The following is a 71549-nucleotide window of genomic DNA, read 5'->3' as shown; positions in this document are numbered from 1 at the left end:
CTTCAAACAACAAAACAGGAATAAGGATGTACCAGGTATGTTTTACAATGCTGATTGTTTTTGACCTGTTAAATTGGTGTTGAGTCCATGATGATGTGAGCTCTTTCGGTGGTTGATATTACTAGCAAGCCCTTGCTGGCATCAGTCACATCTCGTTTGCTGAAGAAGAAAGCATTTCTCCCAAAAAGCCTACCACTCTTCCTGAGGTTGCAAAGCAGCGAGAACTGAGCGGAACATTGGAAAGTGAGGCTGACATGAAGTTGAATAAGCAAATATCTGATGCCAAGTGCAAAGAATTGAGTGGACATGATATTTTTGCTCCTCCTCCAGAAATTTTGCCAAGGCCATTGGCTGCACGGGCATTGGACACGAATCAAGACATGGGAGAACCTGCACCGCGTCATGTCCGGACTTCTGTTAAAGTCTCTAATGTGAGCAAAATCTATGTTTACATTAGCATGCTGTTCTGTTATAGTTTCTTCACTTTTATTTTTTTCAGCAATGGAGTTCAATAGCCTCACTAGTTTCTCTGACTTTATCAGCCTGCTGGAGGTCAGAGCAGTATTATCTCCAATGAGGAACCTGGGATGAAAACTGCCAAGAAAATCTATGACAAGAAATTCTCCGAGCTCTCTGGAAACAACGTCTTCAAAGGTGATGCACCTCCAACATCTGCAGAGAGATCACTGAGTTCGGCTAAAATGAGAGAGATTAGCGGCAACGACATATTTGCTGATGGAAAGGCAGAGTCTAGAGACTACTTTGGTGGCGTCCGCAAGCCTCCAGGCGGCGAGAGTAGCATTGCGTTGGTTTAACCAAGCTTAGGCTTAACGGTTTTACGAACAGTTTTATGTTTCAACTTGTGTTATTCCTAGTGGGATTTGGTCTCATTTGACACTTCCGGAGTGTGGGGTTTGGGAATGATGTTTCAGTTTCGAACTTGACTAGATGTACGAACTGTTTGCAGACCGGTATGTTGATAGCATTGGTTTCTTCAGATTCGGAGGAGAACTCAGCTGATTTATGCTTCAAATTGCATTCTCTGGTTCTTTTCAAGGCGGAAGTGTCAAATAGATCAATGGTTTTCTAAGAAAACTCTTTATCCCATCTATGTTGAAGATGTAGCTTCGAATGCTGTATATGCTCACAAGGGCTTTGGCAATATGCTTTGAGTATGTTACTAGCACTAGATGAGAAAACCATGCCAACCCAAACTCCGTGCGAAGAAAAGTCACTTAGTGCTGGGAATGGGTCTTGCTGACGGTATTGCTCAAGGGCTTGTTGATACCTCATGTAAGTGCAGGGGATTAACAGGTTCTGGGGGTAGAATCTTTCATTTCCTCTTGGTCTGACTATCAGCTACAACATGATCTTCTCCACTTTAAGAATCCTCTGCCGGCAAGCGCGATTTTGATTTGGAGATTGGAGGACAATCAGAATACGAACTGTCCGGCCTGCAATGAAATTATTCTGTGGATTCTACTTATGGTCATGCCTCGCTTCACGTACTCCAATTGCTCTTTGCTCCTGACAGGTAGGGAAACTTTTGCTTGTCCATCCATCACGTTGGTGCTCTTTCGGCTATCAGTTTGCTTCCCTGCTTTTTTAAAATTTTTGGGCCTACTCCTAGTTTTGAACTTGGAAATCACCCCTGGAAGCCGACCCCCAGCAGGCCTCGTGCCTGTTGGCACTTCCCTTTAATCTGATCTGGACCAAGCCACGGATTAATTGATAAGGCTTCCTTAGGTGTGCTGCGAAATGTTCCATGGCCATCGCATCATGCTTGCACTTATTGAGATTTGCCTTCCCATCAATTTGGAATTAGCAGCTGAATTTCTTGTGGGAAGTGGGGATGCAGGGATCAGCAACTGGGGAGATCGCCATGATACTGCTAAAGCACCTTCAAGGCTCCTAGTGGTTGGTTTAATGTTAATACAGATGGTTCGGATAGCATTCATGTGTCGTGGCCTCTAGGGTTTTCCTCTAGGGTCTCTACTACTTTTTAGAATATTCTCAGGGGCAGGTGAGATGGTAATTGTCGGTGATTAAGAAGATGGGAGACGCAATCTGAGTCTTTAGATCAAATCTAGATCGTCCAAGAGAAAGGGGATCCAAGAAATACGATACAAAAGCATTCCTTCTCTCTCGAGAACTCTCTTGATCCAAGGAAGCCTTAATTACTGCACGAGAGAAGCCTAAATCACCGAGGGTCAGCCCATGCGACGTTATAAAATATTAAAAAGGCAATGTAATATGTAGTTTCCACATGAAGTTGAAATGACCCCAAGCATTAAGCAATATGGTGGAGATTTGGCCGCCCCGTTGAACATCGTCTGGCAAAACAACAGAAATAGGTAGTTTCTCAAGCTACTAAATGAAATCAAGACTTAACCTCCGGTCCTTATAATAATATTTGACTAAACGGCCAGAGCATCAGCAGTTTGTGCAGCATTGTTCATTTCTCAAGCTACTAAGTGAAATCAAGACTTAACCTCCGGTCCTTATAATAATATTTGACTAAACGGCCAGAGCATCGGCAGTTTGTGCAGCATTGTTCATTGAATTGGTAGCACTGCTATGACATGATTGTAAGGAAACCAAGTTCAGGGTCACTTACCACTCGCTAATTAAAGATCAAAATCAAAGACTTCTCAAAAGTACATAAACCAACGCCATGATAAGAAATGTAATTTGCTTTGCATAGCTTTCTGGGGATCAAGCCTCAGCATGGCCAATCAGTGCCAGAAGCATTTTTTCATAGTCTCCAGTAGTGTCCTTCACAATGGCGCGATCAAGGGGGACGCTGTTCCTCCTCTGGTACTCCTCACTTATAAACTTCATGTTGACTTCAGCCCTGGTAGCAACCACTCTGGTCAGAGCCCCTTCATCTGTTCCTTGCCTATTGATGGCTAGACGAAGAACCTTCTCAAAATACTTCTCAGGGCGAGTCAGGCACTTGACTGTAGCTCTCAGTATAGCCAAGAACTCGTCTTTCGGATCGGTTTTCAAATCCTGCGAACACGAAGGATCGAGAATTAGTCAATTCTTAGTCTAAAATAGAGATAAGTTCAATATGTTCTGATGCATACTACCAAAGGTTATAGTCTGGAAGTGACCCATGCCAGAACAGAGCACGATGCAGAAAAATGGAAAAGTCGGAATCGGGCGCTATTTTAGATCTCAATGTTTAAAAACAAGACATCGTCAATTTGCCTCTTACTTCTAACCAAAGCTCATGAAAGAATAATACTCACTGGCACTTTCATCCTTGAGGAACTGTAAACTTTAGACATACAGGTAAAAGCAACATGAAAGGGCCGGTTCGTAGAAATTTCCAACTCACCTTGTTGATATCATTTCCAAACTCATTTTTGTAGTGATTCAGCGTAGCATTGACTTGTGCTTTGCTCCTAGTAGCCAAAATCCTTATGAGATCCTCGTGGCTGTAAGCCTTCTCTGAAATCTTCTCGTGGAGTATCTTAGCCTCTGCTTTTGCCAAAGTCATGTTGACCTCATCTCCATCATAACGGTATGAGCTCACGAGAGGTACCAGCAACTAGGAGAAAAAGAAACCATATCAAAATACAGTTTTTTCCCAACAGGCAAGGAAATTACTTACATCAACACCTAATGGAAAAATGAGATGATTTGGGACAGATAGGAGTTATTTCACAGGTTGTCAAAGGGCTAATCTTTTGATGATGGATCTGGTTCTTCATTCAAGATAGGAGAAAGGGGTCCAATAAAAGAGCGTTTATATGGTCTGCAGATTTTCGCGAAACCATCTTATTCCAAAATATCAGAAAGTGCTCTCAATCACACCGGCATCCCCACAAGCATTCTCAACAAAACTCCAAAACTGTCTTAAAGATAGAACGCTCAGCAACTTATGTTCTCAGAATCCCTGTAATATGATGGATCAGACAGATTTGATTTTACTTGCCTTTCATCAATTGCAAAGAATATTTCACAGGACTTTATTCTGAGTATCACACAGCTACAGAGACTTCATTTTACAGTTACTCAGAAGAACAACCATTGGGATTGGGAAACTTCATGGCATAATTCAGGCAAGCATAAAAGCAGTACCTTGCGAAAGTCTCCAGTTGTGTGGTGAGCCACGTCCTCTTCCAGCGACTTCTTGTATCGAGCATGATATGCTTGTCTTGCCAAAAGCAACCGCTGCGGAGACCTTGTGCAGGCTATTTCCATGAGAACCTGATTGCTTGAAGTCCATCTTTTCGTTGCTTCATTAGCCAAGTACGCATCACGTTCAGCCGGATCAAGCGTCCAAAGGACCACCAGCCTCTGATGACATGGCAATTACAGGGATGCAAAGAATTTAGAAAATCATGTCATGCTCTATGAACAGAATGTACAATCACATTCGATGATCAACGAAAATATAGGAACAGATATGGATTAATCCGAGGGAAGAGGGACGCGTCTCCCTGAAATGAATTCAAATAATTAAAGAAGATCAAACCTCAAAATCATTCGTAAGTTCTCTGTCCAATGCCTTCAGGAGGTCCTCACCATAAGTCTCGGCATAGGTTTGCATAATCAGCTTCCTCTGTGCCGCATTCCTATGACCCAATATGGATATGATCAACTTCTCATTTGTTCCCCATCCTTCAAGATGTTCATGAGAATCATCAAATGAGAAAAAGCTTAAATTAGATAATAAGTATGACAATTTTTCTTTTCGAGACCATACTAAATCCCAGGCTCAAGGTAGAAAACAATTGTCTTCACTTGTTCCAGCGAACAACATATTGCAGCTACAGGAAACATCCTCTGTACAAGAGAATCTTGTATCTTTCCTTTCATTTCGGACCATTCATCAAGTGAATTAACTAGTAGGAATAGCGATCGCAGAAGCGACAGAACCAAAAAGCGCCGACACAATGGAAGGATCAGGTCGAATTCAAAACAAATCATTAAGATCGAATTGTTTTTGCATCTCCAGAACATTCCTAGATCCACAAATAGCACGATGTGAACAGAGGATCATCTCCATAGCTCGAGAGCAGATCGGCACCGAAAGATCACTCCGATCAGATCACGATCTCCAAGCGGATCACAAATCCAGACGCGGAAAACAGAAACACGATCGTGGACGACCAAACAACGCACGATCGTCAAACGTCAAGCAGGGCTGGAATCGGAGGAGGCAGCGCGAAGAAGAGAGAAAAGGTGGTGAGGGGAGAGCGAACCTTTGAATGCTTTCCGGAGTTGCTCGCAGTCGTCGGCCACTGAGGGCACTGGCTCTGGGACTCTGAGAGTCGACATTGTTGAGGGAACAGAGAAGATTTGGGGTGTTTGCGTCGAAGAGAAAACGAGAGAGGAAGAGGGAGACAAAGCAGAGAGAGAAAGCTGGCAGTGGCCTCCGCTTTTGAGGAGAGAGAGAGCGCGAGCGCGAGCGCGAGCAACGTAACATGGAAAGCGCTAAGCCGGAGCGCCACGTGTCTCTATAATTGCTATATCCACTTTCTCGAGGTGGAAACCCGAGGGACGCGGAGTGAGATTTTGAGAGACAGCACGCGGCAGCCGGGCCAGCCCGATGGTCGGATTTGGACAAATTCTTTAGAAAATTTTAAATAAGAGTTGGATCAGCCGTCATTTTTTTCAAATAATATTTTGACGTGAAATGCATTTCAAATAATTGCCTAAAGTGCTATTATTTTCTAAAATAACAATTTGAATTGGATCTTATTTTAAATAAGAATCTGAAGTAGCCATATCGATCTCAAAAAAGGATATGATCTTACCAAGTGGTCAAATGCATTTTCGTCCTTTACATACATATATATTGTATTTCTTTTTCCAAAAAGAAAAAGGAAACCTATGCCCTCCTTCGCCCGTGACGGTCGCCTTATTGCCAATTGGGCGGCGTGATGGTTGTCGGGGTCGCCGACGCCTCGATAAGAGCTTGCTCGCCCTCGCCATAATTGGAAGAGGGCCAACGACCCTTGCCCAAATCTAGGAGAGGGTCTCGGCCCTCTCTCGCTTCGCCCCTCGTCTAGGCGAGAGTCACCGGCCCTCGCTAGGGCTCCACCAATGATGTGCGGGTCACACTTTTTTTTTTTAAAATTTAAAACTAACATGGCCTCTTTATGCGCTTATTTGAGAAGATAAATAAGATTCACTTCAAGCTTTTATTTGAGAAAAATGAGGGCACTTTGAACCCCTATTTGAAAATTTTCCCAAAATTTTCAAGCCCAATGAATGGCCGGGCTGGATTGGACTAGGGTTTTGAGATATGGCCCACCCATATTTTCATTTGAAAGTATAGCTAATAATGCAATCTTTAAAGTACGTCCACGTTTCTGGCCAAAAAAAAAAAGTAAGTCCATGTTTCTAGTATATGATAGAGAAATAGTATGAAAGTCATCGGGAAAAAAATAGTAAATTAGAATAATACAAAGGCCTAATGTTAGTTTTTAATTTATTTTCCATAATTTTCTTTTTTCAAGTTGGAATTTAAACAGAAATTACAAAAGGTGGCTTGATGGGGCCGTTGCACGCCATCGTTTTTACCTTGGGCGAGTTTGGGTAGTTGAAATGGCAATAGACGTAAAATTAAAGCATAGGTGTATCATAAATCGCAAAATAAAGTCCTAAGACTTTCGAATATTGTAATTAAAAATTAAAATTTGTCGAAATTGATGTAGTCGAACCTCTTCATTAGTTCCATCCTTTCGGCTAACGAGAAAATACTGATGCAACTTTTTAATACCTTCTTTTTCCCACGTGAGTTTTATGATAATGAAGAGTGTAATAATGACAAAGGTTACTTTAATCAAAATAAGATCAAAAGCGAGAAAAAAAAGCTGAAAATAAAAATAAAATAAGAAGAACCTGAAAATGAAAGTGAAATAAAAAGGCACTCTGCCGAAGGGTGCTTCAAGAGAGATGCCGTCGCTCCCGACTTTCTTCAGCAGAGATCAGGCAAGGGCCAGCAGCCCTTGGCCCCACAACCAAACCACTTGGTTTGCACCTTTAAAAAAAAAAAAATTATCGATGGCTTTTTTATTTTTGCATTTATCAATATCGATATAAGTCATGAATAGTTTTATCAACTTCAAAATATATTATTTTTATGTGTTTATCAAGATCTTGTTATCCTTAATCGTGAATATTACCTTAAACACAGGTACTTTATGTATTTATCAAGATTGATATAAATCATGAATAATTTTTGTTAATTTCAAAATATATTAGGAGGTTTTCTCAACAGTTTGCACCCTTTTATTAAAAAAAATTTTGGCTTATTTTTTTTTTTTATATTTTCCCTTAATTCTGTTGAATTTTTCAATTTTTTTTCCTTCGGACATGGCACCTTGTTGGTGCAACATTGGCGCCACTGCATTAAAAAATTTAAAAAAAATCACGTGCCAGTATTTTCTATTAGGAAAAGTGAACGGAGCTTGTGACGGGAGTCGATTGAACCAATTTGACAAGTTCTATGACTTGATTGTATTTTTTGAACATTTTAAGACTCAATGGCATTTGCATGGTGAGTTTTAGGAATTTCTAATATGCTAATCTCTGAAAATAATCCTTACTCTCTCTTTCCGAAGAATGTAAAGCTACTCATATAATTTGATCTAAGCAAATTGTACTTTGATCTGTATTTCATTTTTTCTTAATTGGATAAAACTTCACAAAACTTGATGCCAGCTTACAACTATTGTAATCGTTTGACCTTATCACATTTTCACAAAACTAGATGCAAGATTTGGGGGTTTTACTCGTCCGAACTAGATTGAGATATAGATTTGGGAGTTCCTTAAAGGTATTTGACTGTGCTATTTCAATATATTGATGTTGGTGTTACTAGTGGGACGTCGAACCTAGACATGCATTGCAAGCTGTTCAAATGTGGTGAGAGATCTCGACGTGTGTTTGTCACTAGATTTGGTGATTGGCTGCCGAATATTTACGATGATAGATCTGTTCTGAAGGGATGAGAGTGTGTTTTTAGCTGCAGAGTGTGTTTTGTTAAATGCTTTTCGATATTTCTGCAGTTATTTGGGATTCGCTGGGCTTGAAATCCTTCAATGTATCTCTCGAGGCTTAATGAATGGAAATTATCTTTCAATAAAAAAAAATGTAATAGCGATGGTAAATATCGTGATCTTGTTATCTTTAAAGCCATTCTTAAGGATTGGACGTCACAGTTGTAGGCTGTCTCTTCCGGGTTGGAATTGCAAATGACAGTAATTCCCAAGTGCTTTCAAATAACTAATGAACCATTACAGAAATAGATAATGGAATTAGCTAAGATACATGAAGTACAAGAGATGGCTTGCTACACAGGCTGCAGCAGAAAGACTGAAATGTCTCACTAAGTGAAGAATGTACGATCAACTAGTTCTTCCAATTTGATATCCTCTGATGCGCTTAACACGGTCGACCTATGTGCTGATATCGCCCGAGAAACTTGTTGCATGCTTGGATGATGCTCTGGTTTGGGACTCAAGCACGAAAATGCCATCTTTGTCACCAAAGCCACTTCCCCTAGCACATCACCTTCTGGGTATGGAATTCTCTGATCTAAAACTTCTTTCAGTGGCCAAGAAGCTGTTGAATTGCTAGATGATGATGAAGATGAGGACACGAGAGAAGATATGAGATTGCCCGGATGTCTTTCCATGATTACTTCCAAGTCGCCATTCCGAAGCTATGAACATCGCATGTCTCGTTCAATTCCCTAGTGTATGCGAGCTCTACATAAAGAAAAGAGCAGATTTTTTCTAGCTTGTACAAAATATTCATGCTTCGTAAATCTAAGCTGGCATTGAAAAATAAAATCAAATTTAGAAAATTAAGTATAAATCAACACATTCTTTAGATTCCAATGGGATTTTAAATTTCTCATTTCTTTTGGAAAAAATTTCACTTCGTTAATTGGCGGCCTAAATCTCAGTTATCCATTATCGAACCTTCAAATAGTGTAAATAGCTTTGTATTTAGAATTTTAAAGCAAGGGATCTTGTATAAGCATTTTTCGATCTATAAAAATGAAGGTGGGTGAAATATTAAAGAAACCAACTGACTTGGAGCTGCATTTCCAAAGGTGCTTGTAAGGGAAGTCCAATTGGATGAATAAGGTTGTAGTGTTGTTACGATTGATGGAAAAACAGGAATTGTCTGAGGCATGCAAGCACTGTCCTTAAGGATAATTCTGCCTCTTGGAGTGCGATACTCGGTGCGGAAGACTCTAGCGGCTATCCTCTCAAGATATAACAGACATTCTTCTATATTCCGCACTGAATATTAAAAGGAACAGAAACAACGTTATGTGTATAACCTAGCAAAGAAGAAAATGAAAGAAGGGAAAAACTCTATTATGTAATGCAAAAACCCTCAAAAGATTGTTTCTTGAAATTCAATTTATATTCAACCAAAATATAGCCATTGAGAAACCGTTATAAAGCCGTTGTAAAATAATGGAGAGTTTATGAAAAAATAAATCAGCTTTTGCATGGTCATTATAAAGTTGTTAAAAAATCGTTACATGATCATTGCAAAACCATTATAGAACCGTTATATATTAATGAAGGACATGGAATGTTGCTTCTGAGACTCTACTCAAAGTCTAAGCTTGTTAGCTTCTGAGCTCGCCAACATCCGAGCTCGCCAACGTCCGAGCTCATCAACGTCCGAGCTTGTCATTAGAAAATCGTTTATACGATCGTTATAAAACTGATCATTGGAAATAATGATGGCTAATCATTACGGTCAAAATTCTATCAAAAATATTGTAAAATAATATTTCAAAACTACCGAAATATCCAACAATCGTCCACATATTTCAAAAAATTTTGAAAAGATAAAATTGAAATAAAGTGTGTTATTGAAGCGTAATGCATTGGAACTGGTGCTTATTAGGCTATGAACCAGCCTAGAAAGAATGAAATATAACTCACGAAATTATTGCTGAAGTTTAAAACTTCTATGAACCAAGAATTCCTTTTTGTGAATTATAATTTTCACTAATCATATTGCACTTCAATAAGGTTTGTTGTTTGACGCGGTTTTGTACTAATAGGCCATGCGTGCACTTAGTTTATTCATAAGTGCTCTAGAGATTATTGCCAATAATTCTCATAGCAGCGTCCTCACTCCACACTCAAATAGGTAATTCCATTAAGTGTATTCTGCAGCTTAATACACCACCAATAATGGCTATGGAATTCATTAAGAGCTTTGCTCAACTTCTTTTTCCTTGCAGACTTGCACTATTATCACTTTAGGAGGGACCTAAATTTTATAGTGCATCACAAGATCAACAAGTGACTTGTTACTATCCATATAACCTAATTCATGGGAACGCCAATCATATAGGTTGGGTTATCATCACTGTTGATTTTTTTCAACCCGCTTAACTCCCATCCCCCTCAATGTATCAAAAATTAATTTCCTTCCCAAAGGTTTAGTCGGAGGATTGGCCAAGTTCACTTCTGACTTTACATAATTGATGGATATAATTCCATCCTTAAGCAGCTGCTTTATCACATCATGTCTCAACCGGATGTGTCTATTTTTACCATTAAAAGTGTTATTCTTTGCAATGGGTATTGCCGCTTAGCAATTATAATACATAGACACCGAAGGTGTCTGTTTTATTCTCAAAGGAATATCTGCTAATAAGTTTTTTAACCACTCAGCCTCATTACCTGTTAATTCAAGAGCTACAAACTCTAACTCCATGGTGGATTTAGCAAATATTGTTTGTTTGGGTGACTTCCATGTTACAACACTTCCACCAAGGGTGAATACATATCTACTAGTGGATTTTGTCTAGTCTGAATTTAAATCCAGTTAGCATTATTGTATACTTCTAATACTGTGGGAAATCCACTATATAAGGCACCATAATTTATGGTTCCTTTCAAATATTTCATTACTCTGCTCAAAGAAGTCCAATGATCACAATTGGGATTTATGTATATCTGCTCGGTCTCCATACAACATATGCTGTATCAATTCGTATATAGCTCATCAAATGCATCAGACTCCCAATAATCCGAGCATACTTAGACCGATCCACACTATCTTCTTTATTTTTCACTAATTGGGTATAAGAATCATAAGTAGTACTCACAGGTGTGACATCAAAATGCTCATATTTTTTAAGTGGCCTCTCCATGTATTGCTTTTGCGTAAGCATAAGGCCACGGTCACTTCTTACGATTCTAGCACCCAAAATAATATTAGCTTCTCCTAAATCCTTCATATCAAATTTAGAAGTCAAGAAACGTTTTGTTTCATTTACAACATCAATACGCGTACCAAAAATAAGCATGTCATCAACATATAGGCTAATAATTATACATTCACCATCAATAGTTTTTGTGTATACACACATTTATCAACTCCAATGGAGCAAAATCCATTATTGACTAGAACTTGATCAAATTTATCATGCTATTGTTTGGCGCTTGCTTTGAGCCATATAAGGATATAAGAAGTTTACAAACTTTATTTTGTTGACCAAGAAGAATACAACCTTCAAGTTGCATCATGTAAATTTCTTCTTCTAAATCACCTTTTAGAAAAGCTGTTTTAACATCCATTTGGTGCACAACAAGTTTGTAAATTGAAGCGAATGCAAATAAAACACGAATCGAGGAAATTCTTGCTACTGGAGTAAAGGTATCGAAATAGTCAACATTTTGTTTTTGAGTATAACCTTTTGCGACTAATCTTGCTTCATATTTATCAATAGAACCATAAGGGTAAATTTTCCTCTTAAAGATCCATTTACAACCAATCGGTTTCTCATTTGGTGTTAAATCAACCAATTCCCAAGTTTTATTTTGTAAAATAGAATCAATCTCAATTTTTATGGCTTCTTTCCATATATTGCTTTCTCTAGAAGATATGGCTTCAGAATATCTTAAAGGATCATTATCAATAAGATAAGTATAAAGATCATTTTCAAAAGAAGTTTCTTTTCTTATTCTTTTACTCCCCCGCAATTCATCATTTGAATTTTCAAAATCATTTTTATGAAGAGATGCAGGAGAAACAGTGTCAATTCGTAACGGAAAAATATGCTAAAAAAATTCTGCCTTCTTTTTCTCAACAATTGTATTACTATTAAGCACACCACTTTTTTAATACAAGAAATCTATATGCAGCACTAGGTTCAGCATTACCAATAAACACACAATCAGATATCTTAGAGCCTATTTTTCGTTTCTTAGAACTAGGAAGCACAACCTTAGCAAGGCACCCCCACACTTTCAAATATTTTAAATTAGGAGAATAACCCTTCCATAATTTATAAGGTGTTTAACCGGTTTTCTTATGAGGTATTGTGTTTTGAATGTGACAAGCAAATAATATTGCTTCACCCTATAAATTATTAGGAGCTTTAGAACTAACAATCATAGAATTCATCATTTCTTTTAATGTCCTATTTTTCCTTTCTGCTACACCATTTGATTCAGGAGAATACGGAGGGGTAGTTTCATGAATTATTTCTTCCTTTTCACAAAATTCATCAAGCAAGACGTATTCTCAACGTCTATCCGATCTTACTCTTTTTATCCTTTTTTCCAATCGATTTTCTACCTCAGATTTATACAAAAGAAACATATCAAAACCTTCATCTTTATGTCTATGTAAATAAACTTTAGTAAATCTCGAATAATCCTCGATGAAAGTCATGTAATATTGTTTACCTCCTCTAGTCATAGTTTGTTTTAAATCTCCTAGATCAGTATGAATTAAGCTCAACAATTTAGATTGTCTCTTTACAGAAATACAAGGCCTCTTAGCTAATTTTGTTTTGGCACATATTATACATTTATTAAGATGTTGATCTTCCATCCCAGAAATTAAACCTTGTTGTTGCATTTTCTTAATATAAGAAATATTAACATGTCCTAATCTATTGTGCCACAAATCAATAGATTCAACCAAGTAAGTAAAAGAAGTGGCATTTTCATTGATAACATTGGAAACGTTAACAAAAAGCCCCCGTTGACAATAACCATTTTCCACAAAGACGTTATTTTTGGTCATTACAATCTTGTCAGATTCGAATGACACCTTCACCCCAACCTTTCCCAAAAGAGCTACCGAAATCAGGTTCGCCCTTATATTAGGGACATGCAGTACATCCTTCAATGCCAAAGTTTTGCCATATGTAAGTTTGAGAAGGGCTTTCCCTTTACCAAGAACTTGCGCTGTTCTTGAATCGTCTAGATAAATAATCTCTTTTCCATCCCCTATTGGTGATTAGGAGGAAAAGGCATTTTTGTTTGCACAAATATGCTTGGTAGCACCTGAGTCTACCACCCATTCTTTCATATTGGCCATAACATTGGCTTGGGAAATGAGCGCAACAATGATGTTATTAAGGTGATCTGCTTCAATGAAATTAACCTTTGGTTTAGTAGGATTGTTATTTCCCATTATGCGATCCACACTGTGCTGCATGATGACCTGATTCACCACAAACAAAACAAGTGCCTTTCCTTTTGAAGGTGGGGTGAGCAGCTTTGGGTTTGTAATCAGGTTTTTTGTATTGTACCTTTTTTGCTGATGTTGAGGTTTGCCTTGCACAAAATTTGCCATTGTAACGATCTCCTTAGCTTTGGCAGCTTTGATCTCCTTGCAAGTTGTATCCTCATTGATAATATGAACAACTAGATCAGCAAGTTGCTTGTCTTTGTGCTTGAGTTATTGCTTGTAGTCATTCCACAAGTGAGGCAATTTTTCAATCAGCAACCCCGCAACAAATTCTTCTTGCAAATTGATATTTTCCACTTTCAAGTCCTCTGCCAGCTCGTGATATTCATTGATTTGCATTTGGATCTTCTTATCATTGGACATTTCCCAATGATAATAATTTTCGATCGGGAACTTCTGTCCGCCCACATCTTAGGCAGTGTACTTTGCAATCATGGATTCCCATATTTGTTTTGCTTCCTTGTACGGACAATAGACATCAAACAATTCATTAGAAAGCGTACTGATAATTGTCACATACATACCTTATTAGCATGGATCCATTGTTCTCGCAGATTATTTTTAGTTGGTTCGGCCTCTATAAGTACGAAAGCCACGCCATGCACATCTAGGATAGAGAAAACTCTTTTCTGCCACCTTTTGAAGTTGTTGCCATTAAAAACTTCACTCTTTGATATGTCAGGAAATGGCTTAGCATAGGACATATGTGGTTATTGTGGCAGCGCAACCGGAGTGGCGAGATAGATGCATCTTGAGCAATAATGGCGACGGCGACGGCGGCGGCGGCGGCAGTAGCAACAGCAGTGTTGGTATCAAATGGAGTATCCATTAGGATTATCCTTAAGATTGTTGATATGATTGATGGAAAAATAAGATTGTCCGAGGCGTGCAAATACTATCCTTAAGAATAATTCTACCTCTCTAAGTGCGATACTCAGTGTGTAAGGCTCTAGTGGTTATTCTCCCAAGATACAACATATCTCTTCTATATTCCGCACTGAATATTTGAAGGAACATGAACAACGTTATGTGTATAACTTAGCAAAGAAGAAAATGAAAAAAAAGGGAAAAACTCTCTTATGTAATGCAAAAATCCTCGGAAGACTGTTTTTTGAAATTCAATTTATATTCAACCAAAATATGGCCGTTGAGAAACCATTATGAAGCCATTGTAAAGTAATGGAGGGTTTATGAAGAAATAAATCAACTTTTACATGGTCGTTATAAAGCCGTTAGAAAACCGTTACATGACTGTTGCAAAATCATTATAGAACCGTCACATATTAATGGAGGATAGAGAACGTTACTTCTGAGACTCTCCTTAGAGCCTAAGCTTGTCGCCTTCCGAACTCGCCAACGTCCGAGCTCGCCAACGTCTGCGCTTGTCATTAGAAAACCATCATACGACCATTAGAAAATCGACCGTTGAAAATAATAATGGCTAATCATTGCGGTCAAAATTCTATCAAAATTATTGTACAAGAATGTTTCAAAACTACTGAAATATCTAACATGTAGAACCTTGGCCGTGCCAAAATCAGATATGTGAGCTTCGCATCATGCGTCCAGTAAAATGTTCTTGCCGCATACGTCTCGATGAATTATTGGAGGAGAGCATTCCAAATGCATGTAGCCCAAAGCATAAGCCACACCTTTAACAGCATTCAATCTCTTCTTCCGGTTGAACATTGTTATCCTTTGTTAGCTCTTCAATATATCCTCCAAGGAGCCCGATTCGAGAAACTCGAAAACCAGAAAGGAATGGGGAGATCTCGAACAAAAGCCGTACAGCTTGACTATATTCCGGTGTTGGGTTTCCATCAAAGCATGAATCTCTCTTTTGAATGCTTTTCGACTCGCCGATTCGGCATCCGGTGCTTCATTAAGTTTCTTCACAGCAACAATCTCGCCCGATCGCAATGTGGCCTTATAAAGGCTCCCATGTCCTCGCATGCCGGCGAAGTATTTGGCATCGAATTCCTCGGTGGCTTCATTGATGTTCTCGTACACCGTTCTTCCATTGTAGCCCAATATTTCGAACATACTTTGGCTGCTCGCTTTTCTCAAAGTGTGCTCTCCGTTCCTTGCTCTTCGGCGTACAATGCTTGAAACTCCAACTACAAGAAACAAAGCAAGCACGCAATCAGAAGTAGTAGGAAGTAAAATGAGCAGCAAATTCTTGTCTCTGTCTTTCCCTTTCCTCGCCAAATCTGGAAAATACGTCAGACCTGTAAGACTTCCGTAAAAGCCTTTATTCTCTCTTACAATAGCAATTGTGGCATTATGAAAGGCTGGAATTTTTGGTACAGGACCCTCTAACTCATTATATGATACGTCAACAGATGCCAGGCTTATCGAACCGTCGAAGGTAGGTGAGATTGAACCCGAGAATTGATTGTGTGCAGATTGAGTGTTTCCAAACTGAGCAATTCTCCAAGTTGTCGAGGTATATCTACGGTAAGCAAATTTAGACTTAGATCGAGACTTTGAAGAGAGTGCAGATTGCCGATTTCACTTGGAATGCTCTGCTCAAGAATATTTCTGCTTAAATTTAAATACTGAAGGTTCAAAATACTCCCCAGGTTCTCTAGGGATTAAGCCACTTAGCTTGTTTCCCGCAATGTTAATTCGTACCAAGTCAGACAATGCCCCAATTTCGGGAGGAATAGAGCCCGCGAGACGGTTGCCATCCAGCCAAAGCTCCAGCAGAGACTGCAATTTCCGAGTTCTTTTGGTATTTCCCCAATAAGATCATTCAAAGATGCGTCTAGTTCATGTAATCGAGTCATCTTTCCAAGGTCACGTGTGTTGGAGTTGGCGAATACTTCGGGGACCCTTGTTTCTCACACCAGGTACGCCCACGTGAGCTTAGGGAAACCGAAGTGTTACCCAACGACATATGACCCCTACGCGCGGGATGCGGGGGTTCGGGGGCAGCGCCCCCGACACGGGTGTCCCGTTGCCCGGTCAGCGGGCGGGGGTTCGGGGCGAGCGCCTCCCGACGGGGGTTCAACGTGGTAGGATGGCCGAAAATTTATTGCTGGAGAATTTCAGGCTTGTCAAATTGCTCCATTCGCCTAATCTCGGTGGAAGCTCTCCGTAAAGTTCGTTATTGCTCAACTCAAGGTAATCCAAGTCGGGGTATGAGCCAAGAACATCAATGTTACCTTTTAGATGGTTATTTTGGAGCCTAACTCTATACAAGCTCGTACAGTTTTTTAGGCTTCATGCTATCGGTCCCGAGAAGTACGGACTCCACAACAATTTTTAATTAATTATTATCTGTTTTTTTTTTTGTGGCCCAAAACAGATTGTTATCATTAATAGTCGTCCAAAAACTGTAATATAATCAATTTCCCTCTTAGAAAGTCCAAAAGCAATGCTTTGCTTCGTTGAAGTTTCTGTAATCTTTCCCGGAAAAAACCTCTTTTTGACGCATCACGGCCTTTTCATCCCCCACCATCATTAGCTTCAAAGGATTGCCAGTTTCTCGTTGCTCTCAGCCTCTTCACATAACAGACATCTCTGCTTTAGCGCCGTGCACGCGCAGTTCTTTTCTCTGTTAATGCTGCTAAACTCTTATACCTCCATTTAACATTTTCTTTTGGGCAATGAGACTCAGTTCACTCGATACCAGTGATATTGGCTCACTCTCCAAGCTCACCTTATGACTTCATCAAGAGCACCGATGTCGTTTACCCCTAACTTTAGTTAAAATTAAAAATAAAAAAAAGCTGATAATAAAAATAAATTAAAAAAAAAACTGAAAGTGAAAAAAAAGAAGAAAGATAGACACACTCTGCCGAAGGTGGCTTCAAGGGCGATGCCGTCGCCCCCAACTTCTTCGGCAAAGGTCAGGCAAAGGCCAGCAGCCCTTGCCCCACAACCCGAACTCTTGGTTTGCACTTTTTAAAATAAAATAAAAAATGAAAAATCTCTTTGGCTTTTTTATTTTTTAGTTTATCTTTTTTACTTAATTCCTTTAATTTTCAATGTTTTTTCCGACACAGCGCCTAGTTGGTGCCACATTGACGCCATGCCACGTATACTAAGAAATTACAAAAATCACATGCTAGCATTTTTCCGTCAGGCAACGGAGCTAGTGACAGAAGTCGATTGCATCAATTTGACAAATTCTACGATGGCTTGATTGTGCTTTTTGAAAGTTTTAAGACTCGAGTGCAAATGCTTGGTTGAGTTTTAGGAGTTTTGATATACTAATCTCTGAAAATAATCCTTACTAAAATTGGTTCTTTCTTTCCGAAGCACGTAAAGTTACTCACAAATAGTTTGATCTAAACAAATCATACTTTGATCTGCATTTCATTTCTCCTTAATTTATGATGTTGGCGCGCATCCAACTAAAATAATTGGACGAAGCTTCACAAAACTAGCTGCCAGATTACACCAATTGTGCTCGTTTAAGCTTATCGCATTTTCTGCCGTCAGTGTGCACCATTCTCCATGACAAGCCAAATTGTAACAAGTAAACGTAATAGCTACAAGAAATATCATGATCTTCTTATCTTTTAAGCCATTCTCAAGGATTGGACGTCGCGGCTGTAGCCTGTAGGCCATCTCGTCCGGGTTGGAATTGCACACGACAGTAAATCCCAAGTGCTTTCAAGTAACTAATGAGCCATTACAGAAATAGACAATGGAATTAGCTAAGATAAATAAAGTAGAGGAGACAGTTTGCTACACAGGCTGCAGTAGAAAGACCGAAATATCTCAATAAGTGAAGCATGTACGATCAACTAGGTCTTCCAATTTGATGTCCTCTGATGTGCTTAACATGGTCGAGCTACGTGCTGATATCGCCCGAGAAACTTGTTGCATGCTTGGACGATGCTCTGGTTTGGGACTTAAGCATGAAAATGCCATCTTTGTCGCCAAAACCACTTCCCCTCGCATATCATCGTCCGGGTATGGAATTCTTTGATCTAAAACTTCTTTTAGTGGCCAAGAAGCTGTTGAATTGCTAGATGATGATGAACATGAGGACGCGAGAGAAGATATGAGATCGCCTGGATGTCCTCCCATGAGTACTTCCAAAGTCACTACTCCGAAACTATAAACATCGCATTTCTCATTCACTTCCATTGTGTATGCGAGTTCTACATGAAGAGAAGAGCAAAATTTTTCTGGCTTTATTACAATGTCTACGCTTTGTAAATCTAAACTGATTTTGAGTAAATCAAACATAGAGAATGAAGTATAAATAAACGCATACTTTAGATTCCAATTGGATATAAAATATTCCGTTACTTTAGGAAAAAGTTTAACCATTTCAAGTGGTGGCCTACATCTCACCCAATTGATCTTTAATCGAGCCTTCAAATCGCATGAATAGGTTTTGACTTGGTGTTAGGTATTGAGAAGATATATGGAAGGTAGGTAAGGATGAGGATCTTTTATGATCATTTTCCTATCAATAAAATGAAGTGGGGTGAAATTTTGAAGTAGCCAACTTACCTGGAGCTGCATATCCAAAGGTGCCTGCAAAGGAAGTCCAATTGGATGAATAAGGTTGTAGAACCTTAGCCGTGCCAAAATCGGAGATCCGAGCTTCGTATTCTTCATCTAGTAAAATATTCTTGCTCGATATGTCTCAATGAATTATAGGAGGAGAGCGTTCATGGTGCATGTAGGACAAAGCATAAGCCACACCTTTAACAACATTCACTCTCTTATTCCAATCAAATGTTGCCATCCTCTCTTCATTATTCAGTACATCCTTCAAGCTGCCAGATTCCAAGAACTCGTACACCAAAAATGAATGTCGAGAACTCGAGCAAAAGCCATAGAGCTTAATGATATTCCGATGCCGAGTTTCGGTCAGAGCATAAATCTCCCTTTCAAATGCTTTTCGACTAGCAATTTGTACGTCCACTGCTTCCTTAAATTTCTTCACTGCAATAGTCTCACCTGTTTGCAACTGGGCCTTGTAGACACTCCCATATCCTCCCATACCGATGCAATATTTGGCATCAAACTCCTCCGTGGCTTCAATAATGCTCTCATAAGCCATTCTTCCGTCAAAGCTCCATATTGCCCATGGGTTTTCATTGCCTCCATCAATTGAACTAGCCCCTGTTTTCCTCACTCTTCGGCGTTCAATAGTTGAAGCTCCCACAACAAGAAGCAAAGATAGTAGGCAACCCAAAGTAGGGATCAAAACTAGCAGCAACTTTTCATTTTTGTTTCTGCCTTTCGACGTTGTTGCCATACAGGGGCTGAGACCAGCAACAATTCCACACAAGCCTTTGTTCCCTCTCACAACTCCAATTGTTGCATTATGAAAGGCGGGAATGTTTGGCAAAGGACCCTCTAACTCATTGTATGATATGTCGATGGATGTCAAGCTTGTCATGCCATCAAAGGTCGACACAATTGAACCTGATAGCTGATTGTGTGAGAGATTGAGTATTTCTAATACATGCAATCTCCCAAGTTGTCCAGGTATTTCTCCCGTAAGCAAATTCTGACTCAGATCGAGATGTTGAAGAGATTGAAGATTCCTGATCTCAATGGGAATACTCCTTTCTAGAATATTCATGCTAAAATTTAAGAATAGAAGGTTGGAGTCCTCCCCAAGTTGGGTAGGAATTGAGCCACTCAAGTTGTTTGCTGCAATGTTGAGTTTCTGCAGACTGGACAATGCTCCAAGTTCCTGAGGGATCTGGCCTGCAAGAAGGTTGCAGTCCAACGAAAGCTCTAGCAGCAATTTCAATTTTCCTAGTTCTTTAGGAATTTCCCCAACAATACCATTTGAAGAAAGGTCAAGTCTTCGCAATTGCGTCAGGTTTCCAAGATGAGGTGGTATGGCACCAGAGATTTTATTGTTGGAGATCATCAAGCTCGTCAAATTTCTACATAGACCCAATGTCGGTGGTAGCTCACCGTAAAGTTCGTTGTTACTCAACTCAAGGTAATTCAAGTAGGGGTACACACCAAGAGCATCTGTTATATCTCCCTTGAGCGAATTGTGTTGGAGCCTAACTCTATACAAACTTGAACAATTTTTCAGGCTTCTTGGGATGGGTCCAGTGAAGTGATTGTTTGATGCACTAAAATTTACAAGAGCTTGGCTAGTGCATATTTCTTGTGGCAGTTGGCCAACAAAGTCGTTATTAGATAGACGTAGCTGTGTGAGCGATGTGAGATTATTCATCTCTGTGGGAAGAAAGCCCTCCAGGTTACTCATAAAAAGATCTAGTTCATGGAGGAGTCTTAGTTTTCCAATCTCTTTCGGAATTGAGGCTGACAACTCATTGTAGCAAAGGGCAAGAACATGTAGATTGCCCATGTTACCTATAGAGGACGGGATAGGACCCGACAATGAGTTATGGAAAAGGAGAAGGTCATATAGCTTGGTCAAGTTGCCTATGGATGATGGGATATGACCTGTTAAATTATTGGATTGCAGTAGCAAATGTCTGAGGGATCTAATTCCTCCAACTTCTGAAGGTATGGGGCCAGAAAATTGGTTGCCATAGAGGTAAAGAAATTCCAAAGTACTCAAATTTCCTAGAGTAGTAGGGATAGGTCCATTAAGATAATTGTTTGAAAAATCAAGGAAATTGAGAGACCCCAACATTCCTATTTCCTTAGGAAGGATCCCAGTGAGTAGGTTCATGCTAAGATCTATCATCCACAAGCTGCTCATGTTTCCAATGAAAGAAGGAACCTGACCCCTGAAATTATTACCCTGAAGCTCTAGAACTTGTAAAGTTCGCAACCATCCAAGTTGAGTTGGAATGTTTCCCGAAAGGTTATTTTGAGAAAAGTTAAGATGAGAGAGCTTGGAAAGATCACCAATGCTCGGAGGGATGTTCCCGTGGAGTTGGTTGTTGCCAAACTGAAGATTGACCAAGTTGGGTAAATGGGAGAAATTGAGATGATGAAGCGTACCGTGTATGGTAGAGTTCAAAAGGTTCAAGCTGGCGACACTCCCAAGAGGATCACAAACGATTCCTTGCCATGAACAAGGGTTGCTTTGATTCCACGAGGACAAAATAGAGCGGCTCTCCTCATCTAGGTTAGACTTCCATTTTAGGAGTGCCTCCACTTCCATTTTAGAAGAGCTTCGCGTTGAAGCAAGAACAGACATTTCTTGCGGGAGCATGAGAAGGACATAAGCGAGGAACAAAATTGAGACTTGTTCTTTCGTGCAGGCCATGACAGGTTTAGGTTATTTTTGGGTGAGTTTTCTTCTTTGCTGGGCGCATATGTGTTCAAATGGACCAATTACGACCAACGTATTTATAGAAGAAATCGGGACCATCAAGTACAACCAACGTATTTGTAGAAGAAATCGGGACCATCAAGTCAACAGCCAAGTCAATTATCTTTTGAATTTTGATTTTGATACGGTCTGTCCCTCCGTTATATTTTCCGTGGCAATTCCCTGGACAACGCTATGCATGTGAGATATAAAAGTTACCGAGGCCTTGTGTTTCAAAAAGTTGCAGGTGATTGGCCTGCATTTTTCTTAATTTAAGTAGAGTACGAAGCTCTCTTTTTTCTTATTTTATTACACACTAACTCTGTCTCAAGCACTTCGACCAAACAAACTGTGTCTCAAGCACAAAAGTGACATGTCAAGTAATTCTTCTCTCCACAGATTGCGGGCTAAACTGAACAGCCATCGCTGGGCAAGCCCGGCCTTAGTCCTGGCTCCGCCTGGGGTCGCCGGCCTCTAACCTAGAAAAGAAAAAAAAGGGAAGAAAAATAAAGAAATATCAAATTTTTTCATAAAATTATTGAAATATTATTTAAAATTATCTAGGTTAGTGCCAGTGGTGATATGTATGACGGCCGGCGTCCATGTTAGTGATTTTCAGCCAATATGACTGAATTGGCAAAAGGTGAAAATGTTTAAAACTGAATCTGCAAACTTAAATGATTTAGGATTGAACTGACAAAAATGTGAAAAGTTTAGGACTTTTTCGATATTTTTCCCTAGCAAGGGGCAGTGGAGGAGAGCTTCGAGATTAAGACGAGGCAATTCTTGTATGAGCATGAGAAGAACACAAGTGAGGAACAACATTGAGGGTTGTTTTCGTGATGAGGCCATGACAGGTTGTTTAAGTTGCTCGGGGTGGACTTTTCCTCGCTTCTAGCTGCGTAATTGCTGAAATCTACCAATTACAACCAACGTATTTATAGAAGAAATTGGTGGACCGTCGAGGCAATAAACAACCAAGTCAACAATCACTTCTTCCTGGTGAATGGGAGAAAATTCCAAATTTGGTTTTAGGGAGAAATTACACATAACTCTCGTAAATTTTGGGAGGTAATACTCGTTTATCCCTAATCTTTCAATATTAACACAATTACTTTCATGAATTCTCATTTTGTTACGGCCGTTATTTTGTCCTTTACATTTTCAGTCCTCATGTGCAGTACACATCGTATGTTTAATGTGTGGCCATTTATTTGGAAAGACTTATTAGTCTTTCGTTGAGCCAGGACTTAGGATGTAAGTATTGAAATAGTTTGTTATCATAAAGAGGTGACTCTTGATTAAGATAGGATGTGACTTTTGAATTAAAAAACAGGCGACTCTTCGTCACCAAAAAGAGGTTATTGGCAATTGTGAAAGGAAGTTAATTTAAATATAAAGAGTGGTGATGGTTAAGGATAACATACCTATTCTCAAGAGTTGCATTGATTTGATATCTTTAAATGGAGACCATATCATACGTTATTGATAATGATCATAACTGTTCGCAACTGCGCGCGCAAGCACACACATATAACTCTCTTCCTCTTCTCTTTTCACACACACAACTTTGACAACATATTCAAGATGAAATTTTTAAGAGAGAGATTGAGTAATTGCTGAACTTTTTTTCTCTACGGCTTTGGTGCATATCCTGGACATATATTTGTTCTAAACCCGATAACTACAATAGTGGGGGGCAAATAATATCTTAAGGACAACGATCGTCATCACGCATCAAAGTATTAAGGATCTATTTCTACTTATTTAACTTTATCATATTCTCAAGTTTATCCCAACAGTAAATCAACCAAGCGAGAACTTCCACTTTCCTTGTGAGTCGGCCACGTCCCACTGGAAGTGAGATGGTGATTCTAGAGGAGAGTCTTCCATGCAGCGAAACACGGCATTGAAGAAGACCGCACAAATTCTGCAAATATGGAGGGGACCGGCACTCGACGTTCAATGGGGGACTTAACCATCGACTCCATTTTCCTTGGAGTGGGTGGGCCATGTGAGGAGTGTAAATACGAGATGTGGACGTGACCATGTCAAACAGATTATCTTGACTTTTACGCGTGTTAGGTAAGATTATCTTCTCTCAAAGACGTAAACCGATTGAAACGGACTAGTATAATACACAGTACATCCCCTAATACCGTCCAAGGAGAAAAGTTAAAGCCGCATGGACACGACGTGATTATTCGAAGTGCGATCACTTTCATCACATGTATAATTTCAAGCAAATATTGAGAGCTTTGTTTTGGCCTGTTCATCTTTTTCTTTAGGTTAGAGCTTTTTTCACTCATCTTTTAGTTGAGACACTCTTTTTTAATTTTTTTTTTACCATACTAACTCTTGTGTGGCCCACCACTTCTCTCACTTTTTTTTTTTCTTATATGTTTTGTTTCTTCTTTTTCTTTCTGTGCGGGTCCTACCTTCTATTTTCTTCTTACTTCTCTGTCAGAGACAATTCTTTCTTTCCATGCTTTTGATGTCCCTGTTCTCGTCTCGTTTTTTTATGAATTTGAGTTCATGTGAAAGAGTTTCAATTAAGCATCTTAACATGTAAGGGGTAAGAACAGCTGATGGAACCTTGATCATCCTGTAAGTCAGTAAAAACTTTAGAACGGCATCTCGGGATCAGCATAGCTAGAATCTAGAAATATAATAATGGTTTAAACGAATTTGTGCACCTAATTTGAGATATGTATTTCTTAATACGGAATAGCGACGATCCAAAGCCAGGCCTTCTCCTTTTGTTTTGGTTGAAAAGTGCTTCTCCTTTATTAACTTCTGCTTCCCTCATTTAATGAGCTAGCCCCTCAACGACGCCAATCTGTATACGTTCCTTATGTGAGTTTGTTATAAGTTCGATAGGACTAGATGAAGAATTAGAGCACTATTTATAAAGTTTTCAGCCATGCCTCTCTCATCACGAGTCGGGGCTCAACTCGGCCCACACAATGCCCGACCCATATTAGACTGGTTAAGAATCTTTACATCTTACTTTACTAGACCAACCTCGTAAATGGTGAATTAATCTCGTAAAACGGTAAATTACAATCTCAATTAATATAAGCCCACATTAGGAAAACCTAACAATTCCTAGTGAGAAGCGTCCAAGATTTGTCCATGAAATCTTCCATGCTCATTCCATTATCACACGCATCCTCCTAGTCTTCTTTCCACAGCCACTGCGTGTGGTCTAAGTCTCCAGCTTCGCTCCTCAAGAGCATTAACTTGTTTGCGTTCATCAATGACAAGCTGCGGTCCATTTGCGCCCCACTGTTCCATTGCCACCCATGTTGCTAGATCGATGCATTTCGCAGCACAACCGGATCAATTTGTAGCCCCTCAAATCGTCCCTTTGGAGTCCAAGGATGTGCTCGGCCCCGTCGCCTTCGCTATCTGCTGGTTGTCCCGTGTGTGGCATGAGGACTGTTTTGGCCCAAGAAGTTGCCATAGGCTGACGATAGTCACGATACAACGATTGGATGTTCGTCTCGAGAACTTGACAGCTTGAGGTAGGGGCCGGTGACGACATTGAGAAGGGTCTTTTTATGGGATTTGTTGGAGTTATCATTGGATGTTTACTTTTGTCTTTGTGCATTCAATCTTTACTAATATGAATGCAAGCATGTGGGAGTTCATGGGATTGTAAAATTGAAATTCTCAGAAGCAATACAAAGTCTTGAATTGCAAAAGAATTGTGTTGAATGTGGGACTGATAAGAGAATTGCCTGCAGGAGAGAGAACAGAGAAGTTAGAAGAAAAAGGAAAGTGGGACCCACAAGAAAATAAAAAGAAAAACACAAAACAAAAGAAGTGAGGGCTACAATTGAAGTGGTGGCTCAAGCAAGGGTTAGTATCTTCAAAACACAAAAGATAGGGAGTGTCTAAGCTAGTCACGGCCGGTTCGGTGGAACCGCCGGTTCCGGTTCAGGAACCGCCGGTTCCGGGCCGGTTCCGGTTCCGCTTCGGAACCGGCGGTTCCGGTTCGGAACCGCCGGTTCATTCCGATTCCTTTTTAATAATAATTTTTAAAATAATAAATAATAAAATAAATATAATAAATTATAAATTATAAAATACAATTAAATTGTACATTGTAATAAAATATGGAAAAAAAAAAAAGAAGGAATGGGCTTGAACTTAATGAATTATCATTAAGCGGCCTACATATCTTCTTGGGGATAGAAGAATCAAAGCCCATGTAGTTCTTTTTACCTTTGAGTACCCCAACTTACCTCATCGTCAATCATCGCTACCCGTGGCGGTGGTATCTCCAACATCATCGCTAAAAAATTCGTGTTCACGATCTAACTCTTGGTGTCGATATTTCGCCCTCGTCCAATCGCCGACACAAGCTTGAGCTTCCACAGAGTCCGGGCTTAATCTTGAACGGCGAGAGTCCAAAATTAATCCTCCGTAACTAAATGCTTGTTCAACCGCAACCGTTGAAGAAGGGGTTGCTAATATTTGACGAGCGATGAGGGCGAGAACTGGATACTCGATTTGGTGACTCTTCCACCACTTCGGGATTTCGAAATCAGTACTATGTTCTCGCATCACGAAACTCAAATTGAGTGGTTAAATATTTTTCTAATTCAGAAATATTACCCGTTGCCCCTTTTTGTTTTTTTTGCCTATTCTTAAGCATATTATACCCTCTACTAAGTGAACTACCACCTTCGCTACGTGAGGCAAGTAGATTGTAAAGATCCGTAATCACTTAAACCATATCTACTACAAAATTCTCCATATAATGCTACTATAGATTCTTTAACATGTCCTAATATATTTGAAATATCTATTGAATCATCCAAATGTAAACAATCATGATAATACACATTCAAATAATCTTGTAAACCATCTAATTTAATACGTGGATCAAAAACAATACCAACTAAATAGACAAGAGGAATTTGCAAATAATAATGCAACCATTTTTCTCGCATTACTAAAATAGTTTGACCTAATTCGGTATCTTTTTCATATTCACTAAAAACACTACTAATATTAACACACTCTATTAAAAATAAATGCGTTGTAGGATAATAAATACCAGATAAAGTCTTAGTAGCATCATTAAAAATTTTCAAAATATCTAAAATTTTCTTGCGAACGTCCCAATGTTGAGGAAGTAAAGTAATTTCGGGAATATTTTGTGAAATAAACATACATAATAAATCTTTATATTCAAAAGTTTGCCGAAGCAACTCGTACGTAGAATTCCAACGAGTCGGAATATCTTTTGGAAATCTTCTTGCCCTTCTCCCATTTTGTTTACAAAATTTTCCCCATGATTTCATACATTGGGGACGACTCCATAAAAATTTAATTGCACTTTTTATTGGGGCGAGAGAAGTGTCAAGAGTTCGTAAACCATTTTGTACACATAAATTTAAAACATGACAAACACATCTAATGTGAAAAAATTGTCCGTCAAAAGTGGGTTTGCAAATATTTTCTAATTCGGGAATAGAAGCGGTATTTGCGGCGGCATTATCAAAACCAATTGAAAATACTTTATTTATTAAATTATATTCTTCTAAAACTTGCCTAATTATTCTATAAATATTATAAGCCGAATGGCTTTCATCAAAAACTCGGAATGCAATAAGTCTTTTTTGAATCATCCAATTGTCATCTATCCAATGACACGTGACACCCATATAAGAATGAATTTGCCAAGGATCACTCCAAATATCGCTACCTATATGGACACGTCCATTGAATTCCGCAAAAAATTTTCCTAAAGATTTTTTTCCTTTTTTATAAAGATGAAAAACTTCGCGTTTAAGAGTATTTTTTAGAATAGTTGGGGCTTGTGGAACCAACGCAAGATTTATCAAATATTTCATATTAAAATTTTCACCAAGATTAAACGGAGCATGATCAAGGGCAACATATTCACCTAATGTTTGTTTATAAAGTGCTTCAGTGAAACGAAATAAAGGATGAGGCTTAGAAGTGGCGTACCCGGAAATTTGTTGTTGCGTATTGTCGATCCCCGCTTGCGTTGGATGTTTTTTCGTCAAATGCCGACGGAATGTTCCGTAGCCGTCTCCTTTCGTGAATTTATATGTTTGCGAACAATATTTACATTTTACATTATACTTACCTTCGACTTCATCACGTACCTTGTCGAAGTGTAGCCACAAGTCCGATGTATTATCTCGGCCCTTCCGTTCCGGCTCATTTGCCGTTGACGTTTCTTCGACACCGGTGGGAGGATGAAGACTTTCTTGTGTTGGGATGTGCTCGACGTTCGGAATCGGGACATAGTTGATATTATCGTCGTCGTCTTCCCAACTTGCATACTCACGAGGATCGTATTCATGAATGGGATACTCGGAATCTCCCATAGCCATCTTGCCCTTGTCGGCATTTCCGCTTCCACTTGCCATTTTTGAGAGAATTGATCGGAAATCCGATTGAGAGAATTGAGTCGGGATTGAGAGAATTGGGAGAATTTGAGCGATTTGAGAGGATTTCAGAGAGAATTCGAGAGATTGTTCAGAGAATTTGTGACAAAAATGAAAGGGGAAGCATATGCATTTATAGGCAAGAATCATTTTTAATTTTTAATTTTTTTAAATGTAAAGCAACGGCCAAATTTGGCCGTTGCTTTGTGCAACGGCCCAAAGGGAGGGAGGGGAGGGGAGGGGAGGGGGGAGGGGGGGGCCCGGGGGCAGAGAGCCCAACGGCTCTCTGCCCCAGGGCTCATTTTTTTTTTTTTTTTTTAATTTTTGGGCTGTTCCGAACCGGCCCGGAACCGCCGGTTCGGGGCCGGTTCCCACGTTTCGGGAACCGTGGGCCTGGTCAACGGGCCGGTTCCGGGCCGGTTCCGGGCCCACGGGCCCAAATGGCCCACTCTAGTCTAAGCCAAACAACGAACGAAAAAACGCGACCCTTTTCTTTTTGTCTTCCTTTTTTTTCCCGACTTTTGGGTCATTTGGCATCTGACATTCGTTTTGCGTTTCAGGATAGCTTTGTTTTCATTGATCGATTCACGGCAATGTAGTTTTACTACATACAGGGACAACATTATCGAAAATTCGTGAATTCCAAGTTGCTCCATAATTTCGTATAAAATATAAGTGCACACTCCACGGAGAGTTCCTCGGATATCCTGCAAATGAAGTTAGTTGGATGTGGAAGTCAGGAGCACCCACTGCCGAAGGACTTTTCCTAGGCCTGCGCACACAAGAAAAGTCCCAACTGCTTTAATTGATCCCAGTTTCTTCCCTGATGACTTGACTTAGATTCCCTTCTCGATGTCTTACAAGGTACGCCAAGCTTGTACGGGCTGTTGATCATGTCTGCTTCTCGACGGGAATGAAAGGGGACACTACGTGGGTAACGAGTAGAGTCGGGTCAATCCGGCAAGAGTACACTGAAAAGACCTCTAATTAAAAGCTATCCCATTCTTCTTCTTTTTTCACCTAAGGCTATCCCAATCGAGGGGAAACTGTGGAGCCATTTACGCGTTTGGTTCGACTTTGAAAATGAGTCTCAAAAAATACAAGTACTTTTAGTTTAAGAGATTTTAGAAAAAATACAAATTATATTTGGTAAAACATCCATTGTAAAGCAACTTTAAGTTAAAATAGTGTTTGGCATAAAAAAGATTACAAAGGGCTTTGGTTTTAATGTACTTTTTAAAAAAATAAAAATAAAAACTCTCTAGAGGGCTCCAACCACGGATGAGCAAGATCCGGTGCCGACAGCCGTCACAAGGTCACGCAACACCAAGCGTCACGCAACTTCGCCGACCAGATCCGGGGTCGTCGACCTTTCGACGACCACCCTAAAGAAGAAGAAGATGAACATCAACAATCTAGGGTTTCATTTTCAAAAATGGGTAAAAATGGATATTTAGTAAGGTTTTGAGGGCAAAATAAGTAACTGACTAGTATTCGTAATGAGGCCTTCAGCATTTAGAAAATGCTGAAAGTTCAATGCTAGTCTCTATCAGAATTGGGCTTTCAACATTTCCAAGGTTAACATTTGGCCAAATGCCTATGGAAAAGACTTGCCAAATACTCCAAAATTGTCCAACGAGGCTTTGGAGGTCACAAACCCATTGGAAAAGTTAAACCAAATACACCCTAGCTTAAAAGGGTGGTTTGACATGACATGTCATGAAATAGCCACCTATCGTGGCATATTGCTAGAGCAATAATTAGACCACCACGTGCCGATCAACATCCAATGACCAAAATAATTCACACTTTGAAGTACTAAGAAAGCAACTTAGGTAAAGCTTCTCCTTCCTCATTTAATACTTCCCTGTATACGCTCTCCTCTCCAATTACATTGGATGATAACGCGCTCCTCTTCTATTTACCATTATTCAGGCCATGGAGTGCTAAAATGGAATGGATCATCAGTGGGTAGGCAAAAAACTGAGCAATGGCATAGTCTTACTCTTACTTACGAGTAATTTTGTAGCACTCGATAGATTTTACCATCTTTAATACTTTGTAGTCTTCTCGAATAACCATCAAGGTGGTTGGCCAATTGGTGAAGTGGTCATTTTTCTTCCAAGAGGTCGCGAGTTCCCTTCGCATGTGAGCAAGATGCCGAATGGCTCGAGCTTAGTTTATCTAATCACGACGTATTTCGTTTGAAGAAGCTTCTTGATTGTTACTGTTAGAGTTAATTTGCTAGTAGTTGGGGAAAATAATTATGATAACACCATCCACGAGAGCAATAAATTAACAATAAGAAAAATAAGAAATTGCAATTTTTCACTTAAAGATTTGGAGATTGAGAGTGAAATGACAATATATGGATGCTGGCTTTCCCATCAAATAACATTTTTCTATATTGGCCAATCCAAGGTTTGTCCTCTTAGTTAGTTTCCCGTTTTCTCAATACAAGCAAGCAGGAATTAGAATAAAAAAACTTGCATAATTTTCTTTGCTTCCGTGAATAAAACAAAGAAACATACTTCTAGTGACATCACAACTTGCCAATAGCATTTTTAATAGGTATGGCCCTTTATTTGCAAAGACTTATTAGTCTGTTTTACAGCAAGGACCGGGATGTAAGCCGACAGCGCGAAAGATTAATATCGCCGAGATGTCATACGAAGCTGCACTAAATAAATTACGTATTGATGGCCGAAAAAGCATGCAATTCAAGAAACATATAAGGAAGCCCTATTTTCGATCCTCATTGTTTATATTGTGATTTAAAAAAAAAAACTGATGGTTGTTTTGAGCTATATTTTCTCTCTGTTTTAATGTAGAGATCGATGTCGTAAAACGTAGAAGCCATCGCCACGAAAAAACAACTTTGGCGTGAGGTGGTGTTATAGGCGCAACTGGATAAATCATACCCGATCATACAGTGATTACCATTGCTTTGATTAAAAAAAAAATGAATTTTAAGCTCCGTTTGTATCGGGCAATACAAGCAACGAAAAAAATATTTTCTAATTTTTTTTAATTTTTGTGAAACATAGGGAGCCTTTAATGTGCTGTTAGCATAATCAAGATCCCTTTGCTTGAAGTGATAGAGATTTTGGAGAAGATCCCTCCACTCGGTCAAGCACGGCATAAAGAAAGACCGGACGAAGAATGACGCGAGTTTACCTTCTCCACAGACACCTTCTCAAATTGAGAAAAAAAATATTTTTCTTTCCTTTATCTCAGGGAATACCCTCGAATTTTTAAGTCCCAAAGTTCAGACAAAGATTTTTAAGGTCTTTGCTTTGAACCAACCACTTGCCATGATATTTAACCACAAATTCTAACATGAGAAGGCAAAATTTCGAAATCTGTCCAGGACAGAAGATGTGATGGGAAGAGAAGGTGACACTAAAGTTCACGTCCCACTTAATATGATAGCGATTTGGAAGAATGTTTCTCTGCCGGGTGAAACACGACATAGAAGAAGATTGGACAAATTCCTCATGTACATAGAGCATGAAACACGAGTCCAAAGTTATTAGAAAATGGTAGAACAGTACATACACATAGGCGCAGAAGGAAAGGTCGAACTGCTTTAATTGATCCCAATTTTTTGATCGATCATTCCACAATGACTTAATTGGATCCTCTTCTCGATGTCTTACATAGTACGTCAAGTTTATCTGGACCGTTGATCATGTCTGCTTTCGACAGGAGTGGCTAAACATAGACGATATATAGGTGTTAAGTTGAGTAGGGTAAATCCCAGGAGGAATACATTGAAAAGATCTCCACTTAGACGTCATCCTATTGGAAGAGGCAACGATGGAACCAGTAAGTCAAAAGTCGATTGACCAACGAGAGTAATTTGACCAAAGTAATCACTTGCCATGATACGTAGCCATAAGTTCGAACGTGAGAATACAAGCTAACAAGACAAATCAACAAGAAATGATAAAAAAAAAAAAATAGAGTTTTATGGGGAAAAGTATTAAAGAAGTTATAAACCTATTATATTGGTACCAATTCAATTCTAAACATTTCAATTGGATCAATTTAGTTATACATTTTTTTTTGCATTAGTACCAATTCAGTCCATCCGGCCAATTTTCGCCAGAAATCGCAGACAACGCAACGTAGAATGGACGGCGCCGACGTGGCCATTATTTAAAAATATTTTTTAAAAGAATTAATTTTTAATCAATTTTTTTTTCTTACTTTAAAGCTTAAGATTTGGTTGGCGAGGGTGGCTAGCAAACCTCACCGGCCCTTGGGTGAGGGCTAGCGAGGGCCGCCTCGCATAGGGCCATTGTAGCCCCGCCGGCCGAGCACGAGGCCGTGAAGGCCATCGTCGAGGCTAGCGAGGCCGCAATGGCCCCGGACAAGGCGGCCCACTCCCGGATCCGGCGAGGGTTGCCGGCCACCCTCGCTGGCCAAACCCTAAGTTTCAGAAAAAAATGAAAACAGGATTAAAAAATAAAAATAAAATAAAATATGGGGATCTAAGTAAATAATGAAGAAATGTAAAAAATAAAAAATAAAAATTCAAGATACCTATGAAGAATTAGAAAAGTGCGCATGTATTGTGACACGCATTTCTGGATGCATGCTTTATTGAACGAACTGAATTTTTCTTAACGACAAATTAATTTAACGAGCAATCGAATTTTCCGTAAATCCCGTTCTGTTACTAAACTTACTCTCTAAAATGGGGAAAAAAAATGGAAAATCGCATAGTAAAAGTTCACATGAAAAAAATCCTAAAAAGGATTGAAGGATTGCCGTTGAGGAAGATCTGAACACTCCAGCGAAAGCATATTCCCAAGCAAATCATTAATAAGAAGCTATTGCTACTGATTTGATGATTAACATGGAGGAAACCCCCAACCGAAGAGCTATAATTCCCATCGAACATTTGCAATCAAAGACGAATTGGAACATCTTAAGCCTGAAAGAGCTCTCATCTCCAGCCCCTCCTCCCTTGACGACCAGCTTGTTCCACTCCCCATCCAGCAAGAAGCTCTTCGAAGACGGCCAGTAGTAGAACACAAGCCGGAAGCGATGACCTTGGTCTGGGGATCCTAGATGGAGAGGTCAAGGTTGACCGTGCGGGCGATCCGGGGGAATGTGGGCACGGTGGAAAGGGTGGCAGTAGGGTTTTGCGGCGGCAAATATGGTCGTGAGGAGCGAGCAGAATGAGGAGAGAGAGAAGGATGATCGTGAGAGATGAAAGAGAGGGACGAAGAGAGTGACCTGTTTCGCTCGTTCTGATTATACTGATGGACTGATCAACTAACAATCATCATCTATGAAAAATATACTTGTTGGTCCGCACAACTCATATAGTGAAATAACGTGGAAACTAACGAATCTTGCAGTTTAAATCTTACATGAGAAGAAGAAATTACAGACATCAACGCGAAATGACTAAGAATACCTGAGATTTACAAGTATATATGCGTTATCGTATGACACCAATGAGCAAAGCAGTGCCAACAGTAACTTCGCTCTTCTTGTGGCCTTTGGGTGCAACAGAAAGACGGAACTTATTTCAATAAGTGAAGCATGTAGGATCGACTAGTTCTTCCAACTTGATGTCCTCTGATGCGGTTAACATGATCGGGCTATGTGCCGATATCGCTCGAGAAACTTGCTGCATGCTCGGACGATGCTCTGGTTTGGGACTTATGCACGAAAGTGCCATCTTTATCACCACAGCCACTTCCCCCAGCACATAGCCTTTCGGGTACGGAATTCTCTGATCTAAAACTTCTTTCAGCGGCCAAGAGTCTGTTGAATGGCGCCGCGATGATGGAGATGTGGACGCAAGAGATGATATGAGATCGCCTGGATGTCTTCCCATGATCACTTCCAATGTCACCATTCCGAAGCTATAAACATCGCATTTCTCGTTCACTTCCATAGTGTATGCGAGTTCTACATAAAGAATTAAGTATAAATCAATGCATTCTTTAGATTCCAATGGAATTTTAGATTTTTCATTTCGTTTGGAAAAAGTTTCCCTTTGTTAATCGGCTGCCTAATCTCAATTAACCCATTATCGAACATTCAAATCGTATGAATAGCTTTGGACCTGGTGTTAGGTATTTAGAAGTTTAAAGCAAGGTAGTTAAGGATAAGCATTTTCCCGTCTATAAAGTGAAGTGGGATGAAATTTCGAAAAAACCGACCTGGAGCTGCATATCCAAAGGTGCCTGCAAAGGAAGTCCAATTGGATGAACAAGGTTGTAGAACCTTCGCCGTGCCAAAATCAGAAACGTGAGCTTCATATTCTTCGTCCAGTAAAATGTTCTTGCTCGATATGTCTCGATGTACTATAGGAGGAGAGCATTCACAGTGCATGTAGCACAAAGCATAAGCCACACCTTTTACGACATTCAATCTCTTACTCCAAATGAACATTGTTATCCTTTGTTCGCTCTTCAATATATCCCGCAAGGAACCCGATTCAAGAAACTCATAAACCAGAAAGGAATGGCGAGAGCTCGAACAAAAGCCGTACAGCTTGACGATATTCCGGTGTCGGGTTTCCATCAAAGCATGAATCTCTCTTTCGAATGCTTTTCGACCGGCCATTTCAACATCCGGTGCTTCGTTAAGTTTCTTTACAGCAACAATCTCACCCGATCGCAGCTTGGCCTTATAAACAGTCCCATGTCCTCCCATGCCGATGCAATATTTGGCATCGAATTCCTCGGTGGCTTCAATAATGTTCTCGTACACCATTCTTCCATCATAGCCCCAGATTTCGAACATATTTTCACTGCTCGCTTTTGGCAAATGGCTCTCTCCATGCCTTGCTCTTCGGCGTACAATGCTTAAAACTTCAACTACAAGAAACAAAGCAAGCACGCAACCAGAAGTAGGAAGTAAAATGAGCAGCAAATTCTTGTCTCCGTCTTTCTGTTTCTTCGCCAACACCGGACACTGCGTCGGACCTGTAATATTTCCGCACAAGCCTTTATTCTCTCTTACAGTAGCAATTGTGGCATTATGAAAGGCTGGAATTTCTGGTAAAGGACCCTCTAACGCATTATAGGATACATCAACGGATGTTAGGCTTGTCATATCATCGAAAGTCGGTGAGATTGAGCCCGAGAGTTGGTTGTGTGAGAGATTGAGTGTTTCCAAACCGAGCAATTTTCCAAGCTGTCGAGGTATATCTCCAAGAAGCAAATTTAGACTTAGATCGAGACTTTGAAGAGAGTGCAGATAGCCAATCTCACTTGGAATGCTCTGCTCAAGATTATTTCTGCTTAAATTTAGATACTGAAGGTTCAAACACTCCCCGAGTTCTCCGGGGATAGAGCCACTTAGCTTGTTTCCTGCGACGTTGATTTGTACCAGTTCAGACAATGCTCCAATTTCAGGAGGAATATAGCCCGCCAGGCGGTTGCCATCCAGCCAAAGCTCTAGCGTAGACCGCAACTTTCCAAGTTCTTTTGGAATTTCCCCGATAAGATCATTTGAAGATAAGTATAGTTCATGAATTTGAGTCATCTTTCCGACATCACGCGGTATCATGCCCGATAATTTATTGCCGGAGATTTTCAGGCTTGTCAAATTGCTCCATTCGCCTAATCTCGGTGGAAGCTCTCCGTAAAGTTCATTATTGCTCAACTCGAGGTAATCCAAGTAGGGGTATGAGCCAAGACCATCGCAATATTGTCTATTAGATGGTTATTTTGGAGCCTAACTCTATACAAGCTCGTACAATTTTTCAGGCTTCGTGCTATCGGTCCCGTGAAGTGATTATTTTGAGCAGTGAAGTTCTCAAGAACTTGACCACGGCATATATCCGGGGGCGGTTGGCCGACAAACTGGTTATCAGATAGTTGTAGGCTTGTGAGGGATGTGAGATTGTTGAACTCAATGGGAAGAGAGCCTTCAAGGCTATTCCGATATAGAGCCGCTTTAACGAGGAGACGTAGCCTTCCTATCTCTTTCGGAATAGAGCGGGACAACTTATTTTGGTACAGGTGCAATTCATTGAGCTTGCTTAAGTTTCCGATAGTAGGAGGTATAGGGCCGTAGATACTGTTTCCAAAGAGGAACAAGAGGGTCAAGTTGCCCAACTTCCCGATCGTTTCCGGGATAGATCCCGTGAGATTATTAGCATAGATAGAGAGTTCAGAGAGAGATCTAAGGTTTCCGATTTCAGGAGGAATAGGACCGGAAAGCTTATTCCGGAAAAGATAAAGAATGTTTAAGTTGCTCAAGTTCCCTATTGAAGATGGGATTGAACATGTTAGATCATTGTATAACAGCTGAAGATGTACGAGAGATTTCATTCCTCCAACTTCTTTAGGTATGGGACCGGAGAGTTGGTTTTCATAGAAGTAAAGAAAGGCTAAATTACTCAAATTTCCTAGAGTTGGAGGGATAGATCCATTGAGGTAATTGGCTGATAAGTCGAGCTCACTAAGAGACACCAACATTCCTATTTCTATTGGAATGGACCCGATAAGATCATTATTGAAAAGCCATAACCTCATCAAACTCCTCATGTTTCCAATGGAAGATGGAATGCGGCCACCGATGTGGTTACTATATAGAAACAGATCATTGAGAGAATTGAGCATTCCTACTTCTCGAGGGATGAACCCGGAGATGTTATTGTTTTGAAGGTATAAGCCGGTCAAGTTACTCAAGCTTCCTATAGAGCTGGGGACCGAACCCGTGATATTGTTCGATGATAAGTCCAGAACTTTTAGAGACCGCAACGATCTGAGTTGGGTCGGAATGTCTCCATAAAGGAGGTTTTGAGACAAGTCTAGGTAAGCGAGCTTGGAAAGGTTGCCGATGCTCGAGGGGATGTCCCCGAAGAGCGAGTTGTTGGCAAGTTTAAGCGTGACCAAGTTGGGCAACGAGGATAAATCGAGATCATGAAGCATACCGCGGAGGGCGGAGCTCGAGAGGTTCAAGTTGATGACGCTTCCGAGAGGATCACAACCAAGTCCTTGCCACGAACAGGTGTCGCTACCATTCCACGAGGACAAGATAGAGCGGCTCTCTTCATTGAGCTTAGATTTCCACTTTAGAAGTGCCTTCACTTCCTCATCTCTTGTTTGGCTACTGGAAAGAGCGACGGCCATTAGAGGAGAGCTGTTGGGTGAAGCAGGATGAGGCAATTCTTGCATAAAAATAAGCAAGAGAAGGACATAAACTAGGAAGAGCATCGGGAGTTGTTTTTGAGCTGATGATGCCATTTGACTGGATGTTTTAGGGTATGAGGAGGGGAGCTTTTCTTGTTCAATGGCCGATGTATTTGTAGAAGAATGAAGTAGTATATTTGTGTCTCGATTTCTCCTCGTTGCTCTTTATTATCCTCAGTAGATAAATTTTTGTGTCTCGATTTCTCTTTTTTATTATTCTTTATTATCGTTCGATTGTGCACTCGGGTCATGACAATCTTTACGTCATCCAAGACCAAGTCAAAATATTGGTTCACTCTCCTAGCTCACCTTATGGCTTCAATAGATACACCGTCCCGTGACATCTTCATCAATAGTAGGTCTTACCATTAGACTAATTCATAGTAGGATATTGTTGGGCGCATGATATTGGATGTCACTTGTCGGTGAAAATAAAATTAAAAAAAAAATCAAGTTGTTGGAAAAGAAATTCGTCTTAGTTTAATCTGTGTCATAAGACTTGTGAGACTTTGAATTATTCTAGCCGCGTTGAAAACTATGAAACCAGAGATATCACAAGTCTCCCAATAAAGCTTGTGCGATGGTAATATAATTAGCTATTACGTCCTTTTCTTTGTTTTCTTTCTTCTTTTTCCTTGCTTCTAGACACGGTATTCAACGTCGTGGCCAAGGAAAGACAATCATATAAACGTTAAACGATTCTTCCATGCGCATTGACTTGACTTAGCACCAAGATAGAACCACCGTCAGATGATGCCCAGGAGGCAAGGACTAAGCATTTTGCTAAGTCCAAATTAACCACTTCATTTTTCTAATTATATAAACCATATTGGTTCGTAAGCCTATAGTAGTTCACTGTTGTCTTTTCGGTGAAGAAATGCTGACTCCCGAGAGCCAATAGAAATCCTGGGCCGGTTGTTAAGGCCACTTGGCTTACTCAACAGGAATACTCCTAAGATTGATTCCACTTAAATTTTAAATATTGAAGGTTCACACAGTCCCCCAAGTTGTCCAGGAATCAAGCCACTCATGTTGTTTCCTGCGATGTTAATCCTCAGCAGATTGGGAAGTGTTCCGATCTCTCTAGGAATGAACTCTGAAAGATGATTTCCATCCAGGGAAAGCTCTCAAATTCAAAGAGTATCTAGACTCGGACGCTGATGTAGGATGAGCTCGGACTTTGAGGAGAGTATTAGAAGCAACGTTCAGATTTAGACTCAAATCATTTCTACAACGGCTAGTGATCGGGCTTGTATGGGCGATCGAATCTATGGAGATTCTGATTTTATATCTCAATAGCTACTAAATCTTCTTTATACAACATTGTTTGGCAAGTTGATTGGAAAGTGATCCTTTAAAGATTGCCCAACGGCTGCTTTGGAAGTAGAGGAGTATAAAAGGATACCATGGTGTTGAAGCGACCGAGATGAGATTAAAAGTCAAATATTCCAAAGTTCAAAGAGAGCTTCAATTCTACATACGTATCTCCCGTGAGTATTTCAATTGTAAATTCTTGAGAGGTGCTATCAGTATTTAGCTCGTGTGTAGGTGTGAGATAGAGAGTTCTATTTGCTTGAGTATTAGGAGCACCTACTTCGAGAAGAAGTGCTTAGGTGTAAGCAGCACTTGCTACTATAACCTCTTATTGATTCATTAGTGAAATCTAGCCAGTAGTTCATGTGCGTGGAGTGGACGTGAGCTTGTAATGAGTCGAACCACTATAAACGTCGTGTGCTAATCTCTCTATCCCTCAACTTTTACTTATTGCATTTGAGAATTTATTGCACACACGTGAATCTAAATATATTGTTGTTCATGCTCGGATTCTGACTTGGATCTAAACTTGATTGTTTAATTCCGCATTAATTTATCTAGTTCTTTAAAATCTCCTATTTATCCTCTCTAGGTGATATGACTAGCCCCGACAATTGGTATCAAAGCTTAGTGTTGGGAATATCACCAATGTTGTGATTGTTGGAAAATTCCTAATCTTGTTTTGATGATTATTAAGACAATCAAATGTTACTAATATATGAATTGGTTGAGTTACACCAGGTGATATATGCACAAGCCGATATGCAGATGATGCATTAGATGTTTTTGAGATTAGGAGTGTTTGTCCAATGTTTAGAGTGCTCTGCCGATCTTTAGGGTTCATTGTCGATCTTTGTGATGAACAAGATATTGGGCGTTGAAGATGTTTATGAGTTGGAAGGATCTTCAAATAAGGTGAACATTTGAAAGAACCTTGATTGAGGTTAAACAAGCCAAGAAGAACGGGGATGTTCATGATGGCTTGGATATACAAAGATCGGGTGAACAGTTGGATGGACCTGGTGATGGTGAACAAGTTTGAGCTGTGATGTTTGTCGAAGCTTGGAAGGACCGCACTTGTGAAGGTGAGCAACTTGGTGGAATCGCAATTGCCAATATGCTTGAAAAGACTAGAAGAAAGATCAGCTACACCGGATTGTTATTGGAGTAGCAGATCTTTGATAGAGAGTAGCTACCTTTTAAAGATGGTGGAGGATTGTGATGATATCAATGACTTATGAGAGTTCAAGAAAGACTAGGTACAAGAATGAAGATCTCGACAAGGAAGAGAACAAGTCAAAGATTACGAGATTTTCATTGGAGGTACCATGGTAAATATATCATCAAGATGACGTCTTTAGCAGCTAAGGGCCCGCATGAAATTACTTCTGAAATTTCATTTCTCCGCCAGAAGCCCATCCGACAGAGAAATGTGTTTGATAAAAACCCGATTGAAGTAGAAATCTGTTTGGTAAAAAAATTGACTTATGGTAGGATTTTTCACTTCTGATAGGATTTTTGATCAATTTTGAGAAGTAAAATTTTTTAACTTTTTGGCTCCATAATCACTTCTTGGACCACACCCGCCTCCGCCGACCACGATTCTTGCGACCGCCGGCCGCCGACCACCGTTGCTGCGACCGCCGGCCGCCGACCACAGCTGCTGCGGCCGCCGACCGCCGCCGGCCACCCGTTGCTGCCGTCGCCCACCGTCGCCGCCAACCATCGCCCGCCGTCGCCGCCGCCCGACCATCACCGACCACCCCGTAGAGCACCGCCTCCGCCAACTACCACCGCCGCTGTCGACCATTGCCGCCGAAAATTTTGTTAATAATGTTTCAAAAGTAAAAATTTTCAACCGTTATCAAACGAATTTTTTCGATTAGAAGTCAATCCGGAGCAGAAGTAGAAAAATCAATTTCTACTTTTGAGGAGAAGTAGAGAAATCAACTTCTGATCAGAAGTTGATTTCTCGGAGAGAAGTGTTACCATGCGCGCCCTAAGATACTCGAAAGAATCATTGGATAATTGATCACAAGTCATCCAGACGATTATTCTATAAATAATACCAACAGACCCAAAGACCAGCCGTGACAATGTTTAGGTCGATGTTGGAAATATCTGGTATTGGTGATGTTTGAATAGCAAGCATGTGCATATGTTTTTTGAAAAAAGATTATAGTCGTTGGCGTGTGGAAATGTGCAACCAAAAGATCAAGAAATCTGTTAGGGAACTAGATCAGAGCATCTGTCAACTTTGTTAGAGTAGCGCTTTCTGAACAAGGTCGGAAAAGTAACTACACTAGCAATTCCAACGGGTCTCTAACGGCTAATTGATCTTCCGAAGCTCTTCCAACGAAGGATCAGTCAACTATCGAATTTGAAGAGTTCGTGTGGTGTGCTTTATTCATAGATGGTGATATGAAGGAATCTATTGCATGGTTTTTCATATACAAACTGAATTAAATGCGAGCATTTATAGAGGAAGGTCTCACCAAACCCGATTTTTTAGTGAATGTTGCTATTTTCGCTCAACAGCTTTTCGCCAATATCGACGATGCATTATGAAGCAAGAGCCGGATCTGGTTAGGAGTGATCCGTTGACTTTAATGAATGGAAAACATTAGATATCCACACCACCCACCTGGGTGGCGCTGCTGGTTCGCGCACTCTTCCTCTCGCAAAAGGTCGAGTGTTCGAATCCCAGGGGCGTCGCAGGGTGACTTAACCGGTGGCACGTGTGTGGTGGCTAGCACGTGTTGCCCCCGGGGTTTACCCCCCGGCTGCCGGCCGTGCGGGGGTTCCTTGGGTCACCAAAAAAAAAAAAAAAACATTAGATATCCACTTTATATCTACTATATTAATCTCTGATGTGCAATTAACTCTACATAGATGAACTAGGCATATTAAAACTCATTTCCATTATCGATGTATTGAATAATGTCTAAGACCAAAGGTCGAGTAAATGGATCGTATTCTTAACCTACTACTAGTCCGCCGTAACAGTTAGTATCTTAATATTCTATCCCATTTAAGCATTTTTAGCACCAATTTTCAGTTTAATCGCAGAAGATAATTGGTCAGAACAGTCGAGGATAATAATAGTCTCCAACTAACCTCTCTAGCAGCAGCCGGTGCCCGCCAAGAACCCTTCGCCAAGGAACCCGTCCCTGCACTTGCATCGGAACCCATTTCCGCCGCCGTTCGGCAGCCCCGAGAGTCGAACGCAGTTGGCGTCCTGGGAGCACTCGCACCGGTCGCCGTTCACCCACCACACCAGCTGTAGCATCTGGAAGTCCAGTGACACCGACACGTTGTTCAGCTCTTCGGCCGATATAGATGACAGAAAGTACTCACAGCCGAGGGCAAAGAGGCTCCTGCGGTTGAGAAACGTCGTGTTGTAGTTGTTCGCCTCCTCGGAGAGGCAGCTCATGCTGGTGTTGGTCTTGTTGCTCCGCTCGCAGAGGGACCGGAATTGGGCCTGGATGACCTGCGTAGTGGCCACATCGCAGGGGGAGGCCTTCGTGCAATTGTTGAGCAGGATGGCGTTGTTCCCCATCGGGGCGTAGTTGCTGCCGTAGAGCTGCTCGATGGACCCGAACGGGCGGTCACACTTGGCCTCGATGGTGATGACGACGGTGTCCGGGGACGCAGACTGCACCAAGAAATCGCCTACAAGGGCGTCCCCGTCCTTGGTGCAATTGAGCTGGATCGCGCAGCCCGGAGAGAACCCGAATGGGTACATCAGGTTCTGCTTTGCGGGCATGCCAGTGCCGCAGGCCTGGCTGCATGGTGGGTGGACGGCTCTATGCGCTGCTGCCGTGATAATAGGCAAGACCCCGCTGGCCAAGAGGAGGATGGTGGACAGAGCGGTCTTCAGGATCATCGGCCACATCGGTTTGGACGTCGTCGCAGTGTCTAGGGAGATTGTGGGTCGTTTTTATCAACGAGAAGCGTGAGGAAGGACTAGCAACTGTCGGAGAGAGGAGCAAGTTTCCTTTAGCCTCCCCTTTAAAGCGGATTAGGTTTGGTTTTTAGCAGGGGATCGTGTTGGAGAAGAGAAGAAGAGACAGAAGGAGGAGAGCGGGGGGAATTTTTCGACAGTTGCTTAGGACAGAGAAGTCGTCTTTTGACGCTCGAGAGAGGAAATGTAACGGAAGAACTGAAATGGAAAGAAACAGCGTTCAAGAGGGACCAAACGGGGTTGTGACTCCGCATGTGCTTGTATTCGTCACTGACACAGGAATTAAGGAAGTGTAGTGGTTGAGCAAGCAAATGATTCTCCGTTCTTTTATGGGGATTATGTCATGTTGGTGTTTAATGAATTGCCATTTAGTTCCCCTAAGCTAGTCAAAATTGACACTTGACCACAGGCAAGATGGAACGGTGATTAGTCATTTTGAACACCCTCTTGAGGAATATTAAACAAGATAAGAAAGGGCGGGAATAAAAATAACCCATCAGCATTAAACATGACAACAAGAATGAATCAAGAATGACCCGATTAATTTTCATGGAAAGCTTGTAGATAAGCTAGCCACGTAGTAACCCCGTTAAAGCAATAACTCAAGCCATTACCCAATAGTGACCGGTCACACGACATCATCTTGTCTTCAACTTGACTGGTCACCATAGAAGCTACTTTTGGTCGTCTGAATTTCTAAACAAGATAAGAATGGATAGGACAAAAATATGAAATTCATGAATTTTGCTATATCATATTCATTGTATATTGAATCACAGTAATAAAGCCGAATATTTTCACATCATATCTTATCCATTGTTTGGTATGAACAACATAATAGTGTAAATGAACCTAAAAATTGCACAAACAGAGATGGTAGGAGTCTCTCACTACACTTTTGCTTATTTCATTTTTATTTGCTTATTTTTTTCCTTCTCTTTTTTTTTATAATTGTTTTTCTTGTTTATTTCTATTTTCCCCTTCCATTATTTTAAAATATACTAATGTTCCTAAAATATGTAATAAATATTATAAATGTATATTATATACTTTAAGATTGAAAGAAATTCGACCATTTAAATAAAAAATAGGAATAAATAAAAGAAAGTGTTGTTATTTTTTTTTGTTATTTTGTATTTTTTCAAATTAAAATTCAAATATTAATTTAATTTTTTTTTATTTGAGAAGTTTGTTATTCGGAAAAAAATTACTTTTATATTATTTTATTCAGATTATATCCCTCTTATATCCCACTTTATCATGCCTTGGGCATGCGCCGTACACAAAATTGGATAAATTTAACCTATCTTGAATTATATCATGACTACCAAACGTATGAGTTTGTTCCAAAATGCTTCAGCCCATATTAAAAGCAGCTGTCCATTCTTTCCTCTGCGTGCACTTTTTCACTGGCTATTTAATATTTATTTATTAAATGACGCGTTCATCTAATGGTCACCGAAGATGATTCCGCATCCCGTACTTTTAAATCACTGCTTCATTTTTTGCCGATAAAAAAAGGCAATATTTAGTACTCTAAATATATTGTCGAGACGTAAAAGGTTACATGGGTAATAAGCTGGCACTGTAGTTTCATTTACACATTTTAATTTTCCCTTAAAATACACTTTTAACCCAAACCCATCATAAATTCACAAAACCCTATTCCTAGCGACTTTGCTCCCCGCTTCCCAGTCTCGCCACAAGCCCAGTCGTGCCGGAGCAATGAGACTCGCAGCCCCCTCCACCACCATGTTGCTACCGTCGCTAATTTTGGGTCCCTCCTTTACCTCTCAGCGACCCGAATCTCGGCGAAATTCCACCCATCATACCTTAATTGAGGTCGGATGGCTTGGATGATGAGGATGACAACAATTGAGCATTGTCATAGCAAGGGACAGTGGGATCAGCTGCAACTGTAGCCACCACGGGGAAAGTTCTAGAAAAAGCTAGGGTTTGGAAGGTTAGATATTTAGATGGTCTGTGGTCTATATATTTTTGAAAATTTGAGTGAAGGCTGAAGAGGGTTTTAGTTTAGGTACTTAAAACAGGTACTTAAAAAAAAGAACATGTTCATTAAACGGCAGTTTGTTTTTTCTTTGGCTATAGAAGCAATTGGCGTATCAAAATCATATTCAGTTAATATATCTCCGAGTGCTTACCTTTTGAATTGAATAGGTTGAGCTGATGAAAAGCAACAATTTAACATGTGGGCCAAAAAAGTTTGAATCGATCGGGCTGCTCCTCCTTTTTCCCTATTTCCCCCAAGTTTTCTTGGATTTTCTCTTGTGAGGTGGTAAATTGAAGGAAATGGATTTTGCCAGAAACGTCGTACAATTGGTCTCGTGGTCTCGTGACATACATCCATTCTCAATGTCAAAATAAAAATCCACGTTGGCCTAAGTCTTTAGTCCTTCACGTTTGTGCGGGAGCTTTGGCTTCAACATTGACCAGCAAAGGATTCAAAGACTCTAGAGACTCCACTTCCATAGATCACGTGGATCTCACGTGAGACTCATCTATATTAAAGAGTCAGATATATTGAGCTCACATGTACGCAGATCCTATAAGAGAAAAAAAAAAGTTTTCGTATAAGTGCAGTTCAAAGAAAAGAAAAAGAAAAGAAAAGAAAAAACGAGCGATGTTTCGCTAGACAATGTTGTTTGTTCTAGTTAGTATTGCTTGTCTTGGATCCTTACACATTAATCGTTGTTTTATAATAATTGGAAGTTGAACATTCATTGCACAACGTCGTTTTCATGGGGCTCCTTCCGTCATCTTCTGTTCGGTTTGTTAACACCCCTTTAGTCCATCAACATGACTATCGAGTCGCATATAAGCAGATATCCTTCCTAGGAACAAAAAAGAAAACTTTTGAATCAGATTTTTATTCAGTTTTTTTCCACCCATATCTGTTTTCCTACCTTACTAGTAATGATTGTGATGATATTTGAAATACTTCCGGTATAATTCTTCACCATTGCGATATTTTTGAAATGATTACATACTGACTTCTATGCAAAACAATGCTAGATGTATTAAAATCAACTGATTTTTTTTTTTGGTAAAAAATAACGGTACTTATATCAATAGTACGAAATCTAATACAATGAATATCAAAATCCAAACATAACATAGTCAATAACTGAAGAGGTGGTTTAGATATCTAATTCGGCTGAGAGATTTTGTGCGTTGGGCTCGCGCAACCCAGTCCGGAGCATGATTGGCATTTCTCGGGCAGCAGGCTAATGAGACTTCTTTAAGTTGGTCCAGCAGATGTTTGCAATCATCCACCACATCTCTTGGGAGCCACGGTGCTTCTTCCCAGCCCAAGATCCACTGGCAACACGACAGGCAGTCAGTTTCTAAGATCTTTAGATCTACTTTATCTCTATACTTTGCGTTAACTCTTTTTTAAGCATAGAGCGCCTTCCTCAAACTCAATTGTCCGTCTCTAACAGCTCTAGTCGGAGACAACTGGAATTTATACGCTTTTCGATGAAAGATATTTCGTCGCGGATATTTCCGGCGAAACAACAACTGAGAGATGCAAACCTTTAGCACGAGCTGTTCAAGCATCCCTAGCCGAGTGCCAAGAGCGAGAGCTTTTCGACAACGAGATATGGAATATTCTTGAGTTCAAGAGTTGAAGAACAAGTGCAATTTTTAAGATCCCCAAACGAGATGGACGGAAGATTCTCTTATGAGTAAGAGAAATTGAAGAAAACCAACTTTAATTGCTCTAATTTTTACATAAATTTCAGAACCAGGAGTACCTTGTTTAGATTGATATGGAAATTCATCCCCAAATGATATCTTATTGAATCTGCAATTTGGGAAAAACTAGAATAATGATGTGAAAATGCCACGTAAGATCCCCTAAGGGCAATTTTGGATAGAGGGTTAATGAGGGATGATTTGGGACTCAAGTAAAACTTGATGATTTTTCATGGGACAAGGAAAAATTGGAACCGCACCTAAAGTTGATGGTTTTTTTCTTTATGGGACAAAAAAACTTTACGGCAAAATTGGGCCTTGACCTAAAGTTGGGTTTTATTACGAGACAAAAAAAAATTTAGGGTAAAATTGAGACTAAGACTAAATTGGGGCTTTTTTAGCGTATTAGGCCCAATATTGTAATGATCGGTTACATTCTTATCGATACTTTAGTAGAGATTTAGTACATATCCATACAATTATTTGTCAGATGCGGTATCATGTTACACAATTTTTTTTTATCATTTTTAACACAATTTTCTATCTATTTATTTGAATATAAAATACCATGTTATAATAGATATTCCCACATTGTTCAACTATTTACGAGCATTTTATTTTGTTAAATATGGTCTATCGTGTTATACAAGTCCTTTATCGGTTTGTTAATATTATTTTTATGTGCAATTCGAGAAAATATTTTGTCATAATGGGTATTGATGTAGCCTTCTAATCATAACAAGAATTGCTCATTATACACTATCCTTGTCGTCGAAAGGATCACAACCGATTCCGTGCCACGAACAAGGGCTGCTTCCATTCCACGAAGACAAAGTATAGCGACTCCCGCTGCCTGGCTTAGACAACCATTTTTAGGAGTGCCTCCACTTCCTCATTTCTGGTTTGGTTACTAGCACCAGCAACAGCCAGTAGTAGAGGAGATTCGAGATGAAGCAAGACAAGGCACTTCTCATGACGAGGAGATAAGGGAGGAGTAACACTGAGGAACAACACATATGCGCATATGTGTTGAAATGGACGAAGTACAACTGAGACTTACTTATGGAACAAAATGGGAACCATGAAGTCAAGTTTTTCTTGATGAAATTCCAGAAATTTAAAAAAAAAAAAAGGGGTCCTATTTTAGATCCTTCTTTAGTGAGGTTCACAATTTGTGGATAACTCCTTGACGTTTGGAGCTGTAGCACCTTTTGAGCGTATCACCTTCTCTACTGTCAGTATTTGCGATTCTACAAGACAAGCCACCAATAACGAAGAATGGTAACAAGTAAATGTGATAGCTATAAGAAATATCAACATCTTGTTATCTTTTAGGTCATTCTCAAGGATTGGCAGTCATCGCTGTAGTCCATCTCTTTCGGGTTGAAATTGCAGGTCGCAGTGAATCTTAAGTGCTTTGCATTAATTAATAATACATTGCAAAGATAGATAATGAAGTTGACTAAGATAAATAAAATACAGGAGACAGCTTGCTGCACAGGCTGCAACAGAAAGACCAAAACATCTCAATAAGTGAAGCATGTAGGATCAATTAGCTCTTCCAATTTGATGTCCTCCGATGCGCTTAACACGATTGAGTTATGTGCCGATATCGCTCGAGAAACTTGTTGCATGCTTGGACGATGCTCTGGTTTGGGACTTGAGCACGAAAATGCCATCTTTGTCATGAAAGCCAATTCCCCGAGCACACCACCTTCCGGGAATGGAATTCTTTGATCTAACACTTCTTTCAGTGGCCAAGAAGCTGTTGAATGGCGCAAGGATGATGAAGATGAGGATGCAAGAGAAGATATGAGATCGCCAGGATGTCTTCCCATGATTATTTCTAGTGTCACCACTCCGAAGCTATAAACATCGCATTTGTGGTTCACCTCCATTGTGTATGCGAGTTCTACATAGAGAAAAGAGCAGATTTTTTCTAGCTTTTATACAATATCCATGCTTCATTAATCTAAACTTATTTTGAATAAATTTAGTATCAATTAACTCATAGTTTAGATTTCAATGAAATTTTTAAAAATTTAATTTCTCCAAGGAAAAGTTTCAATTTATTAATTGATGGGCCTAAATCTCAATCAATCTATCATCGAACCTTCAGATCGTGTGAATAGGTTTGGATATGGTGTTAGGTACTTAGACGTATAAAGCAACGTAGCTAACGATGAGGATCTTGTATAAGCATTTTCATGTCTATAAAATGAAGTGGGTGATATTTTGAAGAAACCAACTGACCTGGAGCTGCATATCCAAAGGTGCCTGCAAATGAAGTCCAATTGGATGAATAAGATTGTAGAACCTTAGCCGTGCCAAAATCAGAGACGTGAGCTTCGTATTCTGCATCCAGTAAAACGTTCTTGCTCGATACGTCTCGATGAATTATAGGAGGAGAGCATTCATGGTGCATATAGCACAAAGCATAAGCCACACCTTTAACGACATTCAATCTCTTCTTCCAATCAAATGTTGTTATCCTCTCCTCATTGTTCAATACATCCTTCAAGCTGCCACATTCCAAGAACTCGTACACCAAAAATGAATGTCGAGAACTCAAGCAAAAGCCATAGAGCTTGACGATGTTCCGGTGCCGAGTTTCGGTCAACGCATGAATCTCCCTTTCAAATGCTTTTCGACTAGCAATTTCGACGTCCACTGCTTCCTTAAGTTTCTTTACAGCAACAGTCTCCCCTGTTTGCAACCGGGCCTTGTAAACACTCCCATGTCCTCCCACACCGATGCAATATTTGGGATCAAACTCCTCCGTAGCTTCAATAATGCTCTCGTAGGCCATTCCTCCATCAAAACTCAATATTGCCCACGGGTTTTCATTGGTTCCATCTTTCGAACTAGACTCTGTTTTCCTTACTCTTCGGCGTACGATACTCGAACCTCCCACAACAAGAAGCAAAGAAAGTAGGCAAGCTAAAGTTGGAACCAATATCAGCAGCAGCTTTTTGTTGTTGTTTTTGCCTTTGGACCTTGTCGTTGCACATGGATTGAGACCAGCAATAACTCCACATAAGCCTTTGTTTCCTCTCACAACTTCAATTGTAGCGTTACGAAAGGCTGGAATGTTTGGTAAGGCACCCTCTAACTCATTGTACGATATGTCAATTGACGTCAAGCTTGCCATATCATCAAAGGTCGACGCAATGGAACCCGAGAGCTGATTATGTGAGAGATTGAGTGTCTCCAATTTGCGCAATAGCCCAAGTTGTCCAGGTATTTCTCCCGTAAGCAAATTTTGACTCAGATCGAGAATTTGAAGAGATTGAAGATTGCTAATCTCGACGGGAATGCTTCTGTCAAGACCATTTCTACTTAAAATCAAAAACTGAAGATTTGAACACTCCCCAAGTTGCCTGGGAATTGAGCCACTCAGGTTATTTCCGGCGATGTTAATGCTTGACAGATCGGACAATGTTCCAAGTTCTTGAGGGATGTTGCCTACAAGATGATTGTCATAGAGTGAAAGCTCTAGAAGAGACGTCAATTTTCCTAGGTCTTTGGGAATTTCCCCAACAAGGCTATTTGAAGAGAGGTCAAGTCTATGTAATCGGGTCATGTTGCCAACCTCAAAAGGTATCACGCCTGAGATTCGATTGTTGGAGATGGTCAGGCTTGTCAGATTGCTATACTCACCGAGTCTAGGGGGAAGCTCACCGTAAAGTTCATTGTTGCTCAACCCAAGATAATCTAAGTAAGGGTATGTGCCGAGACCCTCCGATATGTTTCCCTTGAGCTGATTGTTCTCGAGCCTGACTCTAATCAAACTTGTGCAGTTTCTGAGGCCTCGCGGAATTGGACCAGTAAAGTGATTGTCAGTCGCAGAAAAATTTTGAAGAGCTCGACCAGCGCAAATATCATGTGGCAAATGGCCGACAAAATTGTTGCTGGCTAGCTGCAGATTTGTGAGCTTGCTTAAGTTACCTATTGTGGATGGAATCGAGCCAGAGAAATTGTTATAATGAAACCCGAGAACAGAGAGAGACCCGAGCATTCCTATTTCTTTGGGAATAGGACCGTACAGCTTATTTTGGTAAAGTTGAAGGATATTCAGATTGGTCAAATTCCCTATGGACGACGGGATGGGGCCTGTTAAATCATTGTCCGACAGTTGGAAATCTATGAGGGATCTCATTCCTCCAACTTCCGAAGGTATGGAGCCAGAAAGTTGATTGTCATAGAAGTAAAGAAATCCCAAATTACTGAGATTTCCTAGAGTGGTAGGGATGGATCCACTGAGATTATTGCTTGATAAATCAAGTTGACCGAGAGACCCCAACATTCCTATTTCCTTTGGAATGGACCCAACAAGTTGATTTTTGAAAAGCCATAAGCTCGACAAGTTGCTCATGTTTCCAATGGAAGAAGGAATTGGACCGGTGATGCGGTTGTTCATTAGATAGAGTTGATTGAGAGATTTAAGCATTCCTATTTCTTTAGGGATGAAACCAGAAAGCTTATTATCTGAAAAGGATAGAACGGACAAGTTGGTCAAACTACCTATTTGACTGGGAATTGAGCCGGTTAAATTATTAACACTCAAATCCAGAAATTGTAAAGATCGCAACGACCCGAGTTGAGTTGGAATGTTTCTCGAAAAGTTGTTTCGAGACAATCCTAGAAAAGTAAGCTTGGCAAGATGAGCCATGCCCGGAGGGATGTTTCCGAAGAGCGAGTTGTTGGCAAGATTTAGAGCGACCAAGTTGGGCAACTGGGAGAAATTGAGATGATAAAGCGTACCACGAATGGCAGAATCTGAAAGGTTCAAGCTCGTGATGCCGCCGAGAGGATCGCAACCGATCCCGCGCCATGAACAAGCGTTGCTTCCATTCCATGAAGACAAAGTAGAGCGACTCTGGCTGTCTAGGTTAGACTTCCAGGCTAGGAGTGCCTCCACTTCCTCATTTACCGTTTGGTTACTAGCACCAACAATGGCCGCCAGAGAAGAGCTCCGAGATGAAGCAAGACAGGGCATTTGATGCGCGAGCATGAGGAGGAGGTAAGCGAGGAACGACATGGAGAGTTGTTTCTGAGACGAGGCCATGACAGGTTTAAAGGGGTGGCTTTTCTTCGTTTCAAGGTGTGCATAAGTGTTGAAATGGAGCAAGTATAACCAACGTATTTATAGAAGAATAGGGACCATGAACTCAACAAACAAGTTACTTCTTCCTGGCCAATGAGAGACGATCCAAAATTTCTTTTTAGGGAGAAATTACAGAAAACTCTCTTATATTTCCCTTTATGTTTTCATCGTCTGTTTAGTATGCATGCGTGGCCCTCCATTTGCAAAGACTTGCTAGTCTTCCGTAGAGCAAAGACTGGGATGTAAGTCAACTAGGCTAAAACTCAATGCTGCTGAAATATAATCCCAACTACCATTAATATAATCCCAAATTCAATTTATCTAGAAGTGTCGACTTGATTAGTTTTTGCGAGACGAGTCCAAGAAACAGTCGCTGTTTAGATGGATTTTGCTTACCATCCAAAAGCAGAGGGTCAGTCACGCAGTTACCGTATATATTCTTATAACATCCTACGTTTGTCGTTTATATTGAAACTTGCTATTGCCATGTAATTGAGTCTCAACCCCCCTTTCCTCTCAAACCTAGCTAGGGAGAAGAAGAGGAGGGGTCAACACCAACTAAACAGCTGACAGCTCTCTGGACAACCATGTCTGAACGAGAGACATTGTCAAACTCGGCGTTGCCGTCATGAAGTCGTGCAGGATTTGCGGTGTTTCAATTCGGACTTCAGAGAGATTATTGCAAAAGCATTAAGAAAGATAACAAGAAAGGTTAGATTTGTCTTTAGCTTTTTTGTTTTGGTCACCAAACGAGAAGATGATAATGAAAAAGCATATAGTTGAAAACTATTAGAGAATAAAATAATGGACGAATGTGGAGAGTGATCATTTCGTATATAACAATCATCCCATAATGTAATTACATATATTGGAGTTATCCCACATTGATTATGAAATGGGCTAGTAATCAGTTTATAAGTTTGAAAAAAAAGCCGAGCCAATACATATAGCGCTCGTGATTGGTAGCTATGCCACATCTGCCGTGTGACAAACAACAAAATACATTTTTTCAGTTTGGAGGGTTTAGGTTGGGCTTGTCAACAATTTAGTCCGTGCAATCGTGTGCCCATCTAAAAGTGAGAACCAATTAGAATGACCAACCTATCCCACCAATCGAAAATCATTATCCAACTGATGAACGGACCTACAATGTGTTCGACTTGTAAGAACCTAGCTATGAGTGTTTTGAGCTACGTGTTTTTGGTCGAAAAGTAACTTCTCCGAATTTTTTTTTTTTTCGAAATTCTCCTGTGCTTGGTTTGCGAAAAATAAGTTAGTCTAAGAAGACATTCTCCACCCATGAAAAAAATCCCTTCAAAAGTGAGAAAAATATTTTCTGCTTTTTGAGAAGAGAAAAACATTTTCCTCATCTTTCTTTCCTCCTCTCTTTCTCACTTCCTTTCTTTATAATTATTTTTCTGCTATCTTTTCATTTTTTTCTTCTTTTAAAAATTCAGAAATTTAGCTTTTTTCTTTTCACTTTTTTTTCTCTTCTTTCTTTTCTCTTTCTTTTCTTTTTCTTTTCTTTTCTTCTTGTTCCTCCTTCCTCTACCGATTGCGAACATTAGCGACAGCTGGCCATCCGGCGATCGGCCATGGTATGAAGCGAGCTCGAGGCTCGGCTGGTCCCAATGATCTTGGGGTTGCCCGAGGCCGGCAAGCCACAACCCGCAAGATCCAAGCATCCAAACGGCATCCCATGTCATGGCCGATCCAGCCAAAAAAAAAAAAAAAAAAGGAAAGAGGGGGTGTGTACTGTTTGCTTTGCTTGCACAATCGTCATCCAAGTTTCACGCCAGGTTGCACTAGTAAGAGGCTTGGACTCACTAGAACAAATTACTCTATCACACACGGACACACGTATCCTCCGATCCGGCGAGCTCATGGCTCGTAGGCCTCGAACGAGCTAGAGATCGTTGGGACCGGTCAAGCCTCGAGCTTGCCTACAGCCATTACAGGCCGTCACCATGGTGGGCGTTGGCCGAAACTAAAAGAAAAAAAATTAAAAAGAAAAAATTATTAAAAGGAGTCTATGGAGAAAAATGAAGTTTGTTTTTCATACCAAACGACTGAAAACATTTTCCGAATCTATTTTATAGTTGAGCTAAGCACAATAAAATATTATTATTTTCTTAGAAAATTTTTTTTTGAAAATTTTGTTTCGAAAATCTGTTAAGGGAGTTGCTCCGAGCGAAAGATGTGATACAAGAGAAAGTGACACGAAAGTTCACATCCCACTAGTAGAAGTGATGAATGATTTTGGAGCAGGGAAACACGGCATTGACACAAGTTCCCAAATTATAGACCGACACTCCTCGTCTATTTTCCTTTGGAGTTAGATCCACGATGCAAGTCGCGTTGCTTCGTGTAAAACACGAGATGAGGATGTGACCATGTCAAACAGATAACGACTAGTAAGAAAACAAAGCAAAATAGAAAGAGCAAGAGATAGAATAAGGAGCTTCAAAGTCCATTATTGTAATAATTGGAGGATTACCCCAGTAGCTACTCTTTTCATTTGAGAAAAGATAGGTGGAGGTTCCAATCCCCACATTTAGGGAGAGTGAAATGAGGATGTGTGAGGAGGAAGAAGAGTTTAGCAACATGCACCGACACATAGCGCATACAGTATGGCTTGTATAGTAGAATAGAAAAAAGATAAAATGAGACAAAAAAAAGAAGAAAAAGGTCCATAATCATGATTTGGTTATTATCGTAATATCTTGTTAGACAAATTATTCTCTCACGGACTTAAAACCGTTTGGAAATGGAACAATATGAATATATAATGTATCCAACAATACCGTCCATGGAGAAAGATCAAAGCCACATGAACAAGACAATAATTATTTGAATTGGGATGTCTTCCATGGCATGTCCTGTATGATCTCGAACAAGCGTTGAGAGTTTTGTTTTGATCAGTTTAACTTTTTCATTTTCCCTTTCTTTTTCGGACATCTGAGTCTTTTGGCATCGACGTTTGTTGTGCGTCTCTCTAATCCCTCGTTTTCATTCATCAATTCATGGTGCTGTAGCTTTATTGCATGCAGGGACGATGGATGAGTTCGAAATTGCTCGGTAAATTCGTAGGACAGCCAATCCGGATCAAAATCCGCACGCCGAGGCTCACCGTGAGACCCACAAGTTTAATACATCGCATGACAAAAGTGGGGAGTGCACTCAGTCAGAATCAGCGGTATCAGAGAAGGCATTGAATGCCTCGGATCGCGAGCTCTGTTTTGTGGCTTTCACGTTTTTTTTTTCACGACGCAGACGATGAAGCGAAGCGCACAGACAAGACAGTTTAGGCCTCGACCATTTTCGTCCTTTTCTAGGAATCAATCCACCCACCATCTCTCTCTCTCTCTCTCTGTGGGTCTTCTCTGTGATGTGGAAGACAGTGTCTGAACACGAACCACCAAGTGTTTGTGAAAAGGTCTTGGCTTTGCGAGGGACTCGTGTTGGAGAGAAACCGAACTGAAGCGTGAATCGCGTTGCCGCAAAAATCCGGCGTGCCTGCAAGAAACGTTTCTGGAACAGCACCGGCCAAAAAGATTCGATTTTTATGGTGTTTTTTTTTTTTTTAAATTTCGAAATTTTAGACAAAATTATGAAAGAATATATGAAAAACCAAAATAAATCGGAAGTTCTCAAAATGTTGGCCGAACTCACGGACTTGCTGATGTTATTTTTCTAAATTTCCTTCCTATTAGAAAATTTATTGGGCTTTCATTTCTTTTTTCCCCTCGAAAATCAGTTTTTTTGCCAACCCACTTTTGTCATCGTTTTGAGTGCCTGCAAGCCCTTGCCCATATCTAGAAGTAAATTGGGTGGTCTTTGAACAGGAAAAAGAGTGAATCTGAATGGTCCCAAATGAATTGACTTATTTGAAAAAAGCATCCCGACGTAAGAAGTCCAATGGGACAATACTAGAAATGAAAATCCAAAAGAAAGAAAAAAACACCGATATTGAGATCAAATGGTAATTCTAGATCCGGACCAAGACGAACTATTGTAAGGGATTGGTTGGGCTGTCAAGTGATTCTCATATGAGGAACTAGAGATCAAACTCACAAATTGTGTGCAAACTCGTCTGGGTTAGGTTTATATGCACATGCCAAAGCTTGAACTTCATAGGGCTTACAATGTGTTTTAAGGGTCTCCAGATGATCGAGTCTCCACGCCTATGTTGTATCGACACTCTCCGGAAGACTTTGTGTCGTATCCGACACTCTCGGACACTTTCCAACATGCAACCGATACGTGATTAACGCTCCACACACACAAGCAATATCCGAGTCCAACATCCCAACACACCTTTTCGACATGCACGGTGTCAATTTTGAGCAATTTCAATAAATTATGGGTTAAAACATAAATTTATCAAAAATATATGTACTTAAGTCATATACCTAGCCACCTCAAAATTAATATACCCAACCAACTCAAAAACAAACTTAATCGTAAATCTCTAATAGAAGAAAAAGAAACTTACCGCTGATATTTTTATATGTGCATGGTAATTTAACGTGTATATATAAGCATATACATATAATATACAACATGTCCAACATGTCGAAATTTTCTATTTTTTGAAATATCCCGTATTGACCCATCGCATTGCGTCGCGCGCCGCGTGTCACGTGTGTTGTCGATACTGCATCGCTCCATGCTCGTGCCTTTGGTTAGACTTGGAGCATGTAAAAACAACCCTGGCCCCATAAATAGACTCGTTTAAAAAGATTCCACAAGATATGTCATCGTTTACTTTTTGGGGGTGAAAATATTATTGTTTTCCAAAGCAAGCGTTATTATTGCTTCTCAAAACCTCAGAACAACTGGCACGGGATGAGCAAGCGGACGTTCAATTCAGGTGGGTCGGATCGATGTTTGATTGGGTCATGACATCAAATTCGGACCAATCACACTGCTCCCGAGTGGTGTTGCAAGTGTACCTAACATGACCGCCATGACTGACCCAATCCAAAAATCTACTTAACTTGGGCTCCAAACATTCGTAGTTTTTTTCCCTTGAATATGAAAAATAGCAAAATGAAAAAAAAAACCAATTCAAAATAAATATAACATGGATAGAGAATAGTTTAAAAATTTGATGATTCATTCTATTAAAACGTTCTCCTGTTATTTTTTCTAGTGCTAGAAATTCGATCAATTTTTTTTTTTAGTAGGATGCTTTCATTTTACATATTTAGAAAATTGAAAAAAAAAACTTTACTGCACATATAATTATGAAAAAAAGTAATAAGATGTTTTGTTTTAGTATTCAAGAAAGCATACACAAACTTTATAAATAAAATAATATATGAAACCCCATTGAAGATCGAAAACATCTCTCTCTGCCACTGCCGGTGAGACTCATATGTAGTTGTGCATTTATTTATATTAACCTATATTTAAAATGTCAGGCAACCCATTTATGACATGACCCGTCAAAAATCCGGCGTGCCTGCAAGAAACGTTTCTGGAACAGCACCGGCCAAAAAGATTCGATTTTTATGGTGTTTTTTTTTTAAATTTCGAAATTTTAGACCAAATTATGAAAGAATATATGAAAAACCAAAATAAATCGGAAGTTCTCAAAATGTTGGCCGAACTCACGGACTTGCTGATGTTATTTTTCTAAATTTCCTTCCTATTAGAAAATTTATTGGGCTTTCATTTCTTTTTTCCCCTCGAAAATCATTTTTTTGGCCGAAGGGCGCCGCTCTTTTTTCCAATTTACTTCTCTTCGATTTACTATCAATCATGCAATGGATCATCAGTGGGTTGGCAAAAAAACTGAGCAATGGCATAGTGTTACTCGAGTAATTTTGTAGCATTCAATAGATTTTACCATCTTTGCTTTAGACCAAAAAAAAAATAAAGATTTTACCATCTTTGTTACTTTGGAGTCTTCTTCTTGACAGACCATCAAGGTGGTTGAACCGGTCATTTTTCTTCCGCGAGGTCACAAGTTCCATCGCATGTGAGCAGGATGCCGAACGGCTTGGACTGAGTTATCTATGGCGCCAATGTATCAATAGTTAGCGAAAAAGATTATAGTAGCACTGCCGACGAGAGTAACGAAATAAGAAAATGGCCAAATTACTCACGTGGATTTTCTCCTCCATCCCCCCAACATTTATGCTATTAAAATGATTGTTGCAACATTTATCCATTTCAGTGTCCAAATTTTCCTTTGCTTTTGTTACTCTGGCAAGCTTTATTCTTTCAGACTACCGTCATTAGACGACTTTGACTTGGACTGATGAACCGACGGTCATCAGCAAAGCGGTGCACATCATCTAGAAATCGTGACCGCACGTCATCGCGACTTGTACGCCGTTCAACTGACATGTGGGGCGCTCTATTTGCAAAGACTTCTTAGTCTTCTTCAGAGCAAGGACTTGATATTGCCTGCTGGACTACAATCCCAACCTGCATTATTGACTATGCACTCGTTGCCATAAAAGCATGAAAATCAACAAATGCACAAAAAAGTCCTTTTTTTTTTTTGGTTATCTTCGAGTAAGTCCTTTTTTTTTTTTTTGTTATCTTCGAGCTATATTTTCTCCCATTTTCATATCATAAATATAGAAGCCATCATAAAAAAAACACAAATTTGGCACGACCATAAATCTTACCCGATCATATCATAAACAATTTCCGTAGGTCGATTATCATAATCGACAAGGTACTTCCCAAAAGGTTGCAGTCCGAGCAGTGGCTTATCATCACACTCAATTTGAAAACTTCGATTGGTTGATAGTTTAGTGTCCTTCCAGAATCCATCCTTCAAGCTCACATATGCAACCCAGTCTTCCAAAGAAACAATCGTCAAGATGCTAGTGACATGACGAAACAAAAGCTTGGAACTTATGGAGCTTTCAACACCCATGTCAGGAATTTTAGAAGGAACAGAAGCACAAGAGCAGACAGAAACAGGGGAGGTTTCGTGGCTTGCAGCAGAGGGGGAAGGGGGCTTCGGTGAGATTCAGTGGCTCGAACAAAGATGGACTTATGCATGTGTCCCGTTTGAATTTTTTTTTTCACGTGAACACTCGCAATTGACTGGGTCAACTTAGCGTAGATCTTTGACCTAAGGGATTTTTTGAAATGCAAACAATGTTTAGTAGAGTGCATTTTGGAAATACATTCGGGGGCAATTTTGACCTAAATGATGTTTGGTACTTTGGAAAGAACTTTTGTTAATATACACATTTTTTTTAAAAAAAATCTTCAATTATTTGCCAGGGGAACTCAGTCACCGAGGAACCAAATCGGCTACCGGCACCTCAGGCGAGGTTGGTCAGCGGCTAATTTGGCTTGCCGGCTACTTGTCGCTGGCTAGCCAGCCACTCACTGGTAGCTAAGGCCTTGGCCGAGAAATTGGGGTTTTCAAGGACATTTCCAAAATTATGAAACTTGAGCAGGGTCAAAGTTAGAAGAATAAGAACATCTATTTTCATTTCGAGAATGCTACTTTCCAAATGCAATTGCATTTCCTCAAAGTTGAACAAAAAATGAAAACATGCTATTTGCATTTGCCTAAGGAGCATTAGAGCCCCAAAGCCCATTTGCAATGCCGAACCAAACGGGACCTCTATGGCTCTACCAATACTAGTAAAATAGTTCCCAAAATTTGGAGAATGAAATTAACAGATATCTTACTTTTAAAATAAAATACTTACGACTTTGATGAAAAAGTCCAAAATGCAAATCGTTGGAATCATGAAAGCAGGCAAATCGTTTTGTCAATTTATATCGACTTGACTGCTCTGTTACGTACAGTAATTCACATATCTTTTTATCAACTATATGGCCTAGTCAACTTCGTGCATGTGCCCGACCAAAAAAAAGATGTGTGGATATGCTTCTACTTTGATCTTTTCATTAAATTTAAATCTTGCGATTGACCTTTTCTTTGCTCGGAAAACTTGAAACTTTCACAACAGAGAAATATTTTCACGTATATTCAGATCTAATTTTTGGCAATAGTGTTTATTATTTGCTTTATGGAAAACACAAAGAAACAGGTCCAATGATTCGAATTGCATCGTCTAAACGCTGGACAAGTTAACCCCCACAATCCAAATCACAACTTGAACAATAATGGAAGGATGGGGGCTCTCTTTTCAAAGATAGTACATCATCTTCTGGGAGCAAGCTTGTTGGCACTACAATAAATTACCCGCCGCTGAAACACGTGCAGCACACGTGAAGAGTAGACGCATGTGCAGATCATTTGAAGAATCAACACGTGCAGATCATGTGAAGAATCAATACATGTACAAAACACGTGAGGAATCGGCACTAGAGCAGGACACATAGGGAGAAAAACGACTCGATAGAGAATAAAGAAGGCCCGATAGCTGTCATTTGAAGAAATCATCAAACCAGTTAGTAAAACTAAGCATTGACAAGAAGTAGTCACATAGGATTCAAAGTTTTTCAAGGAGCACCAAAGAAGACGAAATTATCTCCTTAAATTTCATGGTGGGAGGATAGATTTGAGGCGGTTCGAATAGTCTTCAAGAACATGTTAAAGAGTCCATGTAATGCGGAGGACGTGAGCGTACCTCCCATGATTGAGAGAAAAATGGTAAGTGTCCTGTTGACAATTCATGGAATGTCGAGCTTCAAGGTCCCGAGATGTGGAAAAAGTGGGAACAACAGACACCGGTGGAAATTGAAGAAAGGCACCAACCGCATCGGTTATTTAGAATCAAACAACTGCTCAAAGATTGGGTAAAAAAGAATTAGAAAAGGCCAAGCAAAGCAGCAACTATTGGTGCTCTAGGACTACAACTGCTGAAGAGTAGTTACCACTCTAACCATTATAAATACCACCAGGCATCCACAAAGGAAGCCCCTCAAACAAATCAACAAATTTATCTTATATTTACTTATTGTATTGCATTTACTTTTCTTAGCCGTAGCTTTCAGATTCTCGTTGTCAAGTCAAACTCCGGCGTATATCTTTATCCAAGATATTGTGCAATCGAATCAAACTCTGGTACATTATCGAAGCATAATCAAGGCATTATCATTGAGTCAAACTCTAACACTGTTTTGGGTGCATTAGTTTGTTATCATTGAAGGAAATTATGCTTTCAAGACCTCCATCAAGTCAAACTTTGGTTTAGTTTGCACTTGTACACTTTCTTTTGATTTCATAAGTATCAATTCCTTTGGATTTGTACTTATAGACTCTCACCATCGAGTCAAACTCAAAGGGTGCAAATGGAGATAAATCCAGCTACTACTGCTATGATACGGAGGATATTCGAAGAGAGTCAGAATGAGAGGACCAATCTTGTGACCGGACAGATAGTGAAAATGCTCAAACCTTTGATAATCAACACGATTATGGAATGTTCTTATAGGCGAGAGTCATCAAGCAATCCCCGTCTCATTCGTAGTCAACACACTTATATACCGACGACCTCAAGGTGTGCTCCTCAATTCGCTAATGTCATACCTCCTATAGGGAATCCCGATTAGATGGTGCCCTAGGTACCTCCAACTAGAATTCTTTAAAGGCGGGAGACTATTGGTGGAATGTCGGTGGATAGAGTAGCTCAGCTTGGTGGGGTGCAAATTGGTGTGAATAGCAATGGTGAAAATAGTCAAATGGGCCAAAACGTCTATCAGAACAAAATATCGACAATGGCTGATAGGATAAAATCGATGTCATTCTCAAGTAATTAATCCTAGAATAAGATCAATATCGCTTTCAAGTAATAAATGCTAGGATAAGATCAATATCACTTTTAAGTATTAATTGTAAGGGATAGCCATTGAGAAACCGTTATAAAGCCGTTGTAAAATAATGGAGAGTTTATGAAAAAATAAATCAACTTTTACATGGTCATTATAAAGTTGTTAAAAAATCATTACATGATCATTGTAAAACCATTATAGAACTGTTATATATTAATGAAGGATAGAGAACATTGCTTCTGAGACTCTACTCAGAATCTAAGCTTGTTAGCTTCTGAGCTCGCCAACATCCGAGCTCATCAACGTCCGAGCTTGTCATTAGAAAATCGTTATACAACCGTTATAAAACCGACCGTTGGAAATAATAATGGCTAATCATTACAGTCAAAATTCTATCAAAACTATTGTAAAATAATATTTCAAAACTACTGAAATATCTAACAATCATCCACATATTTCAAAAAGTTTTGAAAAGATAAAATTGAAATAAAGTGTGTTATTGAAGCGTAATGCATCGGAATCGGTGGTTATTAGGCTATGAACCAGCCTAGAAAGAATGAAATATAACTCACGAAATCATTGCTGAAGTTTAAAACTTCTATGAACCAAGAATTACTTTTTGTGAATTATAATTTTCAATAATCATATTGCACTTCCACAAGGTTTGTTGTTCGACGTGGTTTTGCACTAATAGGCCATGGGCGTGCTTGGTTTATTCATAAGTGCTCTAGAGATTATTACCAATAATTCTCATAGCAGCGGCGTCACTCCACATTTAAATAGGTGATTCCATTAAGTGTATTCTGCAGCTTAATACATCACCAATAATGGCCATGGAAATCATTAAGAACTTGGCTCAACTTCTTTTTCCTTGCAAACTTGCACTATTATCACTTTAGGAGGGACCTAAATTTTATAGTGCATCACAAGATCAACAAGTGACTTGTTACTACCCATATAACCTAATTCATGGGATCACCAATCATATTGGTTGGGTTACCATCACCGTCGATTTTCCTCAACTTGCTTAAGTCCCATCACCCTCGATGTATCAAAAAGTAATTTCCTTCCCAAAGGTTTAGTCAGAGGATCGGCCAAGTTCACTTCTGACTTTACATAATCGATGGACATAATTCCATCCTTAAGCAACTGCTTTATCACATCATGTCTCAACCGGATGTGTCTATTTTTACCATTAAAAGTGTTATTCTTTGCAATGTGTATTGCCGCTTGGCAATCATAATATTGCTCACGAGGTATTCTTATGAGGTATTCTGTTTTGAATGTGACAAGCAGATAATATTGCTTCACCCTATAAATTATTAGGAGCTTTAGAACTAACAAGCATAGAATTCATCATTTCTTTTAATGTCCTATTTTTCCTTTCTGTTACACCATTTGATTCAGGAGAATACGGAGGGGTAGTTTCATGAACTATTCCTTCCTTTTCACAAAATTCATCAAGCAAGACGTATTCTCCACCTCTATCCGATCTTACTCTTTTTATCCTTTTTCCAATTGATTTTCTACCTCAGATTTATACAAAAGAAACATATGAAAAACTTCATCTTTATGTCTATGTAAATAAACTTTAGTAAATCTCGAATAATCCTCGATGAAAGTCACGTAATATTGTTTACCTCCTCTAGTCATAGTTTGTTTTAAATCTCCTAGATTAGTATGAATTAAGCTCAACAATTCATATTCTCTATTTACAGAAATACAAGGCCTCTTAGCTAATTTTGTTTCGGCACATACTATACATTTATTAAAATGTTGATCTTCCATCCCAGAAATTAAACCTTGTTGTTGCATTTTCTTAATATAACAAATATTAATGTGTCCTAATCTATTGTGCCACAAATCAATAGATTCAACCAAGTATGCGAAAGAAGTAGCGTTTTCATTGATAACATTGGAAACGTTAACAAAAAGCCCCCGATTACAATAACCATTTTCCACAAGGACGTTATTTTTGGTCATTACAATCTTGTCAGATTTGAATGACACCTTCACCCCAACCTTTCCCAAAAGAGCTACCAAAATCAGGTTCGCCCTTATATTAGGGACATGCAGTACATCATTCAATGCCAAAGTTTTTCCATATGTAAGTTTGAGAAGGGCTTTCCCTTTACCAAGAACTTGCGCCGTTCTTGAATAGTCTAGATAAATAATCTCTTTTCCATCCCCTATTGGTGTGTAGGAGGAAAAGGCATTTTTGTTTGCACAAATATGCCTGGTGGCACCTGAGTCTACCACTCATTCTTTCACATTGGCCATAATATTGGCTTGGGAAATGAGCGCAACAATGATGTTATTAAGGTGATCTGCTTCAACGAAATTAACCTTTGGTTTAGCAGGATTGTTATTTCCCATTATGCGATCCACACCGTGCTGCATGATGGCCCGATTTACCACAAACAAAACAAGTGCCTTTCCCTTTGAAGGTGGGGTGAGCAGCTTTGGGTTTGTAATCAGGTTTTTTGTATTGTACCTGTTTTGGCGATGTTGAGGTTTGCCTTGCACAAAATTTGCCCTTGTAGCGGTCTCCTTAGCTTTGGCAGCTTTGATCTCCTTGCAAGTTGTATCCTCGTTGATAATATGAACAACTAGATCAGCATGTTGCTTGTCTTTGTGCTTGAGTTATTGCTTGTAGTCATTCAACAATTGAGGCAATTTTTCAATCAGCAACCCCGTGACAAATTCTTCTTGCAAATTGATAGTTTCCACTTTCAAGTCCTCTACCAGCTTGCGATATTCATTAATTTGCATTTTGATCTCCTTATCATTGGACATTTCCCAATGATAATAATTTTCGATTGGGAACTTCAGTCCGCCCACATCTTAGGCAATGTACTTTGCAGTCATGGATTCCTATATTTGTTTTGCTTCCTTGTACGGACAACGCACACGAAACAATTCATTAGAAAGCGTACCGATAATTGTCACATGCATACCTTATTAGCTTGGATCCATTGTTCTTGCAGATTATTTTCAGTTGGTTCGGCCTCTGTAAGTATGAAAGCCACGCCAGGCACATCTAGGATAGAGAAAACTCTTTTCCGCCACCTTTTGAAGTTGTTGCCATTAAAAACTTCACTCTTTCATATGTCAGGAAATGGCTTAGCATAGGACATATGTGGTTGTTGTGCAGCGCAACCGGAGTGGCCGAGACATATGCATCTTGAGCGATAGCGGCAGCGGTGGCAGCGGCAGTGTTGGTATCAAATGGAGTATCCACTAGGATTATCTTTAAGATTGTTGATACAATTGATGGAAAAATAGGATTGTCCGAGGCGTGCAAGTACTATCCTTAAGGATAATTTTGCCTCTCCGAGTGCGATACTCGGGGTGTAAGGCTCTAGTGGTTATCCTCTCAAGATACAATAGATCTCTTCTATATTCCGCACTGAATATTAGAAGGAACATGAACAACGTTATGTGTGTAACTTAGCAAAGAAGAAAATGAAAAAAAGGGAAAAACTCTCTTATGTAATGCAAAAATCCTCAGAAGACTGTTTTCTGAAATTCAATTTTTATTCAACCAAAATATGGCCGTTGAGAAACCATTATGAAGCCATTGTAAAGTAATGGAGGGTTTATGAAGAAATAAATCAGCTTTTACATGATCGTTATAAAGCCGTTAGAAAACTGTTGCATGACTATTGCAAAATCATTATAGAACCGTTATATATTAATGGAGGATAGAGAACGTTACTTCTGAGACTCTCCTTAGAGCCTAAGCTTGTCAGCCTCCGAGCTCGCCAACGTCCGAGCTCACCAACGTCCGAGCTCCGCAACATCTGCGCTTGTCATTAGAAAACCATCATACGACCATTAGAAAATCGACCGTTGAAAATAATGATAGCTAATCATTGCGGTCAAAATTCTATCAAAATCATTGTACAAGAATGTTTCAAAACTACTGAAATATCTAACATGTAGAACCTTGGCCGTGCCAAGATCAGATATGTGAGCTTCGCATCATGAGTCCAGTAAAATGTTCTTGCTGCGTACGTCTCGATGAATTATTGGAGGAGAGCATTCCAAGTGCATGTAGCCCAAAGCATAAGCCATACCTTTAACGGCATTCAATCTCTTATTCCGGTCGAACATTGTTATCCTTTGTTAGCTCTTCAATATATCCTCCAAGGAGCCCGATTCGAGAAACTCGAAAACCAGAAAGGAATGGGGAGATCTCGAACAAAAGCCGTACAGCTTGACTATATTCCGGTGTTGGGTTTCCATCAAAGCATGAATCTCTCTTTTGAATGCTTTTCAACTCGCCGATTCGGCATCCGGTGCTTCATTAAGTTTCTTCACAGCAACAATCTCGCCCGATCGCAATGTGGCCTTATAAAGGCTCCCATGTCCTTGCATGCCGGCGAAGTATTTGGCATCGAATTCCTCGGTGGCTTCATTGATGTTCTCGTACACCGTTCTTCCATTGTAGCCCAATATTTCAAACATACTTTGGCTGCTCGCTTTTCTCAAAGTGTGCTCTCCGTTCCTTGCTCTTCGGCGTACAATGCTTGAAACTCCAACTACAAGAAACAAAGCAAGCACGCAATCAGAAGTAGTAGGAAGTAAAATGAGCAGCAAATGCTTGTCTCTGTCTTTCCCTTTCCTCGCCAAATCTGGAAAATACGTCAGACCTGTAAGACTTCCGTAAAAGCCTTTATTCTCTCTTACAATAGCAATTGTGGCATTATGAAAGGCTGGAATTTTTGGTACAGGACCCTCTAACTCATTATATGATACGTCAACAGATGCCAGGCTTATCGAACCGTCGAAGGTAGGTGAGATTGAACCCGAGAATTGATTGTGTGCAGATTGAGTGTTTCCAAACTGAGCAATTCTCCAAGTTGTCGAGGTATATCTACGGTAAGCAAATTTAGACTTAGATCGAGACTTTGAAGAGAGTGCAGATTGCCGATTTCACTTGGAATGCTCTGCTCAAGAATATTTCTGCTTAAATTTAAATACTGAAGGTTCAAAATACTCCCCAGGTTCTCTAGGGATTAAGCCACTTAGCTTGTTTCCCGCAATGTTAATTCGTACCAAGTCAGACAATGCTCCAATTTCGGGAGGAATAGAGCCCGCGAGACGGTTGCCATCCAGCCAAAGCTCCAGCAGAGACTGCAATTTCCGAGTTCTTTTGGTATTTCCCCAATAAGATCATTCAAAGATACGTCTAGTTCATGCAATCGAGTCATCTTTCCAAGGTCACGTGGTAGGATGGCCGAAAATTTATTGCTGGAGAATTTCAGGCTTGTCAAATTGCTCCATTCGCCTAATCTCGGTGGAAGCTCTCCGTAAAGTTCGTTATTGCTCAACTCAAGGTAATCCAAGTCGGGGTATGAGCCAAGAACATCAATGTTACCTTTTAGATGGTTATTTTGGAGCCTAACTCTATACAAGCTCGTACAGTTTTTTAGGCTTCATGCTATCGGTCCCGAGAAGTGCGGACTCCACAACAATTTTTAATTAATTATTATCTGTTTTTTTTTTTGGGCCCAAAACAGATTGTTAGCACTAATAATCGTCCAAAAACTGTTACATAATCAATTTCCCTCTTAGAAAGTCCAAAAGCAATGCTTTGCTTCGTTGAAGTTTCTGTAATCTTTCCCGGAAAAAACCTCTTTTTGACGCATCACGGCCTTTTCATCCCCCACCATCATTAGCTTCGAAGGATTGCCAGTTTCTCGTTGCTCTCAGCCTCTTCACATAACAGACATCTCTGCTTTAGCGCCGTGCACGCGCAGTTCTTTTCTCTGTTAATGCTGCTAAACTCTTATACCTCCATTTAACATTTTCTTTTGGGCAATGAGACTCAGTTCACTCGATACCAGTGATATTGGCTCACTCCCCAAGCTGATGCGGATGTTATTAGTAGTGCGTTCCTGGATCGATTGGATCGACATAAATCTAATCGGAATGCGAAACGGTGCTGCAGCTAGAACAGGCGGATCGGGTCGACGACGTCGGATTGAGCTCAAATTCGGCAGGCTGAAGCGAAACGGCGTCTTGATCAATACTCATGGCCTTTGGCCATGACTAACGATGAATTTTGGCCGTTCGAGAATGTCTAGATGTGTTTTCCTATTTTTTTTAGTATTTTTCGGGCTTATTTTTATTTCAGTGGCACTTTTGTAATTTTCCGTTTTTTGATATTTTGATTCCTAATTAGACTAGGGTTAGGATAACACCCTATAAAAGGTGTTTATCACGTTTTTTTGAAGGACATCATCAATAATATTCACATAATTTTCGAGATTTCTCTCTTTTAGCAAGGGTTTTCTTGCGTTATTCGTTGAACGCCGCGTCACAAGCTCACCTTGTGACTTCATCAAGAGCACCGATGTCGTTTACCCCTAACTTTAGTTAAAATTAAAAATAAAAAAAGCTGATAATAAAAATAAATTAAAAAAAAACTGAAAGTGAAAAAAAAGAAGAAAGATAGACACACTCTGCCGAAGGTGGCTTCAAGGGCGATGCCGTCGCCCCCAACTTCTTCGGCAAAGGTCAGGCAAAGGCCAGCAGCCCTTGCCCCACAACCCGAACTCTTGGTTTGCACTTTTTAAAATAAAATAAAAAATGAAAAATCTCTTTGGCTTTTTTATTTTTTATTTTATCTTTTTACTTAATTCCTTTAATTTTTAATGTTTTTTCCGACACAGCGCCTAGTTGGTGCCACATTGACGCCATGCCACGTATACTAAGAAATTACAAAAATCACATGCTAGCATTTTTCCGTCAGGCAACGGAGTTAGTGACAGAAGTCGATTGCATCAATTTGACAAATTCTACGATGGCTTGATTGTGCTTTTTGAACATCTTAAGACTCGAGTGCAAATGCTTGGTTGAGTTTTAGGAGTTTTGATATACTAATCTCTGAAAATAATCCTTACTAAAATTGGTTCTCTCTTTCCGAAGGACGTAAAGTTACTCACAAATAGTTTGATCTAAACAAATCATACTTTGATCTGCATTTCATTTCTCCTTAATTTATGATGTTGGCGCGCATCCAACTAAAATAATTGGACGAAGCTTCACAAAACTAGCTGCCAGATTACACCAATTGTGCTCGTTTAAGCTTATCGCATTTTCTGCCGTCAGTGTGCACCATTCTCCATGACAAGCCAAATTGTAACAAGTAAACGTAATAGCTACAAGAAATATCATGATCTTCTTATCTTTTAAGCCATTCTTAAGGATTGGACGTCGCGGCCGTAGCTTATAGGCCATCTCGTCCGGGTTGGAATTGCACACGACAGTAAATCCCAAGTGCTTTCAAGTAACTAATGAGCCATTACAGAAATAGACAATGGAATTAGCTAAGATAAATAAAGTAGAGGAGACAGTTTGCTACACAGGCTGCAGTAGAAAGACCGAAATATCTCAATAAGTGAAGCATGTACGATCAACTAGGTCTTCCAATTTGATGTCCTCTGATGTGCTTAACATGGTCGAGCTACGTGCTGATATCGCCCGAGAAACTTGTTGCATGCTTGGACGATGCTCTGGTTTGGGACTTAAGCATGAAAATGCCATCTTTGTCGCCAAAACCACTTCCCCTCGCATATCATCGTCCGGGTATGGAATTCTTTGATCTAAAACTTCTTTTAGTGGCCAAGAAGCTGTTGAATTGCTAGATGATGATGAACATGAGGACGCGAGAGAAGATATGAGATCGCCTGGATGTCCTCCCATGAGTACTTCCAAAGTCACTACTCCGAAACTATAAACATCGCATTTCTCATTCACTTCCATTGTGTATACGAGTTCTACATGAAGAGAAGAGCAAAATTTTTCTGGCTTTATTACAATGTCTACGCTTTGTAAATCTAAACTGATTTTGAGTAAATCAAACATAGAGAATGAAGTATAAATAAACGCATACTTTAGATTCCAACTGGATATAAAATATTCCGTTACTTTAGGAAAAAGTTTAACCATTTCAAGTGGTGGCCTACATCTCACCCAATTGATCTTTAATCGAGCCTTCAAATCGCATGAATAGGTTTTGACTTGGTGTTAGGTATTGAGAAGATATATGGAAGGTAGGTAAGGATGAGGATCTTTTATGATCATTTTCCTATCAATAAAATGAAGTGGGGTGAAATTTTGAAGTAGCCAACTTACCTGGAGCTGCATATCCAAAGGTGCCTGCAAAGGAAGTCCAATTGGATGAATAAGGTTGTAGAACCTTAGCCGTGCCAAAATCGGAGATCCGAGCCTCGTATTCTTCATCTAGTAAAATATTCTTGCTCGATATGTCTCGATGAATTATAGGAGGAGAGCGTTCATGGTGCATGTAGGACAAAGCATAAGCCACACCTTTAACAACATTCACTCTCTTATTCCAATCAAATGTTGCCATCCTCTCTTCATTATTCAGTACATCCTTCAAGCTGCCAGATTCCAAGAACTCGTACACCAAAAATGAATGTCGAGAACTCGAGCAAAAGCCATAGAGCTTAATGATATTCTGATGCCGAGTTTCGGTCAGAGCATAAATCTCCCTTTCAAATGCTTTTCGACTAGCAATTTCTACGTCCACTGCTTCCTTAAATTTCTTCACTGCAATAGTCTCACCTGTTTGCAACTGGGCCTTGTAGACACTCCCATATCCTCCCATACCGATGCAATATTTGGCATCGAACTCCTCCGTGGCTTCAATAATGCTCTCATAAGCCATTCTTCCGTCAAAGCTCCATATTGCCCATGGGTTTTCATTGCCTCCATCAATTGAACTAGCCCCTGTTTTCCTCACTCTTCGGCGTTCAATAGTTGAAGCTCCCACAACAAGAAGCAAAGATAGTAGGCAACCCAAAGTAGGGATCAAAACTAGCAGCAACTTTTCATTTTTGTTTCTGCCTTTCGACGTTGTTGCCATACAGGGGCTGAGACCAGCAATAATTCCACACAAGCGTTTGTTCCCTCTCACAACTCCAATTGTTGCATTATGAAAGGCAGGAATGTTTGGCAAAGGACCCTCTAACTCATTGTATGATATGTCGATGGATGTCAAGCTTGTCATACCATCAAAGGTCGACGCAATTGAACCCGATAGCTGATTGTGTGAGAGATTGAGTATTTCTAATACGTGCAATCTCCCAAGTTGTCCAGGTATTTCTCCCGTAAGCAAATTTCGACTCAGATCGAGATGTTGAAGAGATTGAAGATTCCTGATCTCAATGGGAATACTCCTTTCTAGATTATTCATGCTAAAATTTAAGAATAGAAGGTTGGAGTCCTCCCCAAGTTGGGTAGGAATTGAGCCAGTCAAGTTGTTTGCTGCAATGTTGAGTTTCTGCAGACTGGACAATGCTCCAAGTTCCTGAGGGATGTGGCCTGCAAGAAGGTTGCAGTCCAATGAAAGCTCTAGCAGCAATTTCAATTTTCCTAGTTCTTTAGGAATTTCCCCAACAATATCATTTGAAGAGAGGTCAAGTCTTCGCAATTGCGTCAGGTTTCCAAGATGAGGTGGTATGGCACCAGAGATTTTATTGTTGGAGATCATCAAGCTCGTCAAATTTCTACATAGACCCAATGTCGGTGGTAGCTCACCGTAAAGTTCGTTGTTACTCAACTCAAGGTAATTCATGTAGGGGTACACACCAAGAGCATCTGTTATATCTCCCTTGAGCAAATTGTGTTGGAGCCTAACTCTATACAAACTTGAACAATTTTTCAGGCTTCTTGGGATGGGTCCAGTGAAGTGATTGTTTGATGCACTAAAATTTACAAGAGCTTGGCTAGTGCATATTTCTTGTGGCAGTTGGCCAACAAAGTCGTTATTAGATAGACGTAGCTGTGTGAGCGATGTGAGATTATTCATCTCTGTGGGAAGAAAGCCCTCCAGGTTACTCATAAAAAGGTCTAGTTCATGGAGGAGTCTTAGTTTTCCAATCTCTTTTGGAATTGAGGCTGACAACTCATTGTAGCAAAGGGCAAGAACATGTAGATTGCCCATGTTACCTATAGAGGACGGGATAGGACCCGACAATGAGTTATGGAAAAGGAGAAGGTCATATAGCTTGGTCAAGTTGCCTATGGATGACGGGATATGACCTGTTAAATTATTGGATTGCAGTAGCAAATGTCTGAGGGATCTAATTCCTCCAACTTCTGAAGGTATGGGGCCAGAAAATTGGTTGCCATAGAGGTAAAGAAATTCCAAAGTACTCAAATTTCCTATAGTAGTAGGGATAGGTCCATTAAGATAATTGTTTGAAAAATCAAGGAAACTGAGTGACCCCAACATTCCTATTTCCTTAGGAATGATCCCAGTGAGTAGGTTCATGCTGAGATCTATCTTCCACAAGCTGCTCATGTTTCCAATGAAAGAAGGAACCTGACCCCTGAAATTATTACCCTGAAGCTCTAGAACTTGTAAAGT

The 71549-nt window shown here is 39.9% G+C and overlaps 5 protein-coding genes and 1 pseudogene across 6 annotated transcripts in view; 1 reads left to right on the top strand and 5 right to left on the bottom strand.

The window, feature by feature from the left end:
* The window catches only part of LOC115751429, a 3392-nt gene extending 2336 nt beyond the window's left edge, over positions 1-1056 (top strand). The window contains exons 3-5 of the mRNA XM_030689337.2: positions 1-35; positions 126-431; positions 543-1056. The exon at positions 1-35 is cut by the window's left edge and continues 101 nt beyond it. Of these exons, the coding sequence (XP_030545197.1) occupies positions 1-35; positions 126-431; positions 543-815 (614 nt within the window). The 3' untranslated portion in view covers positions 816-1056. The remainder of the gene's footprint in view (positions 36-125; positions 432-542) is intronic.
* A 1179-nt stretch (positions 1057-2235) lies between these two features.
* LOC115751469 (annexin Gh1-like) lies at positions 2236-5376 on the bottom strand. 2 transcript variants are annotated; one of them, XR_004016632.2, is made up of 6 exons: positions 5217-5376; positions 4487-4632; positions 4090-4308; positions 3344-3556; positions 2640-3012; positions 2236-2368 (listed from the first exon to the last, which is right to left on the bottom strand). XR_004016632.2 is itself a non-coding variant. In XM_030689388.2 (5 exons), exons 1-5 carry the CDS (start codon positions 5290-5292, stop codon positions 2716-2718), a joined length of 951 nt encoding a protein of 316 aa, XP_030545248.1. In that variant the 5' UTR covers positions 5293-5376; the 3' UTR covers positions 2603-2715. The 2 variants fall into 2 exon arrangements, 1 of the variants encoding a protein (XP_030545248.1); XM_030689388.2 differs by lacking the exon at positions 2236-2368 and having other exon boundaries at positions 2603-3012.
* A 12791-nt stretch (positions 5377-18167) lies between these two features.
* On the bottom strand, positions 18168-19779 carry LOC115730764 (annotated as a pseudogene).
* A 13915-nt stretch (positions 19780-33694) lies between these two features.
* Positions 33695-37373, bottom strand: LOC115732699 (MDIS1-interacting receptor like kinase 2-like). Its single transcript, XM_048273477.1, has 4 exons — positions 36724-37373; positions 36521-36654; positions 34335-34595; positions 33695-34080 (listed from the first exon to the last, which is right to left on the bottom strand). The coding sequence occupies exons 1-4, from the start codon at positions 37371-37373 to the stop codon at positions 33695-33697; spliced, it is 1431 nt and encodes a 476-aa protein (XP_048129434.1).
* Positions 37374-41754: 4381 nt separating this feature from the next.
* On the bottom strand, positions 41755-42528 carry LOC115732693 (wall-associated receptor kinase-like 14). Its single transcript, XM_030663377.1, has one exon. The coding sequence runs from the start codon at positions 42526-42528 to the stop codon at positions 41755-41757; it is 774 nt and encodes a 257-aa protein (XP_030519237.1).
* A 5184-nt stretch (positions 42529-47712) lies between these two features.
* LOC125313928 (MDIS1-interacting receptor like kinase 2-like) lies at positions 47713-70739 on the bottom strand. The gene is made up of 3 exons (XM_048275193.1): positions 69485-70739; positions 48568-48762; positions 47713-48226 (listed from the first exon to the last, which is right to left on the bottom strand). Exons 1-3 carry the CDS (start codon positions 70668-70670, stop codon positions 47841-47843), a joined length of 1767 nt encoding a protein of 588 aa, XP_048131150.1. The 5' UTR covers positions 70671-70739; the 3' UTR covers positions 47713-47840.
* Between the last annotated feature and the right edge of the window lie 810 nt (positions 70740-71549).

This window comes from Rhodamnia argentea, chromosome 2, assembly GCF_020921035.1.
Source record: "Rhodamnia argentea isolate NSW1041297 chromosome 2, ASM2092103v1, whole genome shotgun sequence".
In the NCBI taxonomy this organism is placed as follows: Eukaryota; Viridiplantae; Streptophyta; class Magnoliopsida; order Myrtales; family Myrtaceae; genus Rhodamnia; species Rhodamnia argentea.
This window is presented reverse-complemented; position numbering and strand designations above follow the sequence as displayed.

Bases quoted from the DNA above. Each gene is read 5' to 3' on its own strand.
- LOC125313928 (XM_048275193.1), bottom strand. From the start codon at position 70,670: ATGATCTCCAACAATAAAATCTCTGGTGCCATACCACCTCATCTTGGA. The intron at 48,763-69,484 runs GTGTGGCTTATG...ATGTCGTTAAAG, and splicing joins GAGAGTGAATGTTGTTAAAG to GTGTGGCTTATGCTTTGTGC. The intron at 48,227-48,567 runs GTCAGTTGGTTT...TTCTCTATGTAG, and splicing joins CTTTGGATATGCAGCTCCAG to AACTCGCATACACAATGGAG.
- LOC115751469 (XM_030689388.2), bottom strand. From the start codon at position 5,292: ATGTCGACTCTCAGAGTCCCAGAGCCAGTGCCCTCAGTGGCCGACGAC. The intron at 4,309-4,486 runs GTTTGATCTTCT...CCATGTCATCAG, and splicing joins AACTTACGAATGATTTTGAG to AGGCTGGTGGTCCTTTGGAC. The intron at 3,013-3,343 runs GTGAGTTGGAAA...TCGTGTTCGCAG, and splicing joins TTGGAAATGATATCAACAAG to GATTTGAAAACCGATCCGAA.
- LOC115732693 (XM_030663377.1), bottom strand. From the start codon at position 42,528: ATGTGGCCGATGATCCTGAAGACCGCTCTGTCCACCATCCTCCTCTTG.
- LOC115732699 (XM_048273477.1), bottom strand. From the start codon at position 37,373: ATGGCATCATCAGCTCAAAAACAACTCCCGATGCTCTTCCTAGTTTAT. The intron at 34,596-36,520 runs ATTTAGCCTTTC...GTTCCTTGCGGG, and splicing joins AACTCTAGGAAATTTGAGTA to ATATATTGAAGAGCGAACAA. The intron at 34,081-34,334 runs GTCGGTTTTTTC...TTCTTTATGTAG, and splicing joins CTTTGGATATGCAGCTCCAG to AACTCGCATACACTATGGAA.